General features: G+C 36.8%; 1 protein-coding gene across 2 annotated transcripts; it reads right to left on the minus strand.

Moving 5' to 3' along the window:
• Positions 1–1012: 1012 nt before the first annotated feature.
• LOC131054722 (uncharacterized) lies at positions 1013–59122 on the minus strand. 2 transcript variants are annotated; one of them, XM_057989301.2, is made up of 6 exons: positions 58684–59120; positions 37610–37712; positions 37192–37364; positions 25889–25916; positions 25571–25679; positions 1013–1467 (listed from the first exon to the last, which is right to left on the minus strand). In XM_057989301.2, the coding sequence occupies exons 1-6, from the start codon at positions 59017–59019 to the stop codon at positions 1386–1388; spliced, it is 831 nt and encodes a 276-aa protein (XP_057845284.1). In that variant the 5' UTR covers positions 59020–59120; the 3' UTR covers positions 1013–1385. The 2 variants fall into 2 exon arrangements, with proteins under 2 accessions (XP_057845284.1, XP_057845292.1); XM_057989309.2 differs by lacking the exon at positions 1013–1467 and adding an exon at positions 9068–9149 and having other exon boundaries at positions 58684–59122.
• Positions 59123–60703: the final 1581 nt, after the last annotated feature.

Here is a 60703-nt window from a genome sequence, read left to right on the forward strand (position 1 = left end):
TGAAATAAATATGTATAAATATAATGTTGTGTTACACAAGGACATTACCCACCCCTCGAAACCCTATCCCCGACATTTCAAGGATGGTGGGACATTAGGTAACATCCCTTGGCCATCCTCCCAATTGAGAAAATGCAGAAACATCTCATAACACATCCCTATAATCAAAGATGGCAAGAAACAAATAGGGGATGCCTGGCTATCCCCGAGGCAGCCAGGGACATCTGAGACATCCCTCAACTATCCCAGAGATGGATAGACATACCTTGCAAAAAAAGGTTAAAATAATTCACTGTTCAAAAAGTCTCAAACTTGAAGTCCACCATTATTGTCAGTTTCAATAGAGATTAAAAGTGCATTTGCTATGGTATGGTACAGTGTGGTTGGTATGCAGGCTTTTGTAGACATCAACCAACTTCATTTTAGCAGTCATGTTATATTGCTGCTATTATACTGCTGTTTATTAAATTTAAATCTCTCTCTCTCCACCATCCCCAAAAAATGGCCCTCCGACTGCTGTCCATGAAACGTGTCCCCTACCATCCTGCCGTCCCTGTCCTGGAAATGCTGTGGAACATATTATAATGTACTCTTAACAGTATTCAAAAAATAATGACTAGGGAAGCAATTATGCAAGATTTTCAGGCCTTGTTGAGGCTCCTAGGCATGTTTGCCTATGATCTTTCCAATGAGTTATTCTCAACTATTACAGCAAAGCATACACGTGATCTAATCAAATATTCAGCTCTATCATTTTTTTGTTGAATCTACGAATTGATACTTGTGCGGCAATCAATTTTTACAAGTTAAATAGCTGTTCAGAAACAGTGATCAACATATGAATAATTGATCATATTCCATCAAATATAGTATAAAATGTCCAAAGGGGAAAATGGAAATAGCACGCTATTGATTTAAAATTAAACCATTAAACCAATTTGCAAACATCATCCTTAATGAAAAACAGAGCAACAATAAAATGATACATCCTACTGCACTTTGTAAAAAAATAGAGAGATTAACAGGCAACAATGTATTACACAAAATAAGGACGACATTACAATAGCCATAGCTTAATAAGGTAAAATTACAATAGCTATAACTGATTGAGAGGGAAACACCATATTGAACTAGTATGGTTTTTCCATACGACATCAATCCGTATCATTTGTACGGAGTTTGTACACTGAAACAGACTTGCAATTTCTGTTTCAATAAATTGATGATGAGGATACAGCAAACTTAAATATTTGTACAGTGACTTGCATCTGTTTAAATACCCGAACATTCCAATAAGGAAAAAGAATCAACAATTAATCAGCTGCAAGTATTTCAAGATATTTATCTACAAGTTGGCCACAATCAATCTTTCCCAGATTGTGTAATTACATTAACTTTGATACTACACGGCATGTGGTCCAGAAAGCCACAGAAGCTGCTCTAAACAAAGCGGGATTCTGGTAAATCCTGCAAAATGGCACACAAAATTATGTTTGACTAGCCTCCTAATACAAAAAAGCCTTAAACAAAAGAAAATAACAGCAGTAAGACAGTAAAATAAATATTGAAAATAACAGAAATGAAAGACAGAAATATAAATAAGGGGAAATATCATTAAAAAAAATGGTTTGTTGATTGATAAATTTATTAACCCATGGATCCCTGAGATTTGTCATCAGATGAACTGTTATGGACAAAGTTCCTCTGATTCAATTGTTGTTGATTTCCCATGGTAAACGTATCACATAATTCATTCACAACATTAATGTCATTTGAGAGCTCATTTTCCAGATATAACCTATGCTGAACAGATAATTTGTCAAAAACATTATATAACAAATATTAAAGAATCACTTACGGTAAACAAACAGGAAGATAGGCGAATGCAATTAAGTAATAAAAGACATCAAGTTTCCACAATCCATGAAATATTAATCTTGACTGTTTCCGGATTAGATTGTGTATGAGTTATTTGCAAACATTTCGGATCACACTCCATGATCCATCATTAGGATGATAGAGAGCAAATAGAGAGCATGGAGAAGTGATCCGAAACGTTTGCAAAAAACTCATACAGAGCAAATAGAGAGCATGCAGAAGTGATCCATCATCTTCTCACTTCTGCATGATCTCTATCATCCTGATGATGGATCACGGAGTGTGATCCGAAACGTTTCCAAAAAACTCATACACAATCTAATCCGGAAACAGTCAAGAACAATTAAGTAATGTTTATGATTGCTTGTGGATTTAACTCTGCGAAACTTGTGCCATCAAATGCGATGAAGCTGAAACTTTAAACAAAAGACTACACATGCAAACTACATCTTCAATGTCCAGTGGTAAGACAAATTGCTCAACGATATTAAGAAACAAATATTAAAAGTGAATGAAAGCAAAATCCACTATTCAAATTCTCCCGTCATGCACGTGCACATATGGTCGAGTGAGAAAAAAATTAGACCACTATTGTCAGATTTTTCCTTAGTTAAACTTCTCTTTATCTTTGGTTAAACCCTAAAAGTAGTGTAATTTTCTAGCCAGCAGGCATTGACCACAACTCTGCTCCCATCTAACCTATCGATTTTAACAGAGGAATACTAAAACATTAGAAGGATAAAAATATTTCTCAATCACGGCATGACAAATTTGAGCATTTGTAAAATCTCTATCCTAAAGTGATGTCCAAATTGAACATGGTGCATGGACTGCCAAATAAAAATGTTAAGCTAGGGTCATTCGGAAGCACCCTAGGGATAAATAGTAGAGATATAAACCATCTACAATGAAGATGTTGTCTTAGCACACCAACATTTGTAGGTCCATGTCAACTGCTGCAATCAGGGGTGTAACCTACCAAACCACTTCTATAAATGACTTGCCAAGGAGAACTTGGATCTATCTCCTCATAGACAAGTCACAAGCATCTGAATCATTCCAGATTTTCAAATGGAAAGCAGCGAGTGGTTGTGCTAAGAAAATCTAGGTCCTTGGAACAGAAAAATATACACAAACACGTCAGAAAAACAGGCGTAAAGCATAAAAAAAGCTCTTGAGGACAAAGCCAAGCCAATAATGGCAATCAAAAACATTGCTCGGTATTTTTTGCGGAAGCAGTACAAGTTGTTAGTTGACCAACAAAGGCTTTTACAGGTGTCATTCTTGAGGAGACATTGCAAGACGAAAGTCAACAGCCGATCTAAAAATATTTGGATGCACTGCCTCTTTGTACACTGATCAAAAGATGAAGAGAAAGTTGATAATCAAGGCAATAAGTTTACCCTTGGCACAATTCATCTTCCAGTTAAAAAACAGGCAACTCAGCACTTGAGGCTAAATGAGTTCATTGAACTCTCTGCTGTGCAGTAAATTCCGGAGCTAAAATTCCAAAATAGTACTCGAAGACCAGTTGTAAGTCAAAACCTCTCAACTAGAGGAAAAGACAATCTAAGATGAGAATTCAGAATCAGACAAGATCCTTCCAACTTTGAGGGGACAAGCAAGGAGCAACATTAACAAGAAGAGGCAGCTGAAAGCCACAAAGCAATATTCATACAAATACTTGGCAAGCCAAAATTCTGGCTCAAACTCAGGACCCACATATTAAAAAATCAATAGCATAAGAAAATGAATTTGATTCTTGCACAAGTCGGAATAATGCTGAAAAATTATTCAAATCCATAGATGTGGAATTTAATTGGAAAAAAAAATCTGCTAGCTGGAGAGTTTACTCAGCCAAAAGCATAGCAAAACTTGGTAAGCTATTGGGTGAGTATCTCAACAGATGGTTTTGAACTGCAAGTACTCATGAATCAGTGGGTCACTCTAAAGGTGTTTGAACTCTGGTGAGATTAGTCACCAAAAGCTATGAAAAAGGGCATGATTCGTGGAGAAATTTAGCAATAGCCAAAATGATGGACATTTGAAATGGCATTTGGCTAAGTGTAAGGGTCCATAAATTGTACGCAAATATGATTTCCTTCATGAGACTCAACACATAGATGAATGAATATAGAGCAGACAAAATGAGAAGGATGCAGGGTAACTAGATATCTGTCAATTTTGTTCGAAGATATTTTCAAGGCTCGCTGCAATAAGGCTTGCAGTTAGTTCTCCAGATTTAGATCTGAGTAGTATTCAGAAGAAATTTGGGCAGGTTACAAAAATAGCAGAAGGTCCACTTTAGAATATTTCTCCAGTCCCAGCAAAGAAGTTGTGTTTTAGAGAAGAAAAAATGAATGAAAGAAATTATATTAATATTCACTGATGACCAAAAGTAGGTCAATGGGACTTGAGAATAGCAGTATACACTAGAGAGTTAGAACTTAGAAGTCCCACCAAGGGAAAGAACAAAGGAAAAAGATACAAAACTACAGTGGACCACCGAAACAAGCTTGCAGTTCAAGCAGGGCATGACCCAATATGATTGAAACAGTTCCTCACAGGTATTAGTCTTCAGTTATCAATGGCAATAAGAATCTATTGTCATAATTGCACTGTTCTGAAGATAGCCAAGAATCCTGTGATCAGGCTCACTGATCTGAATTCTTCCGCTAATTCAGGGGACAATATCCAAAGAAGAATTGGTGGTATTGTAAACACAATAATAAATCATGTGAAAGCTTCATTTCATTCAATATATGTAAAAACCATACAATTTTGGGCAAACTCGTGAAAGAGATGTATGCCCTTGAATCTATCCAATTTGGGCAAACTTGTGGTAGAGATGTATGCCCGGGTCCATACAAGTTAGGCAAACTCGTGAAGGAGATGTATGCCTGTGGACTACATGAGAGCTGAATTGGCAAACTCGACAAACGAGGTGTATGTCACAGCTTGACAAACTCGTCCTAAGCTGAATTGGCAAACTCGACAAACGAGGTGTATGTCACAGCTTGACAAACTCGTCCTAAGAGTTGTATACCAGTAACTCTATCTATTGGATTCGAATTGAGCTTATTTATAAGCTTTCAAAGAAGCTGAACAGTCACTACATTTATGTCCTCATCGAGAGACAATCCAATATTGAAAGGTTATTACATTTCTATGAGGACAAAAATTGTTTAAAGATTACAATATTTCATTTAATTGAATACTCTGACTTATTTCTGATCACTCACACTAAGCATATGATGTACAACACCACTTCATTTATGAGAAGGCTGAAAACAGGCAGAGTGAGTTGATCTTGAGGTTGACAGAAGCGCAACTACCAGATATTTTCACCAGGCCCCTTGATCATGAGATGTTTGAAAATTTCAGAGATGGATTTGGGATAAGAATCAACCAAGTAAACATTGAAAGCAAAAGTGCTAAAACTGGTCATTCCTCAGCATACATTGTACTGTCTTGATGATTAGATACAAGGTCACAACTGATACTGTAAAGTGTAAACCTAATCATTAATGATGCCTTATGTCTCCAGCTCTAGTTACATGAGTCACAAGTGTTGACAATGGGTAGGAATATCCATGGTATACAGACATACATTGTATGAATGTAAACAAATTCAGAGGATTTGATGAAATTGGTAGATTAATTCTACTTAATATTCTGTGTACCCTTGTTTGTCTGTGTGTGCCTGGCCGAGATTCTACTGTTTAGCCAATATCTGAAGTGCAATATGTAAAAAACACATTTTCAAAAAGACTAATTATCAACTTGGTGAATAGAAGCAGCAATTTGCACCATTATGAAAATACAAGTTCAAATTTACACATTTATCTGTACGTGACATCAAGGTTAGCCATTTCCATTAAGCATCAATTTATAGGTTCAATGTCCAATGTTCATTGATTCAGGTATAACAGGAATCAAAAAATTAAACTTTCATTTTTTTTGTTTTCATTATGAAGAGTGCGAAACTAGAAAATACATATTGACTGTAAGTAGAAGCAGGTCATGGGAAAATCTTGCAATATATCACAAGAACTCAGATCTCACCCTCATGCCCTTTTTTTTTGTCAAAAATCACAGAATATCAGAGCCAAAAACCAGTGACTGAGGTTTTTCCCCTTTGTAGTATGGACAAGGTACACTATCTAACTAGTTCCTAGTTAAGACCTTTTCACACATGTTAACATGTTAAGTTTACTTAGTGAGACAGGAATATTTCTAAAAGGTCTTAGGTCTCATGTGATCTTATTGTAATTTTTGACCACCATTTTCCTGAATTTTCAACCAAATATTTTTCTAGTTTTTCATTAGTCATGACATTCTGTTTTGGTTAAATAAAAAGACCAATACCCACAGTTTCATCATATTTTCAATAACAAATCATCTGAACTGTGTATTCCCATTTCTGTTTTCCTATGCTTGTGTTGTGATTTTCAGTGTCTACAGATTTTTGACATCTGCTCAAGGTATCGAAAAATCGATGTCTACCTGTTCCAGGTGAATAGAATTGCTTTAATTGATTTTTAAAAAAATGTTAAAATTGTATATATGCAGCTAAATAAAATTTGCATTCATTTGTTTTTGACATTTATTATATATATATGCATACTCCAGGTATCCAAAATTGATGTCTACCTGCTCCAGGTTGTTGATGATTTATAGCTTCAGTCGGATAAAATTAAATGATAAATTGGCCTTAAGGCCTTCAACATTTAATAATATATATAATTATGTTATTTCATTAGAGACTCTAACCGATATGATGTGTTTGACTGCATATAACAAATGGTTTATGTGACCGATTAATTGTTTGAAGAACCCGACGATACTATCGTGGGATATGCATCGGGCCATAAACACCGACGTGACTCCACATGGGAGTCACGACTCCTTGGGGAATCATGTCAGTTCCACAAGGAGTCGTGACTCCTTTGTGGATCACTACTTGCTTAAATACTTTGCTATTGTTGGAAGCAAAGAGTGAAATACGAAAACGGTGAAGATAAGGAAAGCTCTGCAGATCGGAATTACATTCAGCAGTCGCCATCATTAAGAGAGCAGTTTGCAGCCAATATTATTGTGATAGTAAACGGCAGCAATCTGTAAGACAATAAGCTGTTACATTAGACAGAATATTGTGTGATATCCAAATAAAATTTAAAAATTTCAACCTATATAAATCTGATCCAAACTTCAACATGGTATTAGAGCCAAGTTTCCTTCTATAAAGCCTAACCGCCTGAAGGAAGATCCGATTAAGATCAGATTGATATCTCCTTGAAAGTTTGTATTCTAAAATGACGAATGGAATCAGATTCGAAGACAGACTTGAAGGTGCCTCAAACTATGATTCATGGAAACTACGAATGATGTTGGTACTAAGGAAGAATGAGTTAAAAACAATAATAGAGAATCCTTCTAAACCTGATGGAAAAGACGAATAGAGTCGGTGGGAAAAGAACAATATTAAAGCAATGGAGTTATTAGTAGATGGAGTAAAGAGTCATCTACTACCTATCATTACAAGGTTAGATTCTACATATGACATGTTCAAAGCCTTGAAAGACATGTTTGAGATTAACAACACGAGCAAAATCCTCACACTTAAAAATCAACTTTCTAATATTAAAATGAGTAAAGAAGAGACTATCACTTCATATTTTATGAGGATAACAGAATTAAGGCACCAGCTATTGGTCACATTTATGATAATAAGGAGCTAACTATGATCACTCTAAATGGGCTCCCTATCTCATGGGAAAACTTTAGACAAGGAGTTAGTGCTCGATCCAAAGTTCCCAAATTTGATAGACTAAAAGTTGACTGCATTCAAGAAGAGTGTAACCTAATATCAAGAGGAATCATGAAACCCGTTGATGAAGATGTTCAAGTTCTAGTCTCTAGTTTGAAAAGGAAAAAGGACAAAAAGACATATGGTAATCGATCATTCAAGAAGCCTAGAAATTTCTCTAAAGTACAATGTTTCATATGTGACGAATATGGCCACATTGCAAGAACTTGTCCTCTCAAACTTAAACTACAAGCTTCCCTTGCTGAAGTCAGAAATTCAGACGTATGTTCAGATAAAAATGTTCTCTAGAAGAAACTCAAGATACCTTGTGATTGAGAGGGAGCTTACTAATAAAGATTGAGCACTTCTGAGGTAAAATTGTAAATATTGATTATTATTATTAATACTAATAATTATTTTATGCGCCCTGTGTAAATCATAAGAAAGTGACAACTTCCAAAGGATTTCCACTTGTATTTTTGAGGTTATTGGAAGGTGACAATCTTACAATAACTCAAGATTGTGGATAGAATCCACGACTGAGGCAATCCACACAAAAGCTTGTGGATAGAATCGCCGACAGAGGCAATCCACACAAGAGCTCATGGATAGAATCGCTGACTGAGGCAATCCACGTAAGAGCTTGTGGATAGAATCGCCGACTGAGGCAATCCACACAAAGAGCTCATGGATAGAATCACCAACAAAGGCAATCCACGTAAGAGCTTGTGGATAGAATCGCCGACTGAGGCAATCCACGTGAGAGCTCATGGATAGAATCGCTGACTGAGGCAATCCACACAAGAGCTTGTGGATAGAATCGTCGACAGAGGCAATCCACACAAGAGCTTATGGATGGAATCGCCGACAAAGGCAATCCACTCAAGAGTTTGTGAATAGAATCGCCGACAGAGGCAATTCACATCTTGAAACTATGGTCCCAAGATAAGCATCATACGATTTATGACTATTGCTCACAAAATCTTTTATCCTCCCTAGCTAAGAGGCAGTGTTGATGATTTATAGCTTCAGTCGGATAAAATTAAATGTTAAATTGGCCTTAAGGCCTTCAACATTTAATAATATATATAATTATGTTATTTCATTAGACTCTAACCAATATGATGTGTTTGACTGCATATAACAAATGGTTAAAGTGACCGATTAATTGTTTGAAGAACCCGACGATACTATCGTGGGATATGCATCGGGCCATAAACACCGACATGACTTCACATGGGAGTCACGACTCCTTGGGGAATCATGTCGGTTCCACGAGGAGTCGTGACTCCTTTGTGGATCACTACTTGCTTAAATACTTTGCTATCATTGGAAGCAACGAGTGAAATACGAAAACGGTGAAGATAAGGAAAGCTCTGCAGATCGGAATTACATTCAGCAGTCGCCATCATTAAGAGAGCAATTTGCAGCCAATATTATTGTGATAGCAAACGACAGCAATCTGTAAGACAATAAGCTGTTACATTAGACAAAATATCGTGTGATATCCAAATAAAATTAAAAGATATCAACCTATATAAATCTGATCCAAACTTCAACACGGGTAAATAGAATTGTTTTAATGAATTCTTACAAAATGTTAAAATTGCATATATACAGCTAAATAAAATTTGCATTCATTTGTCCAAGTGTAATGTCCCCTTATTAGAATGTTTAGGGCTTGTCTTATTTCTTATAAGAGACTTCTATATATATATATATATATATATATATATATTACTGCATATGATTCTTTTATTTGATAGAAATGTATGTATTGAATATGATGTACAAATGTATATATCTGTTCTTTATCATGTAATATCAATGTCCTTGGTTTAATAAATTAGATAATGAAGAAATTGAACAATGCAATTGTTTGCTGCCTTTATAGTCTAGCTTGTAGATTTTCCATCTTAGACAATAAGATATAATTCTCTGATTTGAATGCAGTAGAAATGTTGTTGATGGAAATTGCCCTCATCAGACCAGTATCAATTCTATAAACCTTATATCCCAAATGCTTCAAACAATGTGTGCAATAAAACTGCTGATCTGTATATATTATTATTGATCTGAATAAGAGAGTTTATGTTGATCTGTAATGTCCCATTCCTTGTGATGTTGCATTCAGTGGTCCATTGGCCTATTCCGGAGACTCATAGGCTATGTGGAAAGATGAATTAAGGGTTCCCATGTTCCTTGGAGTTCCGACCAGACTTGGTAGGGGTGGAATGTGAACTTACTATTTTTAGTAAGTTAGGGTTTGACCGTCGGGATGGTATAGAGTTGCTAAAGCTCGCCAAGCTCTGTCTCTAGTTGCGAAGATAACGATTTTTGGAGCATTATTTCATAACTTACTATTTTTAGTAAGTGGCAGTTTGGGGCATTCTATTTTTGGCAGTCCTGGATTTGGTCCTATTCCAGCACAATTCAGTGATCCTCATTGCTCAGCCTCATCCGGATCCTGTTGATAATCAATACTGGAGTTATAAGCGATTTAATTAAATATTATTCCTTATCCTAAGGTTATTATTTAGTTATTTTATTACTAATTGATGTTATGGGGAATTGTGCAGAAATTGGTATTTTTCTTAAGTCTTGCCTAGGCGAATTATTTAATGGACATAAGGAGACTTTATTTTCGAAATACTTCAAAGTTACATCATGCCAAAATCGTGGTCTTCTACCTAGGCGCGATTTTTGGACTTGGGAACTGGGTGCCACTTTGGGTCCACTACTTGAAATGAAACGCAGTTGGAATGAGGTGAATTTGAAGGCAGTTTCATTAGAATTTTAGAGTTGAAAGGCTATATAAACAGGTGTTTGGCTCCTCATTTGTTTATCCAGATAAAATATATTGTTATGCTGTCGGAATGACTCCAGACTTTTTCGAGGGTGAATACCTCCTAGATCTTTCCTTTCGGTTTCGAGTGTGAGATATCACTCCTAGCTGTGGTTCGTAGTTATGAGCTATTTGGTGACTTTTGGGTGTGTGGGTGAAGAGTTGTGTGTTGCTGGTGTTTTTGGTGTTGCTGGTGTGTGCCGGTTGGAAGTGTATTTTGCTCGTAGCTACCTATGTGTTGAGTGTATCATTCTGGGTGAGGGCTTGTTGGAAGCATATTGGAGAGACAATAATTCTCCTACATTGGTGTGGCATTTGGAGAACTCTCCAATTTACAGTTGCAGATCGAACTATTCAGCCAAAACACCATTTCCAGAATTACCTTGGGTTGTGTGCATTGTTGTTGTTGCTCTCCAGTTGCAGTTTCAAGGTATTGTTTTGTTTGCTTATGTCAGACGCTTCATTTGCTTTTGGTTTGGCATGATTCTATCCGGTTTTGAGAGAGTTACAAGCATTTTAGTGGGTTTCGGGATGGCTGGTTTTGCATTTTCCTTGTATCTGATTTTAGAACAGCAAGTAGTGTTTATAGTGAGAGTGTGTTAGTGAATTCTTGAGATATGTACTTCATTCTATCTTCTTTCACATCTCTATCTTTGTAAGAATTGCTTCAGTAGTACTGACCAATTCATTCTATGTTGCATTTCCCGTTGAACAAGTGGAAGAGGATGGCTTAGCCGCCTGTATGTTTTGTAATTCAGTTTTGTCCTCCCACTGAGCAAGTGGTTGAGTGATATTGTCCTCCCACTGAGATATGCGATTGAGTGATAGTTTTATGTAAAAGTCCTCTCGCTGCATAAGCGGTAGAGTGATTTGGTCTTGTTATGCTCTTGTTGCCTTGGCTGGTTTACCGCCAAGTTCTTGTTCTTCATCCCGCTGAAAAGTGGAAGGGGCTAGCTTCCCGCCTGGTATTGTATTTGCATTGTAATTTCCAGTGGATTAGTGAGCTAACAAACCCCTTATCGTCGTATGCTCTCACCATCCCACATTGGGCACTTGGTGATTAGAAAGTGGAAGGGTTACTTTTCAATAGCATTGGGATTATATTTTCTAACTTTAACGGGTGCATTGTACTATTTGTTGTGCTTGAAAACCGAAAAAAATAAGTGGGAATACTATTGTGGTATCAGAGCTAGTTTTTCCTGCTAGCCTGTGAAGTCAAGGTAAACAGAGTTCTCCACGAGTGACAAAGACATCCGCTACTACAACAGAGAACAAAGATGCCAGTAGTGCCTTTTGAAGAGACTTTTTCAAAAGTCTTGAGAAACAGAGATAAGGAAGTTGATTCAATGGACTCAGCAGATTAAATGGGGGAAAGACTATTTGGACAGAATGAAACAGCTATGGCTGCAGAGAAAATAGAGAAAAAATTTGACACCATGATGGACATGATGTCCCATATGATAGCCACCTTTAGGTTGAGTGGTGGAGGAGGGCATAATCAAGATCCAAATTAGAATATGAGTGGTAACAATGGCAGTACTTCCAACAACTTTGGTGGTAATGGAAATGGTAGCAACAATGGCGGCCATGGTAATGGAATGCCTGTTGGATCGGTGACTAGGCCATTGCAACCTGTTTTCCTTCTAAGGGAAACACCACCTCCTGAAGTGGAAGTTCCTATAGCTGAGGAGATTCGGGCCAGCTTTGTGGAGTATGCAGCATTTCCCCAAGAGATTCGATATGCTATGTCTCTTGACCAATACATGAATCAAAAGAAGAGAAGGGAAGGGAGATATGATAATTGTTACTCCAGTCCCAGAGATTTTCAACAGGCCCTTGGGAAGGTCACTCTAGCACACTTCGATGGAAGCAGTGTGAGAACGGCTAGAGCTTGGGTGCAGAAGTTGGACAACTACTTGTCCTTGAGACCTATGCCCGAAGAAGAGGCCATCAAGTTCGCCACCTTGCACCTAGATGGAGCTGCTCATGAATGGTGGTACCATGGGTTGATCACCCTTGGTCACAACCTGATCCATACCTATGCTGATTTCACCAACAAGTTGATAGAAAGATTTGATATCAAGGATCCAGAGGTGAACTTTAGAGAGCTAGCACAACTCAAACAGCAGGGTTCTATGGACACCTTCATAACTAAATTTCAGAGTCTTTCAGTTATGGTTAGTAGTATCTCGGAGAAAAGACTGGTGGTCCTATTCACTGAAGGACTTGAAGAACCATTGAGAGGTTGGGTAAAAGCCTTTGACCCGCCCACCTTGGCTGATGCAATCAAGAAGGCTAGAAGCATGGAGTTGGCTGCCCCTAAGTCCAAATTTCAGTCAAAGCCTTTCCCATTTCGTAAAGACAAGAAGAAATTTTCTAACCAGCCTAAGAAGTTCCCTCCCCGGATGGATGATGAGCTTCGTCAAGAACTTCGGAGGAAAAATTTGTGTTATTCATGCAAGGAACCTTGGGTTTCAGGTCATAGATGCCAAAGAAAGGGTAATGCTCGGCAAATGGAAGCATATTCAGCTTATGGACTAGATTCTGAAAATTCAGGACAGCAACATGATTCGGAGGAAAGTGAGTATGAAGAGGCTCCAAAAGGGCCTGAAAGTGATCAAGATGATAAGGGTATAGTTGCCCAACTCTCTAGCTTCCACAAGAATGAATCATTCAGAGTTCGAGGAGCATTGGGAGAGCACCAACTTGTTGCTCTAATTGATACAGGAGCAACTCACAACTTCATTGATGCTAGGATTGTTGCCAAGAGAGGTCTTATCACTAATGATGTTGAGGGCTTCAAGGTCAGGGTGGCTGATGGATCAACAATTTGTTGTAAACGGATGGTGTCGAACATGTCAATGAAGCTTGGTAATTATGAAGTCAAGGATGACTTCTATGTTGTCAATATTGGAGGGACCGATGATGTGGTCCTAGGCATTCAATGGCTGCGATCTCTTGGTGAGATCACTCTTAACTTGCAAACCATGGAGTTAAAGTTCATGATTGAAGGGAAGAAGGTGGTTTTGCAAGGGATGTCAAATGGGGGTCCTCGGATTGTATCCTTGAAGAGGATGGAGAGGCTGATCCGTCATAACCAAGTAGAGTGGGCAGTAGAATGTGTGTTAATGCCATCAAACTCATTAGAAGACAAGGGCAGCTACACTACTGATATTCAAGCTCTAATCACAAACAAGAGCAAGGTCTTTGGAAATCCGCCACTTAGAAGATCTCCTGAGTGTATGGTCATGCCATCCCACTCATCCGAAGAAAGGAGAAGCTATCTTGAAGACATTCAGGCTTTGATTTCAAAGAGGAGCAAGGTGTTTGAGACTCCACCCTCGGGTAGGCCGCCTGAGCGTGGTACTGAACACAACATTGAGTTGGAAGAGGGTACTAAGCCTATCATGATTACTCCTTACCGTTACCCAAAGAAGCAGAAGGACGAGATTGCGAAAGCCATTAAGGAGATTCTACACATGGGTTACATTAGGCCAAGGAAAAGCCCCTTTGCTTCGGTTGTTGTATTGGTGAAGAAGAAGGATGGGACCATGTGTATGTGCGTGGATTACCAAGCCTTGAATCAAAAAACCATCAAGAATCGGTACCCCATTCCCCGGATTGATGAGCTGCATGGTGTCGTGTACTTCTCCAAGATAGATCTCAGATCGGGCTACCATCAAATCCGAATGAGGGCTTCTGATGTTGAGAAGACTGCTTTCAGATGCCACTTTGGGCATTTCAAATTTTTAGTCATGCCATTTGGTTTGACTAATGCTCCAGCCACATTTCAGTCCTACATGAACAGGATCTTTCAGAAGCAATTGAGGAAGTTTGTGCTCATATTCTTCGATGACATTCTCATCTTCAGCAAGTCTTGGAAGGAGCACTTGCAACACTTAGATGAAATTCTTAGCATTCTGGAGTCTGAATCATTGTTTGCCAAAGAATCTAAGTGTGAGTTTGGAAAGAGGGAGTTGCTCTACTTGGGGCACATCATCAGTGCAAAGGGTGTGAAGGTGGATCCTGAAAAGATTAGAGCTATCCTTGATTGGCCACCGCCAGAGAACATAACTCATTTGAAAGGATTCTTGCATCTATGCGGTTTTTACAGAAGGTTTGTGAAGGGTTATTCTCAATTGGCTGCCCCCCTCACAGATCTTACTAAGAAAGGAGCCTTTGAGTGGTCTGCAAAGGCACAAACAGTGTTTGATCAATTTAAGGAAATCATGAGCTCATGCCTAGTTTTGGCCTTACCAGATTTCACCAAGCCTTTTGAGCTGCAATGTGATGCGTCAGGAGAAGGCGTTGGTGCAAGACAGGCATCCTATTGTCTTTGAAAGTAGAAAGTTGAGAGTGCCTGAAAGGCTATATTCAATCTATGACAAGGAGATGCTTGCCATAATGCATGCCCTTGCAAAATTCAGGTAGTATATGGTGGGAAGTAGGTTCGTTGTTAAAATTGATCATAACAGTCTTAAGCATTTCATGCCCTAGGAAAATTTGAATGAAAGGCAGCAGAAGTGGGTTAGTAAGCTTCAGGCTTATGACTTCGACATTAAGTATGTGAAGGGGAAGAACAACATAGTGGCCGATGCCCTTTCATGGAGACCCCATCTAAGCTCTATATGTGAGCTTACTGCTGATTGGAGGGACCTATTGCTTGCTGATTATGCCAAAAATCAGCTTCCAACCAGCATTGTCGAAGGCACTTTTCATGGTTAAAAGTACAGTTTGGTTGATGGATTGATTTTGTATAAGGGAAGGATCCTTCTTCTACCTGAATTGAAGTTGAAGGAGAAGGTATTGCAGACTTTTCACAACATTCCCCTTGCTGGCCACCAAGGTATTTTCAAGACTTACAAGCAGATCCGAGAGAGATTCTCTTGGAAAGGGTTGAAGAGAGATGTCTTGAAATACATTAGGGAATGCCATACTTGTCAGAAGAACAAGGATGAACACACAGCACCCGCTGGTTTATTGCAACCATTGCCAATTCCCAGTCAAAAATGGGAAAGTGTTTCTATGGATTTCATCACTGGGTTGCCAAAGGCCAGTGGGAAGGATTGTATGTATGTGGTGGTGGATAGATTGACAAAATTTGCTCATTTTTTTGCCATCACTAGCTCATTTACAGCAGCTCAGGTTGCTGATTTGTTCTTCCGAGAGGTGTTTAGGCTACACGGGCTGCCTAAAAATATTGTGAGTGATAGGGACAGCAAGTTCCTAACCTCATTCTGGCAAGAGATTTTCAGATTATGTGGTACTGTGCTCACCCCAAGCACGAGTTACCATCCCCAGACAAATGGACAAACAAAGATAGTAATAAGTGGTTGGAGGGTTACTTGAGGAGCTACGTTTCAGAGCAGCAAAACGCCTGAGTAAGATGGCTACATCTTGGTGAATACTACTGCAATTCCACTTATCACATGTCCATTAGGATGTCACCTTTCATGGCACTTTACGGTTATGAGGCCCCTAGCTTTGCTGATTTGGTGTTTGGAGATAGTAGAGCACCTCATGCTAGGGATATGGTTCAGCAGTGTCAGGATATTCTTAAGGCATTAAAGGACAACCTCCAGATTGCACAGAATCAGCACAAGTTGTATGCTGATCAACAGTGTATTGAGCGCTCATTTGAGGTTGATCATATGGTCTACCTAAGACTTCAACCCTTTAGACAGTCTACTCTCAAGAAGAGTGGAGCAGAAAAACTCAAGCCACGTTTTTATGGACCATTCAGGGTCATCGGGAGAGTGGGAGTTGTGGCTTACGAGTTGGAGCTACCAGCGAGTAGCCGAGTACATAATGTCTTCCACGTGTCACGCCTCAAAAAGGCGCTTGGGCACAATGTGATAGTCTCTTCTGATTTGCCTCCTTTGGATGAAGACGAAGAATTGGTGTTAGTTCCTGAGGCCATCCTTGATGTTAGGGAACGATTGTTGAGGAGGAGGACCATCCGAGAGTATTTGGTTAGGTGGAAGGAATTACCGGTGGAGAATGCTACATGGGAGAATGAGGAGGTTTTACAGCATCCTGGCTTACGATTGCTTGAGGACAAGCAATTTTGGGAAGGGCGGACTGTAATGTTCCCTTCCTTGTGATGTTGCATTCAGTGGTCCATTGGCCTATTCCAGAGACTCATAGGCTATGTGGAAAGATGAATTAAGGGTTCCCATGTTCCTTGGAGTTCCGACCAGTCTTGTTAGGGGTGGAATGTGAGCTTACTATTTCTAGTAAGTTAGGGTTTGGTCGTTGGGATGGTACAGAGTTGCTAAGCTCGCCAAGCTCTTTCTCTGGTTGCGAAGATAACGATTTTTGGGGCATTATTTCATGACTTACTATTTTTAGTAAGTGGCAATTTGGGGCATTCTATTTTTGGTTATAAGCAATTCAGTGATCCTCATTGCTCAGCCTCATCCGGATCCTGTTGATAATCAGTACTGGAGTTATGAGCAATTTAATTAAATATTATTCCTTATCCTAAGGTTATTATTTTATTATTTTATTACTGATTGATGTTATGGGGAATTGTGCAGAAATTGATATTTTTCCTCAGTCTTGCCTATTGTTTATAACTAGGTAAGATGGGTTTGGATTGCCTTGAGGCAACATCCGAACCCATATAGGACTGGGTCCTATCTTAAAGGGGGTAACGTGACCCCAAGTCAAGTCCGGCCCCATACCTCCACGCCACACTAAATGCACCATGCCTCAATAAAACAAATTGGCGCCAAAAAGGATTAAGGCTGACTTGGGGTATATGGGTTAAAGACTCATATAAATAAAGTTAAATTGCAAACACAATTCAATCACTTCATCTCTCATGCAATCAGCGAACTAGCTCTGCAACTAAAGGTGCGAAATATAGAAGAGGATTGTGCGAACTTGTCCAAGAGGATATAAGGCATTTTGGTGCAGACTTGGTGTATTTAGAAGGGCAGATCCGATATACTAACAAGGATCAGATCTGGAGAATCAAGCTAAGTATTGTATTTGTGCAATTAAGATTGAATACATAATCTGACCTGTGGGTCTTTAGTGCTGGGTTTTTCCAGGGTATTTGTGTTTGTCTCTTGCTCTCTTGTTTCATTCTTGGATTTACCTGATTATGGTTTACTAAATGCTAACAAATAATTAAATGTTACAAATCTGATTACTGAACTAGGGCACAAATTGACATGGTATCAGAGCTAAGGTGTCACTAACTTCAGATTTTAGTAAATCATTTGTTGCATATAGTTGTTGTTTGTTTTCAGATTAAAATGTCAGGTTTGAGGGCTGAAGATAGACTTGATGGAGCCCTTGATTTTGCTGCTTGGAAAGTCCGTATTCTATTGATCCTTGAAGAGAATGATCTGCTGTAATTCGTAGAAGAAGAAAGGTTGTCCCCTCCAGAAGATGCTGAAGAGCTGAAGCAGTTCAAGAAAGACTCCCTCAAGGCTAGGAAGATCATAATTGAATCCGTCAAGAATCATCTTGTCACTGTCATATCAAAATTTGCGTCTGCCACGGAAATGATCAAACACTTGGAAGAGATGTATGAAGTCAACAACCTCAGCAGGGCTCTTGCTCTAAGGCAGCAGCTTCTTCACATGAAAATGAAAGAAGACGACTCAATCATGGCCTACTTCATGAAGATCAATGAACTAAAGGACAAGCTAAGTACTCTTGATTGCCAAATTTCGGATAAAGATCTTGTTATGATTGCATTAAATGGTCTACCTGATGAATGGGAACCATTCATTCGTAGCATTGGTGGAAGAGCTGATCGTCCCAACTTTGAGCGTCTTCAATCTGATTGCATTGAAGAGGAATCTCGAATTGAGGTAAGAGGAAAACTCAAGAACTCTCACAAAGATGATAATCATGTTCTCTTAGCTAAATCTAGGAAAGGTGGACATTGGAAGAAAAAAAAGAGAAGCAAAGATTTTAGATCCTCCTCCTATGATCCAAGGAAGAAGTCAAGAGATTCCTCTCACATTCGTTGCTTCAAATGTGATAAGTATGGTCACTATGCCAGAGATTGTCAGAATGATCCCAAGGAAAGGGAAGTCAATTTAAATGAAGTTGCTGAACAAAGTGAGGATTATCTTCTTATCTCTACTCTATCAAGCAATGTTCCTAGGGACAGTAATACTTGGATAATTGACAGTGGTGCCTCCAGACACATCTCAGGTTTTCGTGAGCATCTTTCAGATCTGATTGAAAAAGATACCAACCTTCATGTGGTAATCGCTGATGATGCTCGATACTCGGTAAAAGGTTCTGGTACTACCTCTTTAAAACTAGATTCTGGTATTTCCTTACAACTCTGTGATATCCTTTTTGTACCTGGTATTAAAAGAAATCTTATTTCCATTTCTGCCTTAGAAGATAAAGGTTTGCAAATAGCATTTTCTGAAGGGAAAGTACTTGCTTGGTCTAAGAAATCTAATTTCAAAACTGCTCGTGTTATTGGAAATAGATGTGATAGTTTATATAAGCTTGCAGCTAATCCAATTCAAGCTCTCATCCATGAGGCTCCTGAATCATGTGAACTATGGCATAGAAGACTTGGACATCTACACTTTCAAGCTCTTCCCACTCTTGGTAAAATGGTTAAAGGTATGCCTAAACTTAGTTTATCTCATGATGATGCTTGTAAAGGTTGTGCAATGGGTAAGAATGTAAAGAACCCTTTTCATAAAAGTGATAGTAGGGCTAAAGAAAAGTTAGAACTTATTCATTCAGATTTATGTGGTCCTATGTCTGTAGCATCTCCTAGCGGCTTCCTTTATTATGTTATCTTCATAGATGATTTCTCTAGGAAAACATGGATTTACTTTCTTAAATCTAAAGAGTCTGAAGAAGTCCTAAACAGATTTAAAGAATTCAAAGCCTTAGTTGAAAACACTACAGGAAATCGAATTAAATGTTTAAGGTCTGACAATGGAGGTGAGTACACCTCAGGTAGTTTCTATGATTTTTGTGTTAAGGCAGGAATTAAGAGGGAGTTTTGTGTTCCCTACAATCCTTAGCAAAATGGAGTTGTTGAAAGAAAGAACAGGACCATTGTTGAAGCTGCAAGAGCCATGATTCATGATCAAGACCTGCAACCTTTTTTATGGGCGGAAGCATCCAAAACAACAGTTTACATTCAGAATAGATGTCCTCATCGTGCTCTAAAGGATGTAACTCCTGAAGAAGCCTTTACAGGCATCAAACCTGACATCAGCCACCTAAGGATATTCGGGAGCCCGGTGTATGTTCATGTGCCTAAAGAAAAACGAACCAAGTTGGATCCCTCTGGAAAGAAAGGCATCTTAGTGGGATACAATGAATCTTCCAAAGCCTTCAGGATCTACATTTCAGGTCAAAGGTATGTTGAGGTAAGTAGAGATGTAACTTTTGAAGAAGATATTGCTTTCAAAAGATCTAAAGGTTCATTATCTGATAATAATGATATGGTGATTGAAAATCAAGATTCAAAAGTTGATGCTAACCCTGAGATACAGATAGAGTCCACTGACCTTCCGGATCAAGAAGTTCAGGATGACCCAGCAGAACCCATGGACTCTACCGATATACCTCAGGATATTGTGGTCTGCAAGAAGAGACCACTTTGGGTTAGAAACACGATTTAAGATGCTGAAGGATTTGCTGCTCCCAGAGGAACCTTTAGAGATAGCAAGAGACTCCAAAATCACGCCAACTACATTTTTGTGATGTGTAATATCATTGAGTCTGAACCTCACAATGTCAAAGAAGCTATGTCCCATCATGCTTGGAAATCAGCCATGGATGAAGAGTATGGGTCTATCATCAAGAATGATGTTTGGGACATTGTACCCAGACCCAAAGGTAAGTCTGTTGTTTCTTCTAAATGGTTGTTTAAAATTAAGCATAATGCTGATGGTAGTATTGAAAAATATAAAGCTAGGTTTGTAGCTCGTGGTTTTTCTCAAAAGGAAGGAATAGATTATGAAAAAACTTTTGCTCCTGTTGCTAGATATACTTATATTAGATCTATAATAGCTATTGTTGTAGCCAAAGGTTGGGAGCTGCATCAAATGGACGTTAAGACAGCCATCCTCAATGGTGTCATTGAGGAGGAAGTCTATATTGAGCAACCAGAAGGTTATGTAATCCATAAAAGAGATTCTCATGTTTGCAGGTTGAAGAAAGCCTTATATGGGCTCAAACAGGCTCATTGTGCTTGGTATGAAAGAATTGATAAGTACTTACTAAGCTTAGAATTTTGTAAGAATAATGCTGATGCTAACATCTACTTGAAGATTTATAATGATGATATGCTTATTTTGGTTTTGCATGTGGATAATTTATTTCTCACTGGTGAAAATAAATTAATCATAAGATGTAAGAAAGAATTAACCTCAGAATTTGAAATGAAGGATTTAGGACTAATGCATTTCTTCCTTGGGTTAGAAGTATGGCAAAAATCCAATGAAATTTTTCTAAGTCAAGGAAAATATATTATTGATATTTTGAAAAGATTTAGAATGATGGATTGTAAACCCATGTATACTCCTATGGAATCTAACTTAAAGAAGTTAAGTGTTTCTGCAGCTAACTCTGATTTTGCAGATCCATCTAAGTACAGGCAGTAGATTGGATCCTTGATGTATCTAGTCAATACTAGGCCAGATATCTGTTATGCTGTGAATGCCCTCAATCAGTGGATGAGCTTGCCTAAGCTTGTTCACCTGGTTGCTGCCAAGCACATTCTAAGATACCTGCGTGGCACTATTGGTTATGGGCTGAAGTATTCACTTAATACCTCAATCTTCTTGGAAGGCTATTCAGATTCAGATTGGGCAGGAAGTGTCAAGGACAAGAAAAGTACTTCGAGTATCTGCTCCAATTTGGGCTCTGCAATGATCTCTTGGGCATGTAGAAAGCAATCTTCGGTAGCATTAAGCACTGCAGAAGCTGAGTACATTGCAGCATCTGTTGCATCCAGAGAAGCAGTGTGGCTTCGCAAATTCCTTGTTGGATTATTTGGTCAAGCTAGTGGTTCTACCACCATTCATTGTGATAATCAAAGTTGTATAAAGATGTCAGTAAATCCTGTGTTCCATGACCGGTCCAAACATGTGGAAACGCACTATCACTTCATTCGGGATATGGTGCAAAGAGGCGCCATTCAACTAAAGTACATTAGCACAGATGAACAGGTTGCAGATATCCTTACCAAACCCCTATCCAGAGTGAAGTTCGAATACTTCAGAGACAGACTTGGTATTGTGGAAAATGAAACCCTGATTGAGAGGGAGCTCCAATCTCAGTGACTCTATTTGTAGCGCTTTGCTCATTCTTTGCTTGTGTGCAAGAATGAAAAGTATCCAATCTATGCTTGTGTGCTAGATGGAAAATTGTAATTATGTAAAGACCCACTTGTGTATTACACTTTCTATGCTTGTGTGCTACAACCATCTTATGCTCGTGTGCTAGGTGGAAGATGTAATTCTATGCTTGTGTGCTAGATGGAACTCTAAAGTTTCAGATTATGTATTCTCTTCTTCCCTAGTTAAGAGGGAGTGTTGTTTATAACTAGGTAAGATGGGTTCGGATTGCCTTAAGGCAACATCCGAACCCATATAGGACTGGGTCCTATCTTAAAGGGGTAGCGTGCCCCCAAGTCAAGTCCAACCCCATACCTCCACGCCACACTAAATGCACCACGCCTCAATAAAACAAATTGGCACCAAAAAGGATTAAGGCCGACTTGGGGTATATGGGTTTAAAGACTCCTATAAATAAAGTTAAATTGCAAACACAATTCAATCACTTCATCTCTCATGCAATTAGTGAACTAGCTCTGCAACTAAAGGTGCGAAATATAGAAGAGGATTGTGCGAACTTGTCCAAGAGGATATAAGGCATTTTGGTGCAGACTTGGTGTATTTAGAAGGGCAGATCTGATATACTAAAAGGGATCAGATCTGGAGAATCAAGCTAAGTATTGTATTTGTGCAATTAAGATTGAATACATAATTTGACCTGTGGGTCTTTAGTGCTGAGTTTTTCCTCCTTGGAGGTTTTCCCAGTGTATTTGTGTTTGTCTCTTGCTCTCTTGTTTCATTCTTGGATTTACTTGATTATGGTTTACTAAATGCTAACAAATAATTAAATGTTACAAATCTGATTACTGAACTAGGGCACAAATTGAACATTGCCTAGACGAATTATTTAATGGATATAAGGAGACTTTATTTTCGAAATACTCCAAAGTTGCATCATGCCACAATCGTGGTCTTCTTCCTAGGTGCGATTTTTGGACTTGGGAACTGGGCACCACTACTTGAAATGAAACGCAGTTGGAATGAGGTGAATTTGGAGGCAGTTTCATTTGAATTTTAGAGTTGAAAGGCTATATAAACAAGTGTTTGGCTCCTCATTTGTTTATCCAGAGAAAATATGTCGTTATGCTGTCGGAATGACTCCAGACTTCTTCGAGGGTGAATACCTTCTAGATCTTTCCTTTTGGTTTCGAGTGAGATATCACTCCTAGCTGTGGTTCGTAGTAATGAGCTATTTGGTGACTTTTGGGTGTGTGGGTGAAGAGTTGTGTGCTGCTGGTTTTTTTGGTGTTGCTGGTGTGCCCAACTGGAAGTGTATTTTGCTCATAGCTACCTGTGTGTTGAGTGCATCATTCTGGGTGAGGGCTTGTTGGAAGCGTATTGGAGAGACAATAATTCTCTTACATTGGTGTGGCATTTGGAGAACTCTCCAATTTACAATTGCAGATCGAACTATTCAGCCAAAACGCCATTTCCAGAATTGCCTTGGGTTGCGTGCATTTCTATTGTTGCTCTCCAGTTGCAGTTTCAAGGTATTGTTTTGTTTGCTTATGTCAAACACTTCATTTGCTTTTGGTTTGGCATGATTCTATCCGGTTTTGAGAGAGTTACAAGCATTTTAGTGGGTTTTGGGATGGCTGGTTATGCGTTTTCCTTGTATCTGATTTCAGAACAGCAAGTAGTGTTTATGGTGAGAGTGTTAGTGAATTCTTGAGATATATACTTCATTCTATCTTCTTTCACATCTCTATCTTTGTAAGAGTTGCTTCAGTAGTACTGACCAATTCATTCTATGTTGCATTTCCCGCTGAACAAGTGGAAGAGGATGGCTTAGCCGCCTGTATGTTTTGTAATTCAGTTTTGTCCTCCCACTGAGCAAGTGGTTGAGTGATATTGTCCTCCCGCTGAGATATGTGGTTGAGTGATAGTTTTATGTAAAAGTCCTCCCACTGCATAAGCGGTAGAGTGATTTGGTCTTGTTATGCTCTTGTTGCCTTGGCTGGTTTACCACCAAGTTCTTGTTCTTCATCCTGCTGAAAAGTGGAACGGGCTGGCTTGCCGCCCGGTATTGTATTTGCAATGTAATTTCCAGTGGATTAGTGAGCTAACGAACCCCTTATCGCTGTATGCTCTCACCTTCCCACATTGGGCACTTGATGATCAGAAAGTGGAAGGGTTACTTTTCAATAGCATTGAAATTATATTTTCTAACTTTAACGGGTGCATTGTACTATTTGTTGTGCTTGAAAACCGAAAAAAATAAGTGGGAATACTACATGATCTGACTGTATGGATATATCTAGATCATCGCTGTTCCTGATCTTTGACCACCACGTGTTTTTTGATGATCCAATTCCGATTTCAAATGATAGCTTGAATGCTGTTTCAGATTACTGATATCATATTCATGATTTTGAATTGATGGAGCCATCCCTGGTTGACATCACTAATTCCTCATGCATCTATGTCTTGGTATTTCTGTTGCTCAACTGAGAACTTCAGACTAGATTAATAATAATATTAAATTTTTACATCCCCCTTCCGCAATTCTCTCTCTTTTTATATCCCCATATCAACTAAAGAGTCACAACCGACATAACCTTTAGAATCGATATCTCTTTTAAAAGAGACATGTCTTTTCGATAACTAATCGCTGCTCTTTATACACATTAATCATCTTCAAAGACTGCCTTAATGATAATCATTGCCTTTGCCTTTTTCCACAGTCACAAACTTAATCACTGCTTTTGCCAAGTATCTTGTGTTAGACCTGTTGCCACATTAGTTAAAGCTTGTAGCATCTATTCTCGTCCCTTAAAGGAGTCACACTAAACTGAATTTCCATCCATTTAATTACTTTATGCATTACAATACCAGGCCTACAATTAGATCTTCAAACCTCACCATAGCATACATAGATTATTAACTTGCCAAGCACTCATGCAGAACTTTACAGGTTGGGAACATCAATCATGAACTCTGACGCAGGGTTTTTTCACCAAGTTTCCTAAAACTGTTTTTTGTGTTTTTGGGTTTTTTCACCAAATGAATCGACTGCTGAACACTGAGCAGATTCACTGGACACAAGATAACTAATGAGGGAGCACAATATTCAAAAAACACAAAGTACACATTTGGTCTTTACATGGTGTTTTTGAATGTATTCTGTTCCCAAGTTTCTTCTATGTTAAAGCACCTGGGCTTTCTACATGCTGAGTGAATATTTTTTGCACATACAATCTGGTTGGATCCAATTTATGTTTTTTAAAGGAATTTAAGTAGATTTTTCCTGTTGCCAAGTCGCTGAGTCCAAAGTCAAATTTGGGTCTGCCAAGTTTTATGATTTCCAAGTTTACAAACTATGGCAATACCAATAAATGGCAAGAAACAGAGTAGAACTTGTCATGAAAAGAAAAGTTTAAGTACGATGTGAAATTTCAATTTTTCTTAGAGTGATAACATCAGAATTAACAACCATCCTGTAGGTGGTCATTTCCACTTAAACTCGTGATTATTGAAATCAGTTACTGAAATTTGATCATATAAGTGCATCAGGCATTGAGATCCACACTGTTTAAATAAATCAAAAAGTTTAGCTCAAGTGCAACCCCAAAAAATTTTGGCAGCTCACAAAATTGTGCTTTAATTAGTAACATAAATCTATACTCGAGGAAACATTAATTGTAAAAGTAAAATAGAGAATAAAACTAATTGGCAGCAGAAAAAGTCTCTTACCCAACTGCAGTGGCACCCCATGAAACAACATTATATATAACTTTGCTGCTATCCCACATCATGCGGAGTTTTCCTTTCCTTTTTCTTACAGAAAATGTTTTGCTCAAAGCTAGAGAAAATTGTGTAGAATAGCAAACAAACACCATTTTCAAAAAAAATGTTAGTAACTTATTGAGAACATTAGATTTACTCCACTAAAATAACAAGTTAGAACCTGCCATCTGATGTAGCCAACAAGTAAGAAAAGAGACACGTAAAATTATTTTACCAAGTAAATTTCTTTCAACATCTTAAGTTCAAAACAGATAGCTGCATTACCTTTTTGAAGTTGCTTGGGAGACAAATCCTATCAAATAACCACATGAGAGAGAAAAACTTCAATCATCTTTAAGCCTTTGAATCAATATAAACATATAAATTAAAAGTAGTGAATATCCTACAAGACAAATTACTGCAAAACACAATGACTTGTCCATGCAAATGCAATTTCTAAACACTAGTTTGCAATTACACACAGAAAAGAACAAAGAGAATAGTTTATGCATGTAATGATACTACTCACCAAAAAGAGCTTATAATGATGCATACTCGTTACTTGTACCGTGCCAACTTACCAAGCTATAGTTAATCTATGTTATTTTTAGAAATTCACTAAAGAAGCTCAAATGATGGGACAATACAAGGTGAAAATCATTCCAGAGAGTTAGAAGTGCACTGTGCATGTACACCATCCTGTACACTAGTTATTTGAGCCTCTTCGAGTTGCTTATTTTTATTCCTTTTATATTTATTACTTTTGATTGGTCCAGGTGTTCTGTGCAATGCCTAGTTGCATCTCTAATTAAAGACTTTCACCTTTCTTGCAAAATTCAGTGTTTCAGTTCTTCACATACAGTTTGTTTATAGGCTAGAATTCCATTTTGCACTAAACTTGTAAGCCTTTCCATATGTAGCCGACTGCTCATCTCCAATCATCAATTTAGATTTCTTCATTTCTACAAATATTTGACATAACATAACTAGTAAAGTATCTAAAATGCAATCTTGATTTTATTATTCTAAATAAATTTATGTAAAAAACTAGAGATTTGTTTTGTTTTCAATAAAATCAATGCAAAAGTATAAATATCCTTTCTAGAAAAAGCCTATATCAACTTCATAACTAACATATCAAAAGCACTAGATTCAGGCCTGGGATATAGCAGTAGCATGCTCTCCCCCAGTGAGAGTAAGCTCCCCAGTTTGAATCCTGCTTATGTTGACCTAAGAACAAGTAAAAGGTTGCATGAGCTCCCTTAACAGATGCAAAGATAAATGCACCTACAGAATAAAATATTTGGTGGGGAAAGACAAATAAGTAAACACTGGAAAGAAATATAGCAGTGACGGATACAAGGCTTAAAAATCATGGTAGTGGGAAAAACTGGTGATATGAGGGTCAGTAATGTTGGTTTGGTTTCAGGTCTCACACAAATGCACCCAGCAGATCGTTCACAGAGATCGCAGCATATAACTCCGGAAGATGATGTGGAATATGCACAGCTATATTTTCACGGAAATCACAAATATATACACAGCAAATCTTTATCGGTTATTACACAGCTATATGCAGAAAATCCTTGAACTACCATTCACTAAAAAAAACTCCCAATCAAGGGAATTATATATTTGACTAAGCATCACGACGAATGGGCATGACTCTTACCGGAAGGGTCAAAGGTAAAGGTGTGCGAAGTTAACCGATAGTCAACCGTTAATTATCCATTAACAAATGGATGCAAACAAACAACAAGAATTATACTAGAGATATGAACAAGCAATTTAGTAAATAACTAAATTGCATATGTAAAAGCGATATCTCCTGCTGCTATAATAACATCAAGAAGTAACAAAGAAAAAATATAATAGGTAACAGCAAACTCAGCAAGAAAAATACAGATAAATATTAAAAAACAGCATATCAGAAAAGAGAAACTTTAGTTTTCAATAGTCATGTTTGGTTCAGATAAAAAATCTTAGTTTGTTACATTAAAAGATTAATCCTTTGACGACCAAAGATGTATCAGAAAAGAGAAACTTTAGTTTTCAATAGTCATGCTTGGTTCAGATAAGAAATCTTAGTTTGTTCATCAAAATATTAATCCTTTGAGGACCAAAGGCATATCAATAATACAAATGGTGAAGGAACACATCTTGAGATCAAATATCATAAAATAGATTTACAAGAAAAACTTCATCACATATAAGAAGATTGCACAGATTTTGGAAAATCCAAAAATCTAAAGCAGAAACCTATTCATTTGCCTAACATTATCAAAACACACCAAAGAAAATATTAAAATGGGGCTAAGGATCTGGATAATATACTTAACAGTTTGCTTCTATTATTCTGGAAAATCCTGCGAGTCTATTTTTGGACCAAATGAAGGTAAATGTTAGATCTGGTGAAATATAAGCAATATATTCACCTGCAAGACACTTTGTTCATTTGTAATTAACAGTTGACTCTGTTTTATCAATAAAAAAAAAACAGTTGACCATTTTTTTGAGTTATGAAAATACAGCTTGAAAACAAGAATCTATAAAAAAATATGTACCAGTTTTAAGACTTAAAAGAAGGAATATATTGGAGCTTTTAGGCATATTAGTGATGCAAGTTTAAGGATGACTTTGTATAAATTTTAATGGTAGGACCTTTCAGCCTACCTTCAGTTGACTGTAGAGATGTTCTCCTTTCACAAAATGTTGGTACTAGAATCTATACTTCATTTATTATGTTTACATTTGTTGAACATGGCTCATCAATAATGGTATAATCATAGATGAGAGAACCTAATTATATCAGTAGGAATAAACTCATGTATAAGGTAGGAATAGACTTATGTTGAATAGATGAGGTTATTACTTTTTTATTATTAATTGTTAAGACAGTGATAATGGTTAGACTAGAAGTATAGATCAGATTATTACTGTGATTTCTAATACAGAGGCATTAATGAGGAACAGAAGATTAAGAAAGAGAACAAGAACGTAGTATAAGGGAACAATATAATATCACTAAAAAGTGAAACTGAGAAACTACAAATGATAGGCAATGAAAGACCTAAACAATTTTCCATTCATTAATACATAACAATTAAGTTGGTAGAAGGAGATGGATTGTCATTCTTGGGACTAAATGAACACCTTCTGGATTGCAGCAACAAGGAGTTTTGGTTGGCTTCCTCATTATCACTAATATTGTTCCCTGACCTTGCTAAAGCACCCTTCTTAAAATCTTAATTTAAATTCTTCAAGATATATGGCAAAAACATTGGCTACTAAAACCTAGACTATTTTGTTTCTGATTGTACTCAAAATGAAATGATTAAAATTTATTAATCGTTTATACATGCAAAAAGAGTCTGATGGACTTTATAATCTTAACCGAGTGATTTTTGGAATGTAATAAATTGTGGGAGCATTTTTGGTTCAAATGAGAAAGTTTTATTTTCCAATATTTATTCATCAGGGATAATATTGTAAACAGTGCTTGTGTAAGAGAAGAAGGATATTCATTATACAAAATTATCTACAACAATGTTCAAGGGCATAGGTTGGCCCAAAAATATGTAAATTGCCAAATAGAAAATATAAAGAAAAACAAAGGTCAATAAGAACAGGGATGATAAAGAGAAAATGTAGGTGAGCGAGAAAAGATAGGTGTTAGAGCTTGAATTTTTTAATATTTGTTCTTGTTCAAACATGCTCACAACACCTACAAAAGGATCACACTCTAGTTCAACATATGATTATTTTCATCTGTAAATGATGTTCAATTTACAATTCAATATGCAAGATGTATTCTAATTTGTATTCTCTCTATCTATGTATTATCTATTTATATTATAAATCTGACTATCTTCTTTTGTATGGCAGGTGAGAGGAGTATTTATCGATTTCAACATCCTTCTCACAAATATCGATTGATATATATATGCAAGAGGGGAGGATCAAGCAATGCCTTGACCGGTCATGTCTTATGGACATGACCGATCAAGACATTACTTGATCGCACCCTTTGATATATAATTATCAATCGGTGTTTATTTTAATCAACAGCCCGATACTAATCGGGGTCTACGTAACTTAGTGTTCAATGCCAATCGGTATTCACGTGGCATGTTAACCAATGCCAATCGGTGTTTGCGTGACATGTTAACCGATGTCAATCAGTGTCTAAGTTGACCGATACCAATCACTAACAACTGAAGAATGCTATGATATGATTATCGTTATTGATCGATTAAGTAGATTGGACATATACAACTGAAGAATGATCATCAAATGAAATAGCTTGAAGTTTTCCTGATAGTTCATCGATAGGATAAATGATTGAATGAGAGACTTCATTTATCTCTCATTCAATCATTTATCTTACCGAAGCTACCATATATTAACATCATCAACATTGCAAATCAAGTATAACAGTGAACAAACACCTAGGGTTTCAACAGACATTCAACACCTTATCATTGCAGCCTCAGGTAACACTATGAACTCTTCAAACAATTATGTGATTTCATGACTCAACTTGGACCAATGCCAAAGCATCTCAAACAATAAGATACAACACACCATCACAATAATTTCAAGGTTCAAGTCAACTTTGACATCCCACAGTTCAAAGGCAAAATAGATGCCACGATGTTGTATTATTGGCTTCTACAAATTGAATCATACTTCCTAGTTAACAATTTCAACAACACTAAGAAAGTTCCATTTGCGTCATTGAAATGTTTCTCCCAGTACATCATTGGTAGCAAGAAATCAATGCACAATACAACAAAGAGCACAAGTCAATCACAACTTGGTCCACATTTGTCAAGGCTCTGCAAAGTGCAAAATGAATATTATCTTGTCAAACATTGCAAGGATGAATACATAACTTCCAACAATGTGCTAATGCATAGAGCAAATAGTGGAACCTTACACAAATGAGTTCCATGACTAGTTTTCACACCTTTACAAGGACAAGCCAAGCACCTCCAATTATTCAAGTACATCAATGGACTCTTTCCTCTCATCAATGCTAAGATGGATTTCCTCACCTTGACTTTGGACCAGGCATTTTGCCACTCGTCCAAAAGTATTGCCATGGCAAAGATGAGATATCAGTGCCCTTGTCCACATAAGCATATAAAAACTTTCAGTCTTATTCGCCACACCAACACAAAACTACAAAAGAACTTTTGGCCCTCATTGCCAAATTCAAGTTTCCCAAAACTTCTATACCAGACAATAAAAGAGAAGCACCCACAAGGTGCACAATGGTGTAAATACAACCACTCCAACTCTCTCAACAACTATGGCTTCCAAGCTCAAACTCTTAACATGCATTCAACACCAAATCATGATGACATTGAAACTAATCAAGAAATGTATGCCTCAACACAACAGCTCCAATATATACTTCATGAAAATGCAAATAGCTTTTCCACATTGTGTTAGGTCAACAACAACCCCACACGTTACCATTGACAAAGGTAGTTAGAAGAATATCACTGCACTAAACACAACACAACACCTTGGACTCTCCACCAACAAACTAAGTTAGAGTAAGAAACTAAGTTCTTCAATCTACAACACCAAATAAACTTCAACATACATAAAACTTAAGAGAAAAGCAACAACAGAAGATGCTGTTCTACCAATCAATAGTAGAATATGAATACACTATCACAAGATGACTTGTTTATATAAGCAAAACGAGAGATAGAATTTGACAAGATCATTACAAGTTATTTGAAATCTAGGTGGCAATCGAATTGGGCAGTTGATGGAGCAAAGGTTGGTCACTAGTGGTTTGGTCGCAGTTTCCACTAAGTGGTTGTGGTTTGTTGTGGTGGTTTAGAGGCTGTGATCTATGAACAAACACAACACCTTAAGCAACAACACTCGGCCTTTGTGTTGAGCACTAAGCGCTTAAGCATGCAATGCTTAAAATTACTTTTTAAATTATTTATTCCTTTTTAAATCTGTCGTGTCATCTTGCACAATGCAATCCTATGGCACTTATGCAAACAAAAATTGTCTCAAAAACACTTGATGCTGAATATAAGCAAATTTATAGTCAAAATTCGTTTGCTCAACCTCCTGGATACAATAGCAAGGTCCATTTGAACCAAAAAGGGCTCCAATAAAAAGTTGATCACCAGATTTGAGCTGCAAACCCTTGTTTGCTCCTATCACCTATATCATATGGTGGCCAAATTGAGGGAAACAAAATCCATATTTGACTTTCTCCAGCCTTTTAAATGCGTTGGAACAGCTAAAAAAGCTACCACTATAGCCAAAATACCTGCAATTATTGGATCTCGCCCAAAAACACACATGCAATATAAAATCAACAAATCTTCATAATTATTTTTTGATTCTCTAAATTGTGTTGAAATGCAAGAGAAGAGCATATGGGAATTTACAAGATCATACAAAAAACCTCAAAGCACACTAGAAAAATCTTGATGGTAGAAACTCTATAGATGGGGAAGGGGCTTGCCAAATTCAAAGCTCTAATACCATGTTGAAGTAAACAACCAAGATCTTCAATCTAGAACACCAAATAAACTTCCACACACATAAGAGAGAAGCAACAACAAAAGATGCTATTCTACCAATCAAGAATACAATGAAAATAAAATATTCACAAGATGCCTTGCTTATATAGGCAATGTGAGAAATAGGATTAGAAAAGATCATGACAAGTGTCTTAATCCTATGACATGAGACACAAGGAGTAAATGACATAAGATAAGATCTCATGACTAAGGCTTCTAGAAAGATTCCTAGGACCTAAGTAAACATGTGAAAATGTGTGAATAGGACCTACTAGGTTCACTAGTTAGGTAAAACACCTTGTTCACACCAACAAACTCTTTAGGATGTTAAAGCAAGGTAAGGAGATACAAATAAGGAGATGCATGGTCAATTATGTTGCTAAACCTATGTGAGACAAAATCACCAATGATGTCACAACTCTAAAGGTATGTAATATTTTGCTTAATAGACCCTTTGTCTATGATTGCAAAGGCATCTACAATGAAAAACTACAATGCTCAATAATTCACGTTTGCAACAAGTACTTCAACCTACCTAAAATGTTGCTACAATCCAAACTCTCTGATTTCAACAAAACAATGGCACAAAATCATTACACACACTCAAAAATTTCAAAAGTTTGTACTTTTGATGGTTCATACAAACATACTCATGTGAAAAAACAATCTTTATATCAATGCACAATGCCTCACCCAATCCATTGCAATAGCACCAACTCAACATTGTGTTAAGCTAGTATAACAAAGTCTACAACAATCATGTGGATCCTCCCATATACCACAAAATACAACTCAAAATCAACTTAGTTCTCAAATATCCTCTTCCAAATAGTTCCCTACACCAAAAGTTTATTCGGGAGGATGATGAGAATCGATGCCAAAAACAAGAATTGGTCAACAAGCCAAGTTCTTCCCTTTGTAAAGGTTTGATTGTGCTTGTGCACAAGAAGGGTGGCATATGGCAACTATACATCAACTAACACACACTCAAAAAGATCTCAAGGAAGAACAAATGTCTCGTTTGCACATTGACGACCTCTTAGACCAATTGTGCAAGGCACAAGACCCCATATGGTTCCAATGCAATCAAGCGACATCTAAAAGATTGCATTTAATATGCAAGGGCTCTAAGAGTGGATGGCTATGCCTTTCAACTTGATCAATGCTCCTATTAACATTTATGGACCTAATGAATGATGTCCTTCCCACATTCACCAATACCTTTGTCATCATAAACTTGGATGACATACTCATCTTCAACAAGACTTAAGAGGAGCACAAGCAACACATTTCACAAGTGTTGGATACTTTGTGCCAACACAAGCTGCAAACCAATCTCAACAAGTGCATTTTTTGTACCATGTAAATTCAATACCTTGGTTACATCATCAACTACTTTGACACTCATGTCGATCTAGAGACGATCAAGGTGATTTAGTTCCATCGTGTTTCATGCACTCACAAAATTGTGCACCTTGCTTAAACTCGGCAATTTCTACCAAAGTTTTGTCCTTGCATTCTCAAATGTTACTTGGCCCCCTTAACCAAATTATGCACACCAAGGCAACATCTCTTGTGCAATACAAAACCTTCACAAAGCTCAAACAACTCATTTGTTCTAGACCAATGTTAACCTTTCCATAGATTGCACATTCTTTTAAGATCCAAACAAATGCATCCACTTATGCACTTAGCACGCACTACTCCGACATGGCCATCCCTTCACCTATCATATAACTTGAGAACTTTTAGAGATAGCATGCAATAGTACTCTTCTTATGAGAAGAAGCTCTATGCCATTGTACAACTAGCTTAGCAATGGTGTCACTACTCCAACATGGCCATCCCTTCACCTATCATATCACTTGGGAACTTTTAGCGATAGAATGCAATAGCACTTTGCTCATGAGAAGAAGCTCTATGCCATTGTACAAGTAGTTTAGCAATGGTGTCACTACAACCTCGACAACGAGATTGTCATTCAATCTAAACATCAACTACTACAATCCCTACACACAAAGCAAATAGGAAAATGTGCATCATATAAAATGGATGACTTAAAACAATTCCACTTGGTGGTCAAGCATAAGAAGGGAGCACAAATTGCCTAAGTCAACTACCAACCCATGTACTCCCCAATGTGTTGGAATTACATAGCCACAACTTTTTTGACTTTGATCATTGTACTCAACAAACAAGAATTTGATACAGCCATTCACCTTGCTCATGCAAGGTATGCCTATTAGCATTTTCTACTTACCCAATGGGCTTTTTTACAAGCCTAGACACCTCTACATTTCCTCAAGCACACCTAGACAACACTTGATCTAGTGAGTACATAATTTGAAAACAATAGGTCAATTTGGCATCCCAAAAATGCTTGATGCGCCTTAGTAGAACATCTACTAGCCTCAAATGCACATAGGCATTTAAGTGCCACCTTCAATCCTACATACCCTATTGTATTGACGAGCCTACAAACAAGAATTTGGGGCTTCATTCTCCTCTAGTGATACATCAACTACCTTGGGATTAATTGGCATGGATTTCCTCAACAACCTTCCAAACACCAAACACCAAAAACGACTCAAGTTTGTCATTGTTGATAGGTTCTCCAAGATGGCCACCATGGTTTCTAAAAGTTTGTCACATTGTTGAACATTACACACATGTTGTTTAACAATGTTTGGTTAAACTTCAAATTGCTAACATCCATTGTCTTTGACCATAACCCAAGGTTTGTCAATACATTCTAGCAAACTCTCTAGACTATGTTGGAGACACAACTAGACCATTCCACAACCTCCCATCAACAGGCCCACAAGCAAGCAAGGGTGGTCAACAACAAACCACATCCACACACATGGGATAACAACCTATCATACATCCAACATTCCTACAATAAAGGTTTGAACAACTCTACAATGCAAAGTCCTTTCCAACCAATAGTGCCCTTTGGCATCTCCAATCACACTCCATTAACATTCATAACATACACACAAACAAGTGGATAAAGCACAATTGCTTATCTAGTCCATCTGAGACCTTCATCAACATGTCCAACAAATTCTTCTACTACAATAGTAGAAGCACAAAAAGTGCCATGATGCCCATCGCATGCCACACACCTTTCAAGAAGTTTGGTTGCATATTCAAAATAAACTTTTCCACTCTCCTCACCACAAGGTCAAACCATTCCATTATGCTCCATACACCATAATGTGCACAAAAACTGAAAATGCTCATTCTTGACATCCCACAATACTTGGGTCTACATCTTGTCTTCAACACAAAGCTACTTCTAAAGCCAACACAATCACACCACACCACACCACAAACTTAGATCCTACTCATGTCAATCCAACTACAAAGGATGCCATCATCAACACAACAACAAAGCATACTTGTACAAGCATTCATCAAATATTCTACATAGTGAAGACTAGGTAGTATGTTGATTAAGTAAAATGGAACAACTTACAACAACTCTATGTGCAACTTCATCAACTCGGGAATAACACAATGGAAACCATTCTCTTTCAAGAAGAGGCAAATGGTTTGAGTACAGCCATACACAACCTTGATCTCATACATTCACACAGCCTACACACTCACCTCTACCCAACATGCCACAAGTCTCAATGTAACTCTACAACACATTGTTTTTATGCACATTTGTCCAACTCTGCACATCCTTGTCCCACACATAGCTCTCATGCACCTTTACACAACATTAATTGCCTATAGAACATAGCCCTACACATGTGAGCACATGTTGACCCATCTCAATATCATACATATCCAACACAAGCCCACACCAATGCCACACGGTCGTGCCAAACAACTAGCACCATATGAGCTCAACAACTAATGCCATCCTATACTACACTACAACTAGCACCATATGGGTTTGACACCTAGTGCTTTCCTATACTACACTACAACTAGCACCATACAAGTTCGACACTTGGTAATGTCCTATCCACATATACAACATACCATACATGCATGACACCTGTCAGCATATTGTTAAGGGCCTAATTGATGGCCAAATGTATAAATATTTGCATTGTGCAAGGTTGCAAAGAGAATAACACACCAGAAACTCTGCTAAGTAAGAGCATCGTACATATCTTCTTTGATGCAATACATTAAGATTGCAAAATCTTCAGCTCACATTGAATGTGCATTTAGATACTATTCTAGAGCTTCAATTGTATATTCTATAAATCATGTAGATTACAAGCTAATTTGCAGATTTGTCATTTGATCCACATGAAAATTGGACCAGATTAGCATAAACTGTTTGAAGCAATTTTAAATTTTAGATCTTTTCTAACATATGATAATTCAATTGAGATGGACTCGTGAATTTTTACAACACAAGATGTGATAGTGTCAAACCTTTCAAAACTTAACAAAGGTATTTAAATGGCACAATTCATCTATCTATCTATATATGTATACATGGGTGTGTGTGTGTGTGTAGATCCCTATTTTGTAAGGAGTTCTTTGTGATCTTTATAAGCAAAAGCACGAAAAACATTTCATTTTATGGAATGTTTCTTTGCTCCTCCAAAATATTAAACAGTAAGACGTATATTTCACCATAAACATGGTTGAGTGAAAGTAACAACCCAAAATTAAGAACATTGCTGCAATCTTGAGATAACATTACAGATAGCAATCCTCAATCATCTATTGAATTGTAATCGATAAGCATAAGAATTATCTGATCTTGATTTTGATACTTATTTTTAGTGGAAAAGAGTTTCAATGGGGTTTCTGTAGCCAAACAAGGGCTAACATTGACCAATTAAATTACTTGGCATAGGCAAAGCACAAATATCAGATGCTACAGGATCATTGATCATCTCAAGCTCAATTGCATAATAATTCTTATTCTAGATACTCTACACAAGGTTAGACAAATGAGATTCCCACTTTTATATATCAAGTTATATGTTAGAGCCGAATACTCCTCCCTGAGCAGAGCCATCAATCAAGTAAAGTGTTAATCTATACCTTGGTATCCTTCACTGTGGAAAGATATGTTGCCATGAAGCAGGCAATCCCTTCCAAAATATCTTCTTCACGAACAAGAACATAGCTTTCCTGATCTAAAGAGTTCCGTGAATCATTATATTCACCCTCCAGCAAATCAGTCTCTGTTACCAAGTCCCATGAGTTGGCTTCATCTGTTTTAACATCAGTTAATAAACAGGCCTCAAGTTAGTATGGGATTAATAAATTTTAAGATTTGTCACATAGAGATCTTGCAGGAAGTACAGTAAAAAAAACTAAATAATAAATATCTTTGAACTACATCAGGAATAATAATATATGTGCATGCATTCTATGCCGTAAGCTAGTCTAAAAATAACTTTTCATACACTAAAGAAGGTATAATGAGGATATTCACTAATCACAAAATGAACCATACCTGCAGCCCTCTCCAAAATTCCTTGGGCTATTGAGGCATGAAGAGTCTCAACCTTGTCTAGGAATGCAGGAGATTCCACTCTAGACTTCAAAAGATCACATAACTGAGAAGAAAAACAAATCTAATTAATTTTTCATATTCTAAGAGACAAATAATAGAAATCTCAACCATCCCTCCTCCTGACAGAGATATTATTTTCCCTGATTGATAAGACACGTCAAACATGAGAAGCAGAAAATGTAATCTAACAATCAAACCAGCAACAGACAAATGGTAAACTAAGTTAACCATATAATTGCAGTATTGCATTTCAAGTTACAATGAAAAAATTAAAGCCAATAACAGTTGCTGACAACAGCAAAACGTAATATAATTGAGATCTTATTCATTCAAACTTGGCCCAATACTTGATATTTGAATTACAATATCAATTACTAAGTTAAAAACTGAAGCGAGAATAACCTGACAAATATAATTTAAAACTTTTAAGTCGAGCAAATATATAGATACATAAGCATTGTAGAAACATGTGAAGATCTTTTTATCCCTGCACTCAAATTTCATGTTCAAAGAAACCTCTAACCATTTTATTAGTTGATAATAAAATGCAATGTTCTAAAATAAGACTAAACACCTATTATCATGAAACAGGAAGATAGAAAATAAATTTTAAGTATCAATTTCAATCCATTCAGTGTTATGAATTGGACAACCCAACAATGCTCGAACACAAATCTGGTCACTCCAAGTCTACATCTTATATTTCATTCCTTCTAGGAAAGTATCCTTTTCACTCTGCTCATATCTGTATTATTCTCCGCTTTTCCTGGGCCTGTACTATAACTGACAAAATGTTATATATATGAGGTGTGAAACTGAAGCTTTTACTTTGTTTCCTATATCTTGTTCAGTGTCTGGTCCCCAGTTCGTTGTTTCATGAGCTTGTCACGAACCCCATCATAAGGGAGTTGAAGGATTGGCATTGGAAATATAATGAGCTTTTTGAGCAGCACACAACCAGTGATGCTTGTGAAAGGCTTATTTCTGCTGATCAAAAAAATACTTAAACATTGAGGCCACATGGAATTCCACTTGGTTGGTGCCATAGCTATGCACATCAAGGAATTTCCCAAAGTGTCCGTGAATAGTGACAGACTAGAATCATTCATGCCACATAATGATACTGATAAATCTAACTGCCCCTGTTCTTTTTTCCAGGGAAGAACATAAGCAAGGCTAGGGCAACAGACCCAGCAATGGCAAGAAATATTAACCTAAACTGTGGCATTGTAATCAATATGGTATGCATCTACTTCTGTGGGCAATAAGCCACATCATGCTACTGGCTTAACTGTTGGGAGAGTTTGAGTTATATCCACATGTTACTCTAGATAAATCTATAAAAAGGGACAGTAAAGGTAATAGTATTCAATAAATTTAAGTTTTTTAACATTGTGCTTAATGACTGCCATGTGTATGTTTATGAATCCTATGGAAGTTTCTTGCAGTAAATGTTAATAGATCTAAGATATTTTGTTAAATGCCTACAAGATTTATCCTAACACCTATTCAGAATTGCTTCAGACTGCCCACAATTTTAATATTTAAGCTTGCATTTGTATCATATACTTTATCATTAAACAACAGAACATATTAAAGAGGATCACTGATCATCTCGGAACTACACATGAAGGCTACTGATCATTAAAACAGGATGTTACACTGCCATTTTTTTCTCAGAATTAAAAGATACTGTTCTAAAGCTAGAACCAGCAAAAATGAAATATAAGGACTTGGGTTGCGAGCACTTGTCTAGGCTAGAGAGTACATTGCCTGAGATAGGAGATACCAGGCTAGGGCACATAAATTTAGGGGAAATAAAAGAGAGCATTCTAAAGCTAAAACCAGCAAAAATGAAATATAAGGACTTGAGTTACGAGAACTTGTCTGGGCTAGAGAGTACATTGCCTGAGATAGGAGATACCAGGCTAGGGCATATAAATTTAGGGGAATTTTGGGAACTAGTAAACAACCCAAACAGGCACCCAATTACACAAAGATTAGCAGAAAGTGGCTTACTTGAAGCTGCCACCTTTCCAGTTGTAGTGCAATGCACAGATTGGTGTTAGAATGCATAAACAGCTATGACCCAAACACCAGGGAGATAAAGGCGAATGATAACAAGTTGTTGATCACTCTGAATAGAGCCTTATTCAATGGGTGTTTTAGGCTACCTAAAAGAGAAGTATATGTGGACTTTGATTTTGCAACCTCACAATCACACTTAGTGAGGAGAAAGGACATAATAGAAACATAATTGCCAGGGAATGGTTTGTGGTACCAAAAAAAAGGAAAAGCCCTGTTGCCTTAAACCATACATAAGGAAAAATTATTGACACTGTAATATTGTTGCATAGGTTGAGAAGCAACATGAATGCCCATGATTTTGAAAATTGGATGTTTTTATTGTGCAAATCATGTGTGGGACAGCAATACTTAGATTGGGCTAGCCTAATCAATGATAGGCTTCACTCTATGATTCCTAACTTTGCCCTTAAACATTTTTTTCTATATGTCCTCTTATCTTTTTATTGCATTGGCCTGTAGCAAACCATGGCCTAGGCTTAGGCATGCTGAATTGTATGATAATCACATTCAAATCTACAACTATCATCTAGAAAGTATCTACAGCTATTCTAAGTTCAGGAGGGTTAATGATGTGTTTTCAATGAGGATAGTCAGAGAATTGCAAGGCAATCTAGGCCAAAGGATTTCACGTGAGGCCATTCAACTGATCAATCATTATGGGAATCATTTCATACAATTCCAAAGATTCAACTACATCAAGGTAGGAGGTTTTGAAGTGTTTCCCCATAAACTGCCAAAGTATGTTGAAAATAAATCTGTCCCAATAGAGATTTGCAGACAAGTCTCACATATGAAATAACTAATAAGATGTGCTAAGAGAAAAAAAGCCGAGATCCAATTTCCTATTGGGATTGGACACTATTTTTGTAAGTCTCAATCAGATGCTCTTAACATTGAGAGGGATCCGGTAAAGTATACTATCTCTACATACGATCATTACAAATTTCCTTTACACAATGAGGATTTTGTAAAGAATAATCTGCACCTTGGCCCAACATTTCATCGTGTTCCACACACGAAAGATTATTGGGCAGATTGCCTGGATAATTATGAAGTATTTAAAAGAAGCTGGATGAGGATGAGCTTAAGGCAAATTGTAACATTCCAGTTGGGTTGGGACATAAAAGGTGTAGAGGATGATGAATCAGACCTAATTGATCCCATCTATATTTCACATATCCAAATACAGCCTATTGTCCCAATAGATTGGAGCTTTCAAGAACACAAAACCTTCAATCTAGGACTATTGTGGTTCTGAAAAGAACACAAATTTAGATAGTCAAGAAGAAAGCAGATGCCCCAAAGGTTTATACAAAAGGAGGGCACAAGACAGGAAGGCAAACAAATACAAACTCAATAGGAACCTCTTCTTCCATAGTACCTGCCACTACACAACAGACTGTTGCTCTAGGAGGAAGTGGTGATGGAGATTGAGCCACCAAAGAAGAAGACTCCTAAAAAGACTTGTGGAGATGGCCCATCAAAAGCTACAAAAATAGATGAACACGCAGAGAAAGATACAGATAAAGGGAAGGAGAAGGAAGATGAAAAGGAGAAAGGGAAAGAGAAAGCAAGCAAACGGGAGCAAGAAGTTGGGGCAATGGAGATAGACTCTTCTAAGCCTTCACAAGAGTTTGAGAAAACTCCTCAAAAAGATAAGTTGATTTTCCTTTCATTTTGCAGAATATAACAAAGACCCCCCCTCTAAAGAGGGCTCTTCAATTCACTCCCGATTCTTTATCAACCACTTTGGGCTCCACCTCTTCCCTGTCTTGGCTTGAAAATACATTGTCTAAGAAAAGAAAAACTGTACCTGTAAATTCTCTTGCTGATAATATTGTGAGACAGCTACTACAAGTGTCTCCTAAGTCCAAGAATTAAACTACCTCCAAGCTCATGGAGGATGAAAATTCAAATAATCTGTTTGTTGAAATTGCACATCCCTTAGTGCAAAAAAGCCTAATCAAGCTACTACAGCTTATTTCAATATGACTAGGGTGGATTTGGGACCTCCAATCTGCGATAGAGATGTCCATAATTTCCAAGTGACTTCCACCAGGTTGGTGAGAAGAACGGAAAAGGATAAACATAACAAAAAGGAACTGAAAAAGACAGTGGAATTGCTCACCAATTGTTTAAAGTCACTTGTAAATCCCTTAGCTCAACCTGTCAGTTCATCTGAGGCATCTTTTGATCCTAACTTTGACGTTGGAAAAGAAATGGTGAATAAAGTGCAAAATGACAGCTATTTTGGTCAAACTACTCAAGAGTGGATCAAAGATTTTAAGGGAAAAGGAGCCCCTTTTATTGAAAATATGAGAGAAGTATATGACAACCTAATTGTGGCACGGAATGGTGTCAACACAAATTGTTAATGTGAAGCAAGATGAAGCTACATGGTTACAAACAGAACAAGAGCTGAAAGAAAGTATTGACATGGGGATGGACAAAACTGCAGCTAAAGCCATTTTTTCCTATGCTAGTGATACTCAATGCATAATATGGAAAGAGATTATCAAATGGAGAGACACATTCCTCAAGCAAAATATCAAGGAGCAAGGCAAGCTGCTCAAAGAATGCAATCAAATGCTGGCAAACATAATTCAAGAGTTTAAAGATGTTGGTGCCAAATCAAAAAGAGTGACAATATAGGGGATGCCACTATCGGTAAGCTGAAGGTCGATTTCCAGAACACAATTGATGCACTCTCAGATCCAAGAGCTTTCAACAACGAGAATTTGATGAAGCTAGCAAGACTGGACTTGGCATTGTCTTGGTATAAAGATCACCCGGCAAACTTCTCTACTAGAGTTCATGTTGTTCGTGCGAACAAGGCCCTGTGGAAACTTAGAACTCAACATTCTCATCCCCCAACAGCAAGGAATTCTAGCAGTAATACAAGCTCTCAAAAACTATAAGACTCAATTGGCAACACAATAACAAGATCAGGCAAATAAAGCCAACGTGGACTCCCAACAAGTGCCACCTCAACCTTAGCGACCATTTTATTTATGTTATAAAGTTTTAATGTTTTATAAAATTCCAACGTATTTAAAACTTTATTTTAAATGATTCTTTTAATTTTAAAAGACTTTGGGCTACAAATTAAGACATTATAAATATGTAATTAACAGAATATTGAATGGTCTGTAATATTGATCTCCATTGCATTATAGTGCAAGAGTGAGACACGATCATATATTGGATCAATAAAATTTTGCTATACTTCAAAGAAATTCTTTGTCTGTGTGTATCAAAATTGAATGTTTGATTTGATGATTGTTTTAAGTCTGTGAGCTTAAGCAACCTTTCAATATCATTTCCTTTGTGAATGTTGGTGTTCATATAAGTGGCGTTCATCTTTCTTGAAATTTCAATAAACTTTTTTAAATCTGAAGTTTTCCATTCACTCATTGGTATTCCAATCATTGTATTGAATGTCAGTGGTGATTATTTTCAAAAAGTCTTATACCCCATGAGTTAAAGTTAATATCTCGAAACTATTCTGATTGTTTCAAATCCATTTTGCATTTGTAACATGGCTATGTGCAAGTGCCATGTGCAAGTGTTGATTGCCTTTACTACTTTCTGGTTAAAAGTATACCCCTTTTCCTTAAATATTCAAAAAATCAAAACATTTAATCACACAAAGGGAGCTGTACCTTCTTTAAATTCAGAGGGAAACTAATTAATAGTTTACCCAACTGTTTGTTAGCAATTTGTCTTCATATTTGAGCAAAATATGAATCAAGTTGTTTATTATTTCAAGAAAGACAAATCTGTTAACTAATTACCATCACACTGTTTTTACTTAGGAAAACAAGAACCTAAGTATAGGAGGGGAAAAAGAAAGGATAAAAACTTATTGCTAATATTCAAGTACAAGATGAGACTCTATGAGGACCTTCATAAGGTATTAAAATATTGAGGATCTTCATTTACTTAAGGTCTTCATCTTGAAGGCATATGTGGATATGTAAATAACCTAACAAAGTGTCATGCCCCCACCATGAAAAAATGTCAATAATCAATAAAACCCTCTTATTCACATAAGACTTCACAATTTTCTATCTGGATTAATATATTAAAACAGTGATCAACTTCATGAGAAAGACAATAAAAGCAGCAATTCTATCTTTCTGAAAGGCAACTACGATAAGCAGCAGCAATGATTAGTGTAAGGACAAAACAACACATTATGTGCTAAGCAGCAATTAACAAATGCAGCATGATAATGTTTGTGGTATGCAGCATGATAATGTTTTTATACATAATTATCACATATCAATATAAGCAATAATATGTATGCAACATGATAATATATTTGTTACATAACCTCTCATGTATTAGATATAGGCTATAATATGTAACATCTACTCTATTGCTGCAATCAATCATGACAAGGTTAGTAAGGGAGTGCAAGGAGGGAGAGCAGAGACAAAAATCTCCTTCTAAGTAGACCACCCCATGCTAGATGTCCAAATTGCCAGCCACTTGGGGCCAAGGGGTGCAAAGTCACACTCTTGGGCTTAGATGTGATGTTTTGGGTGCCCTATTGCGAGCTTCCTCTCCAACCTATGAGATGATTGATTGTGGACACACTTATATGTGGGATTAATGAAGTGGCACAAACAAGTAAGGCATAAACGGGCTCCCCCACTAAGTAGGCCACCCCGTGTTGGATGTCCAATTTGCCTACCACTTGATGAAAAGGGGTGCAAAGACATGCCCTTGGGCTTAGTCCAAGGATGTTCCGGGCACCCTATCGTGTTTCCCTCATTCAACCCTACAATATGGATGGTAACTATAGTTTAAGTATGTTGCCTATTTATTCTTTAAGTTCAACATAATTTTAATGTTATCATATATGGTAATTAATGCAATTGATTATATATGCAATTATTTGCTATTATACCTCAAGCCTAATAAAATAAATTGATTTAATGAATTGCATTGCCAACATTATCTAACATGATTACAAAACCTAAAACAAGATTTATATTCCTTTAAGTATTTTAATTGATAAAATTACAGCTCTAACTATTTTATATTTCATATTTTAATGGAACTTGTGAAATTTGGGCAAGATTTAGGGCAATCCCAAAAGGGGACATTACACAAAGCCTCTACGTGCAAAGCAATGTACGACTTCAGATAATCATAAGAAAACTCTAACATAGAAACAACCTCCTAGAAAAGAAATCAGACCTTGGTAAGAAACACAAGCCTACAGAATTGTGCTTGGGAAGTTGAGAACAAATAGCACAATGGTTTGAAAGTAGAATTCAAATAATAAAAAGCATCGATATAAAAAGCACAATGCATTGATTATCCATCCTTGTTATCATTACCTGTCCGGTCCTTGCAAAGCTTGGGTCCCAATCCAATCCGGCCCAAGTGTGGGGTCCGGATCCAATTCCCTACGAATTTGGGAACTAGATCCAAGCAAGGTCCCATCAAACGTCTGCGGGTCCATCCTAAGCGAACATGGGGCAGATTTAGCAAGTACCCACACCAAATAACCGAATTTCGCTTTTATTTTTTGACCCTTTTTACAGTAAAAAGTGCAAATTGCCCCCAAACCCTAACAAGTGGTATAGGCAACATCCAAAAGACAAAAGCAAACTCATTTTTCATATTGTGAAAGAAAAACAAAAATATTAGCCTCCATTGCTGAACTTATTTTCTTGCTTGCCATTGCACGAATAGAGTTGAAGATTGATCATTGAATACTCCAAGCTCATTGTTGTGCTATTCCTGCTCATTTGCAAGAGTTAGTTTGTTGTCAAGGAGATCTTAGAGGAAGATTACTTCAAAAGAGGTAGATATTTCTAAGTTTTTGGTTTTCTTTTCCTAATTTTTTATTCTACAAATTAGCTCTCTTCTTTTGTTTTGAAGTTTCTGGTTTGTTTTCATTCTTCCAGGTATCTATAACACATGCTTAATATTTTTTTAATGAATTAACAATCAAGTTGTATATACATATGTGTGTGTATGTGTATAAATATACATACATACATATATATATATATATATATAGACACCCACACACACACATATCTGTGTGTGTGTGTATGAAAGTTCCCAGACTCGAACTCGGCTTGGAATTGGCAAGGCCGACTCGACTCGTGACTCAGCTATGACTCGGCAAAATAAAAAAAACCTTGAAATTTAGAGATTTTTAACAAATTAAAACTTGTTTCATGCACCCATTATTGAATAAAGCTTAAAGACACTATAACATCATCAAATAGAAGCTAATTTGATCACATATATAAACATACATCCATCACATGTGTAGAAATGTAAATTGTAGCTGAAGGAAATAGAAAACATAGATATATAGAGTTATATATTGTCAAATGTATATAAAATCCATGACATCAAATGTTCCCAAACATATATGTAACTATAAACAAAAACAAGCCTATGGCTCAGGCTCTAGCTCATCCTCAGCCTCAGCCTCAGAGTAGTCCGTCTGCCTCCTACAAAGGCATCTAAGGTAGGTCCTGGATGACTGAGTAGCCATAGTCTCCGCCTATGAGGTGCCACAATGATCAACATCAGTTGTGCCTGTGTCGGATCGTGCTCTATCCTCCTCCTCTGCCATAGCCACAGCCTCAGCCTCTTTGTCTGCCATGTCTGACATGCCGCGGCACGACACCTGGAGCTCGGACTCGACGAGTTTTACCATGACTCGCCCGAGTCAAGCGAGTTATGAGCAAAACTCGCCAAGTTCGAGTCACGAGTTGTCAAAACTCGCCAATCTTGGCTAGACTCGGCAAACTCGCCTAACTCGCAGCGAGTTTTGATACTCTAATCATGGTGTGTATATATACATATACATATACATATACATTGTTTATTGAACTTGTCTTAGATATGGCAACCAATTCTAGCTCTGTGAGCCAATCCCACTTCCAAGTTGTGGGGCTTATGTTTGGATTTATGTAGATATAAAGTTAGATATTCGAGCTTATACAGTTGAGTGAAAAGCCATTTGTGCAAAATCCCTACACAAGCCATCAAATTTTGTCTAGGAAATGATGGTAAAGGCATTTCAAAAGCACAAGTCTTGGTATATATTGAAGAGCAAGAAAAAGCATATCAAGCAACTAGTTGCAATTCAAATCATCCTTTGTTAAAGAAAGAATCTTGAGGGATGAAGCCCCTTCATCACCATCTCATTTTCAACCTACAAAGTACTATCCATTTTTGTCCACACTTGTAAAACAACCTATGGCCTCTACACATAAGAGATCAAAGATACCATTGGAAATAGCATTTCATAACAAATATCGAGAGATTGCCAATCAACACATAGCAATATGTGTATGCGAATGGATTGGCATTCAATGTTGTTCACTCACCATGCCAACAACAAATGATGAAAGCAATTAATGAGGCTCCAAAGGATGCAAGGACTCAATTTTGAGGTGTGTATCACCTTATTGGAAACAAAGGTGAAATTTGTAGAGGACTCCTTGAAGCCCATAAGGGATCCATGGATCAAGAAAGGGGTAACCATTTCTTATGAATGGGCAATGTTTTTGAGAGCAATGGATTGTGAAGGCGAAGTGAACGATGGTGCATTTATTGCTAAAATTCTTGTCAAGCCATTGAGGAAGTGGGCCCTTGAAATGTTGTGCAAGTTACAAGAGACAATGCCAAAATTGTAGAGCAGTTGGGTTATTGGTTGGGGTGCATTGTTCACACATTTTTCGAACACCTTGTGTTGTCCACTCCCTTAACCTTATGCTACAAAAAGTTGGCACCAAAATTGAATTGGATCACATTGGTGTATGCTAAGGCCGAAGAGATCCAAATGTTTGTCACCAACCACTATATGTACAAGGCATATTTGGAACATTCTCGAAAATGGAGCTGCTGAAGATAAGTTAAATAATAAATATGTTTCATTTTAGTAAACTTTTTAATTATTATTTAATTTTAATTTTTGTAAATTTTAATTTTTATAATTTTAATTTTCAAACAAGTTGTTGCTAAGACCCGTTTTGCTTCCAACACAAGTGTTGAGACAACTTGTTAAGGTTCGTGAGGCACTTTCTAACATGGTCATCTTCCCAAATTGGTCCATATGGAGGCAATCTAGAACTACAAGGCCAACAAAGGTTAAGCAATGATCATAGATGACATTTGGTGGGATATTGACCACATATTGACCAAGATTTGTTATACCAACATAGATAGGCCTTGTTCAAGTGAGGTATATGATGGCATTGATGTTGAGACATGGACCAGCTAGGACTCGAACCTAGGACCTTCCATACGCTGCTGGAGTGCTGATTTTTTCCACGTTCTTCTGAAGAAGGTCGGATTTACCAATTTTTCCTCAAAATTGTGGTTTCAATTTGACTAGCTATTCTCGATATCTTTGGCTACAGTGAGGGGTAGTTTTGTTTCCCAATGTCATGTCCCCTCCTTGATCATTATATATAACCTAAATGAAGTAATTATTATTAATTAATATAATAATTATCAACAAATGATTACTTGGAATAATTAAATATTTATTTATTGAATATTATTATTTAATTAATATTCTTGAAATATTTAATTAAAATGAATTAATATTATATTTGAAAATATTATAAATAAATATTACATATTAATAAATAAGTCTGTAACTGTAATTGATCAATAATGAATTATTAAGTAAATATTCATTATCATTTCTAACAAATATAATAATAAATAAATTCAGAGAACAAATAAAAACAATATATAATAGATGAATCCTGATCAATAAATAGGATTAATTATTAAATCATATGCTAAGTAGACTGTTGGTGTCAGAGATTGTCCCCTCAACAATGGACAGTGATAAGTCTAATAATGCAGCGATTAATATAAGGAGTTACAATTTAAAGATAGCATCTTGCCATTATCCATAATGCCAAGGCTGCGATTTGTATTGATGAAGTGAATGATTAATAAGTTGTTATGAAGAACGACGAATTTGAAGGGACATTACACAATAAAGACTATCGTAACTCAGTGGCACCGAATGGAGTATCCAATTAATAAAGAAGATTAATTAGTCATAAGCAAACACTAATTAGAGAACAGTGCAATTAAATTAAAGAGGCATATAAGTAAACAGCGATCATTTTGGAAAGGTGCGATTAGCATATGAGAAGAAGAATTAATGAATAGTTGTGTCTTTTGGTAACGCCACCTGTCGTATTCACAATCAAGATATAAAAAAGGCAATTCAACCATCGAAGGTGGGGGAATTTTATATGTTTGTGTTTCATTGTCCAGTATGGGCTTGCTCATAAGAGCAAAAAAGGATATCGGATATACTGACAAATGCCCAAGAGCAATTGCCTTTGGCACACCAAACGATTGCAAAGAAATATACAACAGTTCGAATTGTACTTACAGGTTATTGTTGTGACTACAGACCGTATTAGGAAGGAATAGAACATTAAGTTACTAGTAGATTATTACATCGCGGGCAACATGCTGCAACTACTCATTAACTAATAACTGTTGAATATTAAGTTATGTCTGCATTCTAATTAAGAATAAAGATTAGATCAGAACTATTAAGTTACAAGCAGTAACATCCTTGACCTTGATGGTATGCATGGGAATGTATTTCACCATATGAAGTAAGATAATGTTTCTGTGCAAAATTTAATATTAATAGGAATATTAGCATAGAGTGCAATATGTATTCAATAAGGGTACCAAGTATCATGACAGTGGCAGACCAGATCTGACATGCATCAAATCTGTCTGCCATTACCAGCCAGTAAACATATTACTAACTAGGATTGTTTTAAGTTGATAGTAGTATTATATAAATTATCTAGAAGGATATCAGCTAATACATAAATAATCAGTACTATTACTTTATTTATTTATATATATATATATATATATATATATATATATATATATATCCAAATCAGAGTAAGGAATAATATAAGGATTGTAAATATAGATATTGATAATAATAAAAATATAATAATTATAATTAATATAATACCTTTAGAAATTAGTAATAATTCATATAATTAGTAATTAATAAATACATAAAGGATTTATAATGGATCAGAGTAAGATAAATTATTTAGTATGGTAAGACAACAAGTACTTCATAGACTAAAGAAAGGATAGAACATCCCAGATTTGATTCATGTTAAGATAGTCTTGACTCTTAATCAAGTTAGTTCAAGTCATAAGTACTTTGAAAATAGATTAATTATGGTTAAAATTGACCAAACCCTAGTAGGGGACACTACACCCAACATCAGGTTGGAAGGATTTTGGTACTCTTGTGTTGGGATTAAGGTGCCTCAACCTTAGGAGTCCCAAGTGGATATTTAATTAATTATTTAATTGGTCCTGTATGCTGACTTTTAATTAATTTAATGTTATACTATAAATTTCCATAGTGCAAGCAACAAGAGTTGAGAAGGAAGCAGAATTGTGACACTTGTCACAAGGAGGGAACTTTGGAGAAGAAATTTTCTTTGAAGCTCTTCAAAATCCCCTCCTTGCAACAAGTAGATGCATAGTTTGTTTTCCTTTCTTGTGCACGTTTTTGGAAAGATTCTCAATGGGACCAAATCTTCCACACAGATAGACTTGGACCAAAATTGAAAGTTCTATTCTGGCAAAAGGCTTGATTTTCTTGGACACCTTGCATTTGTGGAATAAATAATAATTGTATTAAATATTATAATATTATTTATGCAAGAGTTGTGCACAAAGGAAGTTTCTAATTATTTGTTAGATACATTGATGTGAACGCTTTTGAGAAGCAGTTTCCTTTTATTATGGGGACATAATTGGTAAAAAATTATTGTTGTATTTACAAATGATCATGAAGATCATTATAAAGAAATACAAAATAGAAAGTTTCTAATAAGAAACTAAAATTACAATATATTACATTATTGAGCATTAATAACTTAGGAAAATATAATATTAATACCCTCCCTTAATGCTCAATCTATCAACTACACCAATAGACCCCCTAAATTTTCCAAACTTATCTGGACTGAGAGGCTTGGTGAGAATATCGGCATGCTGCTTCGCTGTAGGAACATACAGCAACTGAATGGATCCGTCTTCAACCAACTGTCGAATGTAATGACAATGAAGCTCTACATGTTTGGTTCTTTCATGGAAGACTAGATTCTTGGCAAGTTTGAGAACTCCCTCATTGTCAGAGAACAAGGGAGTCGAACCTGCTTGAGATATTTGCATATCCACAAGCATCCGACGAAGCCAAACTGCCTCACAAGCTGCCTTAACTGCTCTTGTAAGGACATGTGTTCATCCATCATGATGGAGAACAACTGGTTCTTTAAAAAGAACGCTCGACTTTTGTTGGATGTCTCATGCAACTCCTTCAAATGCTTCCAAATTTTTGAGGCTGACTTGTCGGAAGGAATCTGAGGTAACTAGTCATCTGTGACGGAGAGCTTGAGAAGCATAACAGCCTCTCGATTCCAGTCATCAAACTTGTCCTGATCTGATCCGGCTGTGGTAGGACGAGATTCTATTCCCAAAACAAGATCATCAAGGCAACGATATTCAAAAATCGTCAGCATGCGTTGGTTCCAGATGTTATAATTCTTGCTAGTAAATTGTTGATTGCCTTCCAACGTCAAGTTGGTCAATGACACCATCTTGCATGTTTCCCAATGCATGGAAAAATGAAAAAATCAGAGAAGAGTCGATAGCACGAAATACAAAGCACAAATCCCAATGCAAAAAATAGAGGCAGATACAGGTACAGACTTCAAAAAAATTATGAAGCACAGCTGGCATGGATTTCAAGAAAAAAATCGACTGACCCAAAAAAATCTGAAGACAACCTAGAAATCCTGGTGAAAAAACCAGAAAGAATCTGAAATTGGAATTGAAATCCGTTGGCACGAAATTTGAAGCACGAAAAACGATGCACCCACAAAATTTTGAAAACAACCCAGTTGAGCTCTCGAAAAACCCACCAAGAATCTGCAATCAGAAAAAAATTTCGACTTGATCTGAAGGGTAAAAACCCTAATCGAAAATGCAGATTTTCGTCCAAAAATGGCAAAAAAAAAAAATTGCAGGTGGAAAAAATCGCGTCACGCGCAAAGGATTAATGGCGTCACAGGATGAAGGTCTGGTAAAAAAGAAATCAGCCACAGAAAACACGAAGAACAATAGAAAAAACTGCCTGGAAGAAAACCCTTTAGAAAAAAATATTGAATTTCGAATTTTGAAAAAATCACAGGCCCTAGATTTGTTTTTTCACTGATGAAAAATTTCATTCGAAAATTTTTAGAAAAAACAAAATTTTCCTTTCTGCTCTGATACCATATTATGGGGACATAATTGGCAAAAAATTATTGTTGTATTTACGAATGATCATGAAGATCATTATAAAGAATTACAAAGAAATACAAAATAGAAAGTTTCTAATAAGAAACTAAAATTACAATATATTACATTATTGAGCATTAATAACTTAGGAAAATATAATATTAATACCTTTTGCATTGTAAACTGTATATATATACAATGTGTTGTAGAAGAGAAGAAGTGTGAAGTATTTTTGAAAACTGTGGTTATGTTGCTAGAATTATTCTGGATTTAGATATGACATTTGAAGACACCTGCAAGAGCATAAACTCTACATATTGTTTATAATAGCTTTTTTACTGTAATACAATTAATTTGTCCTTTTGTGTGGTGGGTTTTTTCCCGAAAGGGTTTTCCCACATTAAATCTTTTGTGTCGTGTTTATGTTAAATTTAAAATTTATTTGTCTGTTTTTCTTTGATTAGTAACATTATTCAAGGGTTTGCAAAGAAATTTGCATTCGCTCTCCTTGGGGGTTTGCATTAGGAAGGTTGTTTCCGCTCCTCTGCTTTCCTTTCATCTTGGTCATTAACATTCTACAAATCCAGGGAGGGTCTCAGCAGCAGAGTGTGCTAAACAAAAGGGGGCAGACTTCTATGCATTTGTGACCAAAATACCTATCGATTGTCTTTTGTAGGGTAGTTAGATCGATGACCATTAAGGGAGGGTATTAAAATAAAGTAATGTTTCTTTAGTGGTCATCTTAGTTTAGTTAGTTTCTAATTCGGGCTTCAGTTCACGATTGTTTCATATAGAAACATCGTCTTGTAATTTGTTATAAATAGAGCCTTTCGTCTCTATTGTAAATATTAGTTTAAGCAATCACCATTGTAACACTATAGTCTCAATGCTCTTAGGGACAAGTATATGGTCAATGCTCATAATTGGTGGTACTTCCATGGCCAACCATTCACACACACACCTACAACCTCTTGCGATCAAAATTTTATCACAAGTAAGTTTTAAAAAAATTATTTTTATCTTTTAAGTTTCATTTATATTTTAATATTATAATTTAAATTTTTTAAATTTTGTAACTCTTGACTCTCTAATTTTGTCTTAATAGGTTGCTAGTTCATCTACATCAGAGAGGAATTGGAGAACATACTACTTCATCCACTTAGTAAAGCACAATTGATTACACTCAAAAAAAAGTAGAGGACTTGGTGTATGTACATTCAAACTTGTGGCTCCTTAAAAACAAAGTGGCTACAAAGACAAGGATTTGCTACACTTGAAAAAACTTTCCTAAATAGCAACATTTCTTCTTTTCAATTTTGCCATTTGTTTCATACTTTGTCCAATTGACCTTTAAGGAAAATGTTTCATTCCTCAATCTAAGGATATCAACTTGTATATCATGTGTTGATGATATAGCGTCGGTAGAAATCCTACAGGCCAACTTAGCAAGATCAAATGGGTGAATGGCCTATTGGCCTTACACATTTGATGAATCTATCAACTTATATTAGTCCTTTGATATCTTTATTAAGTCACATATGCATTATCAGGTTTAATGATTCAAAATACATTATCAAGTTTGACTTATCGGATTTGTTTCAAAAGGGCCGACTTTTGGTTAAAGTCTACCACCCCTCATTTGAAGGCATGCGATGCTTCATGAAGATCGTGCCTCCTTGATGAGAGCCGACTCTTGGATATCTCCTTCCGACGGATATATATGGATGTGGTCTTCCCTCTTTGGAACAGAGATTAGACAGCAAGTTCGATCATAATCAGGTAGATCGAATTCATGTACAAGCAAATCAATTGATGGTGAGAAATTTATGTAGCGTGCTTGGGGGTGACAATAAGAGCTTATCGTCTATGGTTGGGAAGGCAACAGATCTGATGTTTGTCTGTGGTTAACAAGCCTACCTTAAAATCAACATGGTATCAGAGCGGGTTCCTTCTATAGAGCCTAACCGCTTGAAGGTAGATCATGTGCTCTTAAGGGAAATTCAATCAGAATCAATTGCAGATTTAAGATCTCTTCCACATCGAAAGTCGACTACAGAGGATAATGCAGCAATTACACTCCCTAACCTTCGCCCTTCACAGTGGCGTCAGTCAGGCGTCTAAACAAATCAGGAGGCAATCAGGGGATCGAGTCTCCCCTAGCCTCAAGAACAAGTATGATGGCCCAAAATCCTTTGCGTCTGAAGTTCCGTGGGGAAACGCAGACAACAACCTGTGCAAAAAGTTGCCTGCTGCCCAAACATAGGATTTTGCCCAAGATTTCAAAGCTTGACATTGTCGACGTTGAAAGATGTCGGCTTGTGACTTGAACTCGGGCTGCTATGGCTGGAGAGGTTTATGTGCTCGATACAAATTCTTTGAAGAAGAAGAAAGGGCTAGAGATGGAGCCCGCAACCTTGTGGAATCGGTACTTGGATTGGCTTTATCAGCATAAGGAGTTAGGATTGTATATCGATGTCAGCCGAATCGGGTTTACGGATGAATTCGTGGAGGCGATGGAACCCAAGTTTCAAAGCGCTTTTAAGGCCTTGGAAGAGCTTGAGGCTGGTTCGATTGCCAATCCGAACGAGGGTCGCATGGTCGGGCATTATTGGCTTAGTAAGTCTAGTATTGCTCCCAATCCTAAATTGCGTCAGCAGATTGATAGAACGCTTGACGCTTTTTGCAAGTTTGTTGACGATGTAATCAACATCAAGGATAGCCTCTCTGCTCAGAGCATCGCCCGATTCTTGTTGCCAGCTTCCCAGTGTGAATTCACTTTGAATTTGGTTTTGGAAGAGTTGCAGAAGGATCTGTGGGCGGCGCAAACGGATGCAAGAGCTGCATGTTGCACTGGCACTGCTCTCAGTGTGGCCGCGGGGCTAGTTGGGGCTTGTGTGCCTGGCACTGCTGCCAGAATTATGCTTTTCATTGGCGGTCCCGCTACCCAAGGTTCTGGCACTGACGAATCTCTATTCAAGGAAGGAAGATTGCTTGCATTTCTTCCCAGAGAAAGAATCAACATTGAGAGGAAGTCTGACATATCATCAGAAGTAACCTTCGACGAAGAGGTCAAAAGGTTGATATTTGTTTCAGAGGGAGCTTGTTTTTCAGCTTTAGAGGGAGCCTAACATTTCAGCTTCAAAGGGAGCTTAACATTTCAGCTTCAGAGGGAGCCATACCATCATGAAGATTTGTTAATGAGTTCTTCTCTGTAAGGGAGAAATTCGAGGTTCAAGCCCTTGTTATGCATTCTTCTCTGTGAGAGTAGTTTGAGGTTTCAGCCCTTGTTATGCATTCTTCTCTGTGAGAGAAGTTTGAGGTTTCAGCCCTTGTTATGCATTCTTCTCTGTGAGAGAAGTTTGAGGTATCAGCCCTTGTTATGCATTCTTCTCTGTGAGAGAAGTTTGAGGTTTCAGCCCTTGTTATGCATTCTTCTCTATGAGAGAAGTTTGAGGTTCCAGCCCTTGTTCCACCCTCTGCGAGTAGGTATGGTGGATGTCATGTGAGAGACTCCATGACTTAGCATTTGTGTGTATTCACCCTCTAGGAGTAGCCATTGTGGTCAAACACCACGATGAGTTGATAAGCTTCTTTCATTCACATGAGTGTAGTCATTATGTTAGTCATCACAATGAGGTGATGTGACTTGTAGAGATTAAGAAGGATTCCTCCCTAGCTAAGAGGGAGTGTTGATGATATAGCGTCAGTAGAAATCCTACAAGCCGACTCAACAAGATCAAATGTGTGAATGGCCTATTGGCCTTTACACATTTGATGAATCTATCAACTTATATTAATCCTTTAATATCGTTATTAAGTCACATATGCATTATCAGGTTTAATGATTAAACATACATTATCGAGTTTGACTTATCGGATTTGTTTCAAAGGGGCCGATTTTTGGTTAAAGTCCGCCACCCCTCATTTGAAGGCATGCAATGCTTCATGAAGGTCGTGCCTCCTTGATGAGAGCCGACTCTTGGATATCTCCTTTCGACGTATATATATGGACGTGGTCTTCCCTCTTTGGAACAGAGATCAGACAACAAGTTCGATCATAATCAGGCAGATCGAATTCATGTACAAGCAGATCAATTGATGGTGAGAAGTTTATGTAGCGTGCTCGAGGGTGACGATAAGAGCTTATCGTCTATGGTTGGGAAGGCAACAGATCTGATGTTTGCCTGTGGTTAACGAGCCTACCTTAAAATCAACATCATGGTCAAGTATTTGTAATTGTGTCAAATTTTTGGCTTATTTCCTTTCTGCTAGCGAGGGAATTTGATTTGCTACACTTGATAAAACTTTCTGAAATGGCAGTATTTCTTTCTTTCGATTTTGCCATTTGTTTCATACTTTGTCCAACTGACCAGTAAAATGTTTCATCCTCAATCTAAGGATATCAACTTGTATATCATGGTCAAGTATTTGTAATTGTAGTATATTTCTGCCTCTTTCCTTTCTGCCATAAGTTTAAAATAATTATCCTTTAATTTGCTCGTTTCCTTTTTTTCTTGATGATATTGTATCATAATTCTCCACGCATGCTTTGCTACACTCTTACTTGTTTTCACGTTTCTATATTTCTCTTCAGAATTCCCAAAATTAAAACAGGATAAGTACAGAACCACTAGTCCATCGTATTCAAAACATCGAGCAAAATCAAAACTATAATAATTTAAATTAAGCATAGAATTCAAAATTAATAATTATAGAATTTTTAATTAACACCTGCCTATTGCCCTTTTGATTTTTATTCGGCACCTGCCTACTCCCCTTTCCAGTATCTAACACTGATCAACTGCTTGCTCATTAGATCATGAATCCAATATCTATATACTTCAGTGTCGATTTTGCTTTCTGGGCACTACGGTGCATTGCTAATTCTTTTTTATCTGTCCTTCATGAACCTTTTTTTAAGCAAATTAATTCTACTGTCTTTTTCTCTCTTTGATGAACATTCTAGTTGTCTTCTTCTGTGTCCTTTTTCACTTCATCCATGCATTGTTGTTCCCTCTGTTCTAGGCTGTATCCTTAAATATAGTGATAGCGATTCTTCAATTTCAATAGCATTAGATCTTTCATTTCAGTTCTTATTTGTATTGTGAAAGAGAACTACTGACCAGATTTAACCTTCTATTAGCATTGTCCAGTTTCTGATGGAAGGAACTAAATTTGCTCTTACTCCAAGCAACTCCTTCAATTGCAACTTTTCATTGTTTTGATTTTGCCATTTGTTACACTACCTTTGTCCAATGGCCTTTAAATGTGTATGTATTCTTCAATCTGACGATGTCAACCCATAAAGCACGGTCAAGAATTTGTAGAAAATCTTCTGACATTTTCCTTATCTGTCAAAAACCTTTAATTTGCTTTTTTCATTTCATTTTGTTAATGATACTTTCTATTCTTCTTCACAGATGCTTTTCTACACTCATTCTTTTTGTTTAGAATGCTACTTTTCTCTTCAGATATTTTCAATTTCAAATGAGATAATTATGCAATCTTACAGAATTATATTCTCAAATCAAGACAAAACAAAAGCAAATTTGCTTAAATCTAACACTGAATTCAAAAATTTAAGATTTATCATTTTGCAACTCTCTATTGCCCCCTGCAAATTCACGCCCTCAGAAAGGATCAAATCCTTAACTCTTTGGAAACAAAAAAGCAGTTCTTTGGTCTGAGTTTCGTTACTTTTTATTTAAAAAAATAAATAGTTCTTCGCTCCACGCTCTCCAAACTTTTATCGTACCTGAATACAATTTTTTTACAGCGACGCATATTTGACTATCTCTCAACAATACACGACCAATCGAGACTCAAAAGAACTTTAAAATTACAGGGTCCATACAGTAAACTCAAACCACGACAACATACACTTCAAAACAACCCTAATCGGCTCCATTTCAAATAAAATCTTTTGTTCAACATACTAAGCAACAAAATTTAACCAGATTGGCTCTTCTCACATAAAAACTATCTCGGAAAGATTAAAAGCGTGGCAAAGCAGAACAAAATTGAAAGAAAATTATACATGTCTGGTCTCTTTGGCACCTTTTCACATTAAAACTATCTCACAAAAGATCAAAAACGTGGCCAAAAACAAAATTGACAGAAAATTAAGTCTGGTCTCTTTCAGAATCCGCACACTGAAGGTCCAACTCCTTTGTTTAAAACAAGAACAGTATTCGTCCCAATCTTTCCACTCCTTTCTTGTTTCTAAGTACAAAAGTTTGCCAAAACTGCTATCAAACCTCGTGCGTGACACAAATTGGGCAACCTCCCAACATTACACGGTTAATCAAGACTCTAAAAAAGCTAAAATTCTACAGGATCTGTAAAATAAAGTCGGTATATGCCAACATAGAAGCCAAAATCTAGATGATCCGTACAATAAACTCGTGCCGTACGCTTCAAAGTAGCCCTAAACGGTTCCATGTCAAATAAAATCTTTTGTCCAACATGCCAAGGGACAAAACCAACGCAAATTGGCTCCATTTCACATTATAACTCTTATTACAAAACCTAAACCGTGGCCAAGCATAACAAAATAGAGAAGAAACTAAACATGCCTGGGCTCTTTCAGAGTCCGCACACTGAATGGCCTCGGCCTGGCCAGTGCCTCGAGAGTCGCTGTCTTCTTCTCCATCGTCCCCCTCCTCGTCGTCCTCTTCATGGAAGCCATAAGTCCTTATCAATTCGAACGTACGCTGGCACTCTTCCAAAACATCCTCAACAGTTTTTCTCCGTACTCGAATTTTTCCGCCGTCTTCCACCACTAAGTTGGAAACGCGCCCTTGCAAACTCTCAATAGCGTTCTTTACTTCAGATGGAGCCGCCGCAGGTGCGGAATTACAATCCGCAGGACTTGTTACAGCATGTTCAGGATTCGATCCCGCAACCTCCATCTCTGTTTTTTTTTTCAAATCTGATCTCTATTTTGGTTAGTAAAGTCAGTTTCCCTTACTTCTATGACAAGGCCTCTTGTTTACCCAGATACGCCTCTTATTGCGTGTTTTACTTCAAATAACAGATTCCCCATAGGTAAGTACGTGTTCTTCAGGCGCTGTAAATAGTAGTTAAATTTTACTTTTTACCATGGGGCGGCAGTAAATGAATAAAAAAATATGTGATTTTGCCTTCTTTATGGGCGATACATTAAAGGCTATGTTATTCGACATATTTTAATTATGGAAAAGGACTTAAAAGGGAAATTTTATATAATTATTAGACTTGATTATTTTAAACGTGTATTTAAATTAAAATAAATCGGGATAACTACTACATTGTATGAATAATTCAGGTTAAATAAATAAATGAAGTTTTTAATGAATAGTAATTATTGATATAGTTAATAGATTTAGAATTGTAGAAATAAATGTTATAAGTAAATGTGAAAATTAAAGTAAATTAAAAATATGTAAGAAAGAAAGAAATTTATTTAATGTCCACGAGATTTAACAAAGTTTATGGGATAGCACATGAGATCTAACGGATTTCTGCAATTGTAAAGAAATTAAATTATAAAATACATATTAATTTAATCTATTTTCAAGCAATAAAATTAAGAATTTGAAATAATAGAAAAATTAAAGCCAAGTGACATCATATTAATTTTATTGATTGACATCATCCATCCTATAGTTTGTTTAATAACTTAAATATTTTACAATTATATTAAAATATATATAATAGCATTATATATATTGGAGATCAAAATTTCCCCATCGGTTGAATAATAAGTAACTAGCATATATATAGAAATATATATAAAAAAGTCGAGAGATATCCAGGCTTTCATTTATTAATTTATTAATTTTTGAGTAAAATTTTGAAATGAAAGCCTCAATATCTCTCAACTTTTTTTATATATATTTCTATATATATGCTAGTAGCATCCGCAGGCGCAATTGTAAAGAAATTAAACTAGCTTATATATATTTAATAATATATATAGAATAAGCCGAGAGGTATCCTTCTAGAGGCGCCTATTTTTTTATTGATTTATCAACATTAAAGTGCAATAGGCGCCTCGAGAAGGATACCTCTCGGCTTTTCTATATATATTATTAAATATATATAAGCTAGTAGCAGTCGCAGCATGAATTGAAAGACATGACATAAATTAATTTCAATCTATATATTGTTGTATAGTTTAGGATTCTATTTGGTTCAATTCTAGATTTATAATTATAGTTAGGATTGGAATCAAAATAGTAGGCCTAATTCAATAAGGATTAGGGTTCATTATGGTTTACTATTAGGGTTAGGATTTGATTTGGTTTAAAATAGTAGGCCTAATTCAATAAGGAATAGGGTTCATTTTGTCTTGCTATTAGGGTTAGGGTTATGGTTGTAGTTAGGGTTTACATCATTGTTTAGGTTAGGTTAATGGTCAGGGTTTGGATTTACATCATGTTTAGTGTTACGGTTAGCGTTAAGATTGTGATTAGGCTAGGATTTAGGGTTATGGTTAGATTATGTGTAGGGTTATGGTTTATATCATAGGGCTATGATTAGGGTTAGGATTATAGTTAGGGTTTACATCATTGTTAGGGTTAGGTTAATGATTAGGGTTTGGATTTACATCAT

Source organism: Cryptomeria japonica, chromosome 2 (assembly GCF_030272615.1).
Source record: "Cryptomeria japonica chromosome 2, Sugi_1.0, whole genome shotgun sequence".
Taxonomy (NCBI): domain Eukaryota; kingdom Viridiplantae; phylum Streptophyta; class Pinopsida; order Cupressales; family Cupressaceae; genus Cryptomeria; species Cryptomeria japonica.

What these genes read in the sequence shown, in the direction of transcription:
- LOC131054722 (XM_057989301.2), bottom strand. Translation starts at nt 59,019, where the DNA reads ATGGAGGTTGCGGGATCGAATCCTGAACATGCTGTAACAAGTCCTGCG. An exon ending in CGGACTCTGAAAGAGCCCAG is followed by an intron (nt 37,713 to 58,683) that starts GCATGTTTAGTT and finishes TTTTCTTCTCAG; the next exon opens with TTATGTGATCTTTTGAAGTC. An exon ending in TCCCAAGCAACTTCAAAAAG is followed by an intron (nt 25,680 to 25,888) that starts GTAATGCAGCTA and finishes AATTTTCTCTAG; the next exon opens with CTTTGAGCAAAACATTTTCT.